This window comes from Triticum aestivum, chromosome 7B (assembly GCF_018294505.1).
Source record: "Triticum aestivum cultivar Chinese Spring chromosome 7B, IWGSC CS RefSeq v2.1, whole genome shotgun sequence".
NCBI classification, from domain to species: Eukaryota; Viridiplantae; Streptophyta; class Magnoliopsida; order Poales; family Poaceae; genus Triticum; species Triticum aestivum.
Genome location: NC_057813.1, coordinates 620377738 through 620449826, shown reverse-complemented (window position 1 = coordinate 620449826; position 72089 = coordinate 620377738).

Below are 72089 nucleotides of genomic sequence, written 5' to 3'. Positions count from 1 at the left end.
GAGTCCTGGATTAGGAGGTGTACGGATGGCCGGACTATGACCTTTGGCCGGACTCCCGGACTATGAAGATACAAGATTGAAGACTTCGTCCTGTGTCCGTATGGGACTTTCCTTGGCGTGGAAGGCAAGCTTGGCGATATGATATGTAGATCTCCTCCCATTGTAACCGACTCTGTGTAACCCTAGCCCTCTCCGGTGTCTATATAAACCGGAGAGGTTTAGTCTGTAGGACGAACAACAATCATACCATAGGCTAGCTTCTAGGGTTTAGCCTCTCTGATCTCATAGTTGATCAACTCTTGTACTACCCATATTATCAATATTAATCAAGAAGGAGTAGGGTTTTACCTCCATCGAGAGGGCCTGAACCTGGGTAAAAACATCGTGTCCCTTGTCTCCTGTTACCATCCGCCTAGACGCACAGTTCGGGACCCCCTACCCAAGATCCGCTGGTTTTGACACCGACAGGCACCAAAGGACAGCAACATAACCACAAGCAAATTTAAACCAATCATAGCAATTCCACCAATCACTAATTAGGATACGAAAAATCTACTCAAGCAACATAGGATGGAAACACATCATTGGATAATAATATGAAGCATAAAGCACCATGTTCAAGTAGAGGGTACAACCGGTTGTGGGAGTGTGGACTGTTGTATATAGAGGAGGGGAGGTGATGAAGATGTTGGTGAAGATGACGGAGGTGTTGATGTAGATCGTTGTCACAGGATGATTGCCCCGGCGGCGTTCTGGCACCACCGGGAGAGAGCGGGAGAGAGCCCCCCCTCCTTCTTCTTCCTTGACCTCCCCCTAGATGGGAGGATGGTTTCCCCTCTGGTTCTTGGCCTCCATGGCATCGGAGGGGCGAGAGCCCCTCCGACATTAGATCTCTCTCGGTTATCCTCTGTTCCTTAACACAAGTATTTCTACCAATCCACAATTACGCACTAGCATGACTCTATTATCACCATCTTTATATCGCAAAACTATTGCAAGGAATCAAACATATCATATTCAGTTGTCTACAAGTTTTATGTAGGATTTTATGACTAACCATGTGAATGACCAATTCCTGTCAACTCTCTAAATAGATATAAGCGAAGCATCATAGTTTAATTCTTTCTACAAAGGATATGCCCACACTGTAACAAATGTAAGTGAAGCAAAAGAGCATTCTACAAAATGGCGGTTTTTATGTGTAGAGAAACAGGCAGTCCTAACTTGAAAAGATATAAGTGAAGCACATGAAGCATTCCACAAAGCCATACTCAAAAGATATAAGTGAAGTGCAAAGAGCATTCTATAAATCAACCAAGGGCTATCTCATACCAGCATGGTGCATAAAATAAAAAGGGAAAGTAAACACAAATTACGCTCCAATATTTACGCATATCATGTGATGAGTAAAAGTAAAATTACCGATGATCGTTCGAGGGGATGCCTTCCAGGGCATCCCCAAGCTTTTTTTTTGAACATTGGCATCCCCAAGCTTAGTTGCTTGGGAGTCCTTAAATAATACCTTGGGGTGCCTCGGGCATCCCCAACATTAGGCTCTTGCAACTTCTTATTCCTTCATCCATTGTGATCTCACCCAACACTTGAAAACTTCAATCACACAAAACATAACAAAACCCTAGTGAGATCCGTTAGTATATTAAAACAACTCACCACCTTAAGTACTGTTGCAAACCCATTCATATTTTCTTTTTACATTGTAGCTACTGTATTATAACTTCTCCATGGCTTATAGCACTGATAAAATCGATAGTTTCATCAAAACTAGCAAAACAATGCATCAAAAACAGAATTTGTCTTAAACAGGACAGTATCTAGCAATCTGAACATCTACAATACTTCTGTAACTCCAAAAATTCTGAAAAACTAAGAAAAAATAAAAATTTTGCATGGCAGCACTGTATAAAAGTTTCTAAAATATTCGACGTTCTATTAAAAATGAAAAATCACACACTACAACCAAAGTTTCTGTTTGCACTGCACAAACCAAACAAGCAATCTAATCATCCTAAAGGTAAATCTTGGCACATTATTTTTATAATACAATGGATTTGTACAAGGGGGTAATTATTTTTCTTAAAAAGTTTCTGTAATTGAGGATTTGCAAAATTTCCATGGGCATGAACAAAGTTCAAGGAGCTCCCCCACTTTAATGGTGCTCATCTTTCTTACTTTCACTTTCCTTTTTGAAAAGTTTTAGGTTCCCCTCTATATTTTTTTGTTTAAATTTTTAAAAGCACACAACAGAATAAAATGACTCTCTAAAACTTCCGGGTTGTCTCCCTGACAGCGCTTTCTTTAAACCCATTAAGCTAGGTATATAGTGCTCAAGTAATGGATCCACCTAGATCACAAGGTATATCAAAGCAAATTTTAATTAACAATGATTTGTAATTTAGTAGTGAGCACAAAGTAGCATATATCATGCAACTATGGAGTCTAACTCTCTTCCTATGCATCGGCATGCCATAAGAGAACAATTCATGCACATATAGTAAAGGCCGATAGATAGCATAAACAACTTCTTGCAATTTTATCCCATTTGAAACATAGAGAGGGGGAGATGTAGTTCCTCTCTCATAATAATTGAAAGTAGGAGCAGCAAGCACATTCATATTATATTCATCAAAATAATCATGTGTGGTAGTAAAACACAACCCATCAATATAATCCTTAATAAACGCAAGCTTCTCCGATATAGTGTAGCTGGGAGAATTCAAAAAGATAATAGGACTATCATGCATGGGTGGAATAGCAACAATTTCATCTTAACATAAGGAACTATAGCAAGTTCATCTCCATAAGCATAATTCATATTGGCATCATGGCCACAAGCATAGCAAGCATCAATTTCATCAAAAAGGGATATTTCAAACAAATCCAAGGGATCATAGCAATTATCAGAGCATTCATCCTTCGGTAAGCATGAAGGGAAATTAAACAATGTATGAGTTGAATAGTTACTCTCATTAGAAGTTAGGCACGGGTAGCTAATCCTATTTTCCTCCTTTTGTTCTTCTCTCTCCTTGTCATCTTTTTTATCTACTGAGCTCACAGTGTCATCAATTTTTCTCCCATAGATTCCTGCAAAATATTAGTCTCTTCTTGGATAGCAGAGACTTTCTCAATAAAATCATTAATATCGGCATTATATTCATAATTCTCATAGCAATATTTAAGTATAGCATAATTTTCAGGTCTGTAAACAACATCATCATAATTTTCACACTTTTCAAACAAAGATTCAATTTCATAAGAACCCTTCAAAGCAACGAATTCTTCTATTTGTTCCACATCATAGTAATCATATATACCATTAGCATAAGAAGCCAAGGTTTCATTATCATTAAATTTACATGAAAAGGGAAGGTGTGGAGCCTTCATCCTGGAGCAACAACTATAATCACATCTCAAGCATAAATTCTGAGCATACCAATGCAACATATGAATTTGATCCCATAAGAGTTTGCCTTTTTGAGTCAAGCAATAATCCCTAAAGTATTCACGTTGATCCACTGTGTCTTCCATTATCAAGTTGAACGGGGTTTTCTCAGGATTATCAAAGAAGTGTTTAATATTTTTCACATCACCACGAGTAGCAAGTACACCTATTTTTTTTGGTATTTTGTGTTCCATATCCATACCTAAAGATAGAGAACAACTTAGAAGACGATTTTTTTTACTTAGTCATAAAGCAAACAAGCGCACAAGAGCATATTCACCCCACGCTATTGCTCCCCGGCAACGCTGCCAGAAAAAGTTCTTGATAACCCACAAGTATAGGGGATCAGTTGTAGCCTATTTTGATAAGTAAGTGTGTCGAACCCATCGAGGAGCTAAAGGTAGAACAAATATTCCCTCAAGTTCTACCGACCATCGATACAACTCTACGCATGCTTAACGTTCGCTTTACCTAGAACAAGTATGAAACTAGAAGTACTTTGTAGGTGTTGTAGGCTAGGTTTGCAAGATAATAAAGAGCACATAAACAAAAACTAGGGGCTTTTTAGATAAAAGCACAATTAAATTAGTATAGCGAGTGTGGAAAAGTGGTGGTAGGAGTTGCGGAATTTTCCCTAAGCAATTGACTATGTTAGTAGACCGATAACAAGTTTTTATGTGGGAGAGACCACTGCTAGCATGTCATCCCTTACTTGGAATTCTATGCACTTATGATTGGAACTATTAACAAGCATCCGCAACGACTAATGTTCATTAAGGTAAAACCCAACCATAGCCTTAAGACATATTGGCCCTCTTCAATCCCGTATGCATCAATTTCTATGCTAGGTTGAAGCTGCTGTCACCCTTGCCCTCCAATACATAGTCCTATGAACATACAACTAACCCTATGGTGTGATCCACACGCGCTCTCATATGGTGGGCACCAAATGATAGCAACATAACCAAAAGCAAATTTAAAACAATAGAAATTCCACCAATCACCGGAAGGAGAAAAAAAATCTACTCAAGCATCATAGGATGGCAACACATCATTGGATAATAATATGAAGCATAAAGCACCATGTTCAAGTAGAGGGTACAGCGGGTTGCGGGAGAGTGGACCACTGTATATAGATGAGGGGAGGTGATGAAGATGTTGGTGAGGATGACAGAGGTGTTGATGTAGATCGTCGTCACGCGATGATTGTCCCGGCAGCGTTCCGGCGCCACCGGGAGAGAGGGGAAGAGAGCCCCCTCCTTCTTATTCTTGCTTGACCTCCCCCTAAACAGGAGGAGGGTTTCCCCTCTGGTTCTTAGCCTGCATGGCGGCGAGGGGCGAGAGCCCCTCCGAGATTGGATCTCTCTATCTATTTTCGTATGTTTCTGCCTTCCCATATTCTTGTGTTTCACGGATTCTTAAATTCCCACAGAATCGTAATTCTGATTGGGCTGAAATTTTAATATGATTTTTGTCCAGATATTAGCTTTCTTGCGGTCGAAGAAGGGCACCAACCGCCTTATGGGGTCGCCACAAGCCTGTCAGGCATGCCCTGGGTAGGGGAGCGTGTCTCCAGGGCTTGTGGGCCCCTCGGGTATTGTCTCGCGCTGAATCCAATTCCCGAAAATCACATATATTCTAGAAAAAATCTCGTAAGTTTTTATCGCGTTTGCACTTTGTTTGGTATGCATATTCTGCGAAAAAATAGACATGAAACAAATGGGAACTAGCACTGGGCACTGGATCAGTATGTTAGTCCCAGAAATAATATAAAAAGTTGCCAAAGTATATGAAACTTGGAGAATATTGGCAAGAAACAATCAAAAATTATAGATACGACGGAGACGTATTAGGCATCCCCAAGCTTAGTTGCTTGGTTCTCCTTGAATATTAATTTGGAGTGCCATGGGCATCCCCAAGCTTAGACTATTTCACTCATTATTCCTTCATCCATCGTTATCTCACCCAAAGCTTAAAAACTTCAATCACACAAAACTTACCAAAACCTTTGTGAGATCTGTTAGTATAATGACGCAAATCACTACTCTAAGTACTGTTGCAAACCCATTCATATTTTATTATGGCATTATATCTACTATATTCCAACTCTTTCATGACTTATACCCTTCAATACAATCCATAAATTCATCAAAACAAGCACACAATGCAACGAAAACTGAATCTGTCGAAAACAAAATCCGGACTCTAACCATACTTCTGTAACTACAAAAATTCTAAACAATTAGGAGGATGTGGGAAATTTGTACATAAATCTTGTGTATAAAATTCAGAATCTTTCGTCCCATCTGTGATTTTTGAAAATTGTTTTACTGGATGCAAAAGTTTCTGTTTTCCAAAAAGATCAAGTCAACTATCACCAAACATAATCCCAAAGGCTTTACTTGGCACTTTATTGAAACAAAAACTATAAAAATGATTACTACAGTAGCTTAATCATGTGGACACACAAAAATAGTAAGTAAAAGTGTAGGGTTGTCTCCCAACAAGCGCTTTTCTTTAATGCCTTTTTAGCTAGGCATGATGATTTTAATGATGCTCCCATAAAGATAAAGAAATGAAACATAACGGGTGCATCATGAAGCATATGACCATAACATTTAAGTCTAACCCAATCCATATGCATAGGGATTTTATGAGAAAACAACTTATGGAAACAAGAATCAACTAGCATAGGAAGGCAAAACAAGCAAAACTTCAAGATTTTCAACACATAGAGAGGAAACTTGATATTATTGCAATACCTAGAAGCATATGTTCCTCTCTCATAATAATTTTCAGTAGCATCATGAATGAATTCAACAATATTGCTATCATAAAGCATTATTTTCATGATCCACAAGCATAGAAATTTTATTACTGTCCACATAAGCAAATTTCATTGGTGTTCATTTCTGGGCAGCCCCTTCTCTCGACCCCCTCGTGTCGCCCTCGTGACGCCGGGCAAAGCCTGGCAGGCAGGGCGGTGGCGGGGCTTTCTCCCACTTCGAGCAGTTCGGGCGGCGTGGGACGGCCCGATCATGAAGAGGCGTCGGGCTAGCGTGGGGTTCGGCGGCACGGCGGGCGAACATCTTGGCGGTGGCAGAGACGCGGTGTGGTAGTTGCAGGTTGGATGCGAGTTCATGGCGCGGTGGTGGCTGCGTTGTTTCCAGATCGGGTGGTCGGGGGTGCTGCCATGGTCTAGCTGGATCCATTTGGATCTGGCGCCTGGACGCTGTCGGCCGGCACAATGTGGTGGTTTTCGCAGCTGGCCTCTTCGGATCAGTGGATCCGGCGCTTGGAGATCTACAATGCCTGTTCTTCTTGATCCTCCTTCCTGGTGTGTTGAGCCCCATGGCACTTGCATCTCTGCTGGTCTCGGTTCGTGACTCACTGCCGGATCGGAACAAACGGACATTTGGTGGTATAGGTAGGAGACCAGAGGAAACTTTGGTCGTCTAGTCCGGCCCGGCATCAGCGGCGTCCCTCAACGTCGTTACCCTTCCTAGAGGCGAAGCCGAGGTCCCTCTTATCCACATCCGAACCCCTCCCGGACGAAAGTCCAAAATTCAATCTGGATTGGGCGGCAGCGGCGTCCTACGCGTTATAACCTCCATGTAGGTGCCATCTTGGGAGGCTTAGATGTTTGAGCGAGTGATGCTATGGGTGGTGGACTCCGCATAGCTCCAGAAGTGGTGACGGTGTGAAAGTTGGCAAGAGGAGCGGCTGATACGTCTCCAATGTATCTATAATTTCTGATTGCTCCATGCTACTTTATCTATTGTTTTGGACTATAATGGGCTTTATTTTCAGCTTTTATATTATTTTTGGGACTAACCTATTAACCGGAGGCCCAGCCCAGAATTGCTGTTTTTTTGCCTATTTCGGTGTTTCGAAGAAACGGAATATCAAACGGAGTCCAAACGGAATGAAACCTTCGGAAACGTGATCTTCTCACCGAACGTGATCCAGGAGACTTGGACCCTACTCCAAGGAGTACCATAGGCGGTCACGACGGTGGGGGGCGCGCCCTCCCCCCTAGGCGCGCCCCCTACCTCGTGGGCCCCCTGACGCTCCACCGACGTACTCCTTCCTCCTATATATACCTACGTACCCCCAACAGATCAGGGACAGAGCCAAAAACCTAATTCCACCACCGTAACTTCCTGTATCCATGAGACCCATCTTGGGGCCTGTTCCGGAGCTCTGCCGGAGGGGGCATCCACCATGGAGGGCTTCTACATCATCACCATAGCCCCTCCGATGAAGTGTGAGTAGTTTACTTCTGACCTTAGGGTCCATAGTTAGTAGCTAGATGGCTTCTTCTCTCTTTTTCGATCTCAATACAATGTTCTCCCCCTCTCTCGTGGAGATCTATTCGATGTAATCTTCTTTTTGCGGTGTGTTTGTTGAGACCGATGAACTGTGGGTTTATGATCAACCTTATCTATGGAAAATACTTGATTCTTCTCTAAATTCTTTTATGTATGATTGAGTTATCTTTGCAAGTCTCTTCGAATTATCCGTTTGGTTTGGCCAACTAGATTGGTAGTTCTTGCAATGGGAGAAGTGCTTAGCTTTGGGTTCAATCTTGCGGTGACCTTACCCAGTGACAGAAACGGTTGGAAGGCACGTATTGTATTGTTGCCATCGAGGATAACAAGATGGGGTATTTATCATATTGCATGAATTTATTCCTCTACATCATGTCATCTTGCTTAAGGCGTTACTTTGTTTTTAGCTTAATACTCTAGATGCATGCTGGATAGCGGTCGATGAGTGGAGTAATAGTAGTAGATGCAGAATCGTTTCGGTCTACTTGTCACGGACGTGATGCCTATATACATGATCATTGCCTGGATAACCTCATAACTATGCTCAATTCTGTCAATTGCTCAACAGTAATTTGTTCACCCATCGTAGAATACTTATGCTCTTGAGAGAAGCCATTAGTGAAACCTATGGCCCACGGGTCTATTCTCATCATATCAATCTCCATCACTTTATTTACTTGGTTTGCTTTTACTTTTTTACTTTGCATCTTTATACCAAAAATACCAAAAATATTATCTCTATCAGATCTCACCCTCGTAAGTGACCATGAAGGGATTGACAACCCCTAAGCGTTGGTTGCAAGTAGCTATCGTTTTGTGCAGGTACGAGGGACTTGCGCGTTGTCTCCTACTGGATTGATACCTTGGTTCTCAAAAACTGAGGGAAATACTTACGCTACTGTGCTGCATCATCCTCTCCTCTTCGGGGAAATCCAACGGAAGCTCGAGACATAGCAAGAAGAATTTCTGGCGCCGTTGCCGGGGATGCTTACGCAAAAGTCAACATACCAAGTACCCATCGCAATCCCTATCTCTCCCATTACATTATTTGCCATTTGCCTCTCGTTTTCCTCTCCCCCACTTCACCTTTGCCGTTTTATTCGCCCTCTCTTTCCCAATCTCCTACTCTTTTTCCCTTCGCCTTTTGTTTGCTCGTGTGTTAGTTTGCTTTCTTGTCGCTATGTCGAATTCCTTATCCGCTCCTATGTCTCCCGAGTTTGAAGTTCTTCACTTCAAGCAACGGCAAGGAGAAAATTTAAAAGATGCTTGGTATAGGATGATGGAATCTTATCGTAAGTGCACCCTAGAGGTGAACTTTAGAATTCTTCTTCGCAATTTTTATGTTGCGTTAAATATGACGCATAGACAACTCTTGGATTGCATTGCCAAGGGAAATTTTATTGAAATTGATCCCAGTACTGCGCATGAAATTATAGAGGGAATAGTGGGAACACTACCCCAAAAGGGAGGATCTCATCCTACCCAGGAAGAAACCCAAGTGTTTGAGAAGATTTGCGAAGTAACAAAAAATTTACAAAGGTCTCTTGAGCCTCTTAAAAGTGTTAGCAGAAATCTTCACCGCATGAATATGTTGATTACTCTTTGTAATAAGCGGTTGGATTCTTTATATCTAAAAATTTCCGAGTATAGAGGGAAGCGGCAAGAACCACCCGGATTCGAGCATGACTCTGCTGAAAAATTGAAAATTAAAGATAGTAATACCTAGATCTATCCTTGCTTTTATGCCTAGCTAGGGGCGTTAAACGATAGCGCTTGTTGGGAGGCAACCCAATTTTATTTTGTGTTTTTTGTTTCTGGTTCTGGTTAGGAATAAATAATCCATCTAGCCTATGTTTAGATGTGGTTTTATGTTTTAATTAGTGTTTGCGCCAAGTAGAACCTATAGGATAAGCTATGATGATAGTTGATTTGATTCTGCTGAAAAACAGAAACTGTGCACTCACGAGAAAAAATTCAATAAATCACAGGAACGTGATTTTGCATTGATTCTTTTTGCTGCGGATCAATAAAAAAATTGTCCAGTACGTCCTATTTTGGTTGGAATTTTGAGAGTTCCATAAGTTTGCGTTAGTTACAGATTGCTACAGACTGTTCTGTTTTTGACAGATTCTGTTTTGCATGTGTTGTTTGCTTATTTTGATGAATCTATGGTTAGTAAAATAGTTTACAATCCATAGAAAAGTTGGAATACAGTAGGTTTAACACCAATATAAATAAAGAATGAGTTCATTACAGTACCTTAAAGTAGTATTTTGTTTTCTTTCTCTAACGGAGCTCACGAGATTTCTATTGAGTTTTGTGTTGTGAAGTTTTCAAGTTTTGGGTGAATTCTTTTGATGGATTATGGAACAACGAGTGGCAAGCGCCTAAGCTTGGGGATGCCCATGGCACCCCCAAGATAATACAAGGAAACCAATAAGTCAAAGCTTGGGGATGCCCCGGAATGCATCCCCTCTTTCGTCCACTTCCATCGGTAATTTACTTGGAGCTATATTTTTATTCACCAACATGGTATGTGTTTTGCTTGGAGCGTCTTGTATTATTTGAGTATTTGCTTGTTAGTTTACCACAATCATCCTTGCTGCACACACCTTTTGAGAGATCCATACATGATTTGGAATTTGATAGAATACTCTATGTGCTTCACTTATATCTTTTGAGCTTGATAATTTGCTCATAGTGCTTCACTTATATCTTTTTGAGCATGATAATTTTTTGCTCTAGTACTTCAATTAGATATTTTAGAGCACGGTGGTGGATTTGTTTTAAAGAAACTTGATCTCTCATGCTTCACTTAGATTATTTTGAGAGTCGTTAATAGCATGGTAATTTGCTTAACGTTAATATACTTGGTGTTCAAGATATGTGAAACTTTCTTTGAGTGCGTTGAATACTAAGATAAGTTTGATGCTTGATAATTGTTTTGAGATATGGAGGTAATAATATGAAAGTCATGCTAGTTGAGTAGTTGTGAATTCGAGAAATACTTGTGTTGAAGTTGGTAAATCCCGTAGCATGCACGTATGGTTAAAGTTGTGTAACAAATTTGAAGCATGAAGTGTACCTGGCTTGTGCATCCTTATGAGTGGCGGTCGGGGATGAGCGATGGTATTTTCCTAACAATCTATCCCCCTAGGAGCATGCACGTAGTACTTGATTTTTGATGACTTCTAAATTTTTGCAATAAGTATATGAGTTCTTTTGACTAATGTTGAGTCCATGGATTATACGCACTTTTACCTTTCCGCCATTACTAGCCTCTTCGGTACCGTGCATTGCCCTTTCTCACATTGAGAGTTGGCGCAAACTTCGCCGGTGCATCCAAACTCCGTGATACGATATGCTCTATCACACATAAACCTCCCTATATCTTCCTCAAAACATCCACCATACCTACCTATTATGGCATTTCCATAGCCATTCCGAGATATATTGCCATGCAACTTTCCACCGTTCCGTTCATCATTATTATGACATACATTACTTTTGTCATATTGCCATTGCATGATCATGTAGTTGACATCGTATTTGTGGCAAAGCCACCATGCATTATTTTTCATACATGTCACTCTTCCTGGTACACCGCCGGAAGCATTCATATAGAGTCATACCTTGTTCTAGTTTCGAGTTGTAATCCTCATGTTGTAATCAATAGAAGTGTGATGATCATCATTATTAGAGCATTGCCCAAATAAAAAAAAGAGAAAGGCCAAAAAAGGCCCAAAAAAGAAAGAAAAGGGCAATGCTACTATCTCTTTTTCCACACTTGTGCTTCAAAGTAGCACCATGTTCTTCATGTAGTGAGTCCCATATTTTGTGCTTCAAAGTGGCACCTCGTTCTTCATGTAGTGAGTCTCATATATTGTGCTTCAAAGTAGCACCATGTGTTTCATATAGTGAGTCTCATAAGTTGTCTTTTTCATACTAGTGGGAATTTTTCATTATAGAACTTGGCTTGTATATTCCTACGATGGACTTCCTCAAATGCCCTAGGTCTTCATGAGCAAGCAAGTTGGATGCACACCCACTAGTTTTCTTTTGTTGAGCATTCATAGCTCTAGTGCTTCCGTTGCATGGCAATCCCTACTCCTCATGTTGACATCAATTGATGGGCATCTCCATATCCCGTTGATTATCTTCGTCAATGTGAGACTTTCTCCATCATCATATTCTATTCCACCCATAGTGCTATATCCATGGCTCATGCTCATGTATTGCGTGAAGGTTGAAAAAGTTTGAGATTATTTAAGTATGAAACAATTGCTTGGCTTGTCATCGGGGGTATAGAAGTTGGGAACATCTTTGTGTGACAAAAATGAAGCATAGCCTAACTATATGATTTTGTAGGGATGAACTTTCTTTGGCCATGTTATTTTGAGATGACATAATTATTTTGATTAGTGTGCTTGAAGTATTATTATTTTTAAGTCAATATGAACTTTTGTCTTGAATCTTTCGGATCTGAATATTCATATCACAATTAAGAAGATTTACATTGAAATTATGCCAAAGTATCAATCCGCATCAAAAATTGTCTTTTTATCATTTACCTACTCGAGGACGAGCAGGAATTAAGCTTGGGGATGCGTGATACGTCTCCAACGTATCTATAATTTTTGATTGCTCCATGCTACTTTATCTATTGTTTTGGACTATAATGGGCTTTATTTTCCACTTTTATATTATTTTTGGGACTAACCTATTAACCGGAAGCCCAGCCCAGAATTGATGTTTTTTTGCCTATTTCAGTGTTTCGAAGAAACGGAATATCAAACGGAGTCCAAACGGAATGAAACCTTTGGAAACGTGATCTTCTCACCGAACGTGATCCAGGAGACTTGGACCCTACTCCAAGGAGTACCAGAGGCGGTCACGAGGGTGGGGGGTGTGCCCACCCCCCTGGGCGCGCCCCCCTACCTCGTGGGCCCCCTGACGCTCCACCGACGTACTCCTTCCTCCTATATATACCTACGTACCCCCAACAGATCGGGGACGGAGCCAAAAACCTAATTCCACCGCCGTAACTTCCTGTATCCACAAGATCCCATCTTGGGGCCTATTCCGGAGCTCCGCCGGAGGGGGCATCCACCATGGAGGGCTTCTACATCATCACCATAGCCCCTCCGATGAAGTGTGAGTAGTTTACTTCAGACCTTCAGGTCCATAGCTAGTAGCTAGATGGCTTCTTCTTTCTTTTTGGATCTCAATACAATGTTCTCCCCCTCTCTCGTGGATATCTATTCGATGTAATCTTCTTTTTGCGGTGTGTTTGTTGAGACCGATGAATTGTGGGTTTATGATCCAGCTTATCTATGGAAAATATTTGATTCTTCTCTGAATTCTTTTATGTATGATTGAGTTATCTTTGCAAATCTCTTCGAATTATCCGTTTGGTTTGGCCAACTAGATTGGTAGTTCTTGCAATGGGATAAGTGCTTAGCTTTGGGTTCAATCTTGCGGTGACCTTACCCAGTGACAGAAAGGGTTGCAAGGCACGTATTGTATTGTTGCCATCGAGGATAACAAGATGGGGTATTTATCATATTGCATGAATTTATTCCTATACATCATGTCATCTTGCTTAAGGTCTTACTCTGTTTTTAACTTAATACTCTAGATGCATGCTGCATAGCGGTCGATGAGTGGAGCAATAGTAGTAGATGCAGAATCGTTTCGGTCTACTTGTCACGGACGTGATGCCTATATACATGATCATTGCCTGGATAACCTCATAACTATGCTCAATTCTGTTAATTGCTCAACAGTAATTTGTTCACCCACCGTAGAATAGTTATGCTCTTGAGAGAAGCCACTAGTGAAACCTATGGTCCCCGGGTCTATTCTCATCATATCAATCTCCATCACTTTATTTACTTGCTTTGCTTTTACTTTTTACTTTGCATCTTTATACCAAAAATACCAAAAATATTACCTCTATCAGATCTCACCCTCGTAAGTGATCGTGAATGGATTGACAACCCCTAAGCATTGGTTGCGAGTAGCTATTGTTTTGTGCAGGTACGAGGGACTTGCGCGTGGTATCCTACTGGATTGATACCTTGGTTCTCAAAAACTGAGGGAAGTACTTACGCTACTGTGTTGCATCATCCTCTCCTCTTCGGGAAAATCCAACGCAAGCTCGAGACGTAGCAGCGGCGTCGTATCAACCGCGTCTATGACGACGAGTATTGGTGGCATGATGCAACGGGATCTCGACGACGGATGCGGCTGGATGAATGAGCGCTGGGCGGTGGGCCTATTTGGCGTTGTGGTGACGTTTACAGCTGGCCTAGCAAGGTCGATGCATCTGTACTTGCTCTGAAGATGGATCGGTGGAAGACGGCGGTGACGACCCTTGCAGTATGCGCCCACTGAAAGTGCGGCGGGCCGGTGTGTTACCCGACCAGGTATTGTGGCTTGGATGGGGCATCCGGCATTACACTTTAGGTGTTGGTGTGATGTCTGTTGGGTATTTGGCTCGGACATTCGGCACCCCTTCATCATGGGGATAGGAATTGCAACATGTGTTGCCAAGATGGTGGTTTCAGGCTTACTGATGTAACACCTTGTAATGGCTTGGTGAATAATTAATAAGATGGCTGCATGCATCACCCAGATGCAGAGGCTGAGGGTACATCCTCCTTTTCCAAAAAAATAAGAAAATGTATTCTCAGTCATAGTGGTGGGAGCAAACTCAACAAAATAACTATCATCTGATTGAAAATTAAAATAATGATTACAAGTTTCATGGTTATCATTATTCTTTATAACATACATGTCATCACCATAATCATCATATATAGAAACTTTGTTGTCATAATCAATTGAAACCTCTTCCAAAATAGTGGATTCATCATTAAATAAACTCATGACCTTTCCAAATCCACTTTGACCAATATAATCATCATAAATAGGAGGCATGCTATCATCATAATAAATTTTCTCATCAAAACTTGGGGGCCTAAAAATATCATCTTCATCAAATATAACATCCCCAAGCTTATGGCCTTGTATATCGTTAGCATCATGGATATTCAAAGAGTTCATACCAACAGCATTGCAATCATGCACATCATTCAAAGATTTTTTTGTCAAACATTTTTCTAGAATTCTTCCTCTATGAATTGAGCACAATTTTCCTTTCCATGATTCCACGAAAGACATTATAGATATGAACAATATGAGGCCACCTCAAATCATTTCTTTTTGAATTTTTTTATAATCCAATCTAGTGATAAAAGAAGAAACTAAAAGATTCAATTGCAAGATCTAAAGATATACCTTCAAGAACTCACCTCCCCGGCAACAGTGCTAGAAAAGAGCGTGATGTATAGTACAGAACTTGTTCTTGTAGACTCGTGTTGGGCCTCCAAGCATAGAGTTTTATAGGACAGTAGCAAATTTCCCTCATGTGGATGACCTAAGGTTTATCAATCCATATAGGAGGCGTAGGATGAAGATGGTCTCTCTCAAAAAACCCTGCAACCAAATAACAAAGAGTCTCTTGTGTCCCCAACACACCCAATACAATGGAAAATTGTATAGATGCACTAGTTCGGTGAAGAGATGGTGATAAGAGTGTAATATGGATGGTAGAAATATATTTTTATAATCTGAATAAATAAAAATCGACAAGGTAGCAATCGATAAAAGTGAGCATAAACGGTATTGCAATGCTTGAAAATGGTAGTGCAATCTCTGAACAATCTCTGAAAACCATCCCTCAACGGTGATAAACAATCACTCAAAGTTCATATCTAGCAGAGAACATAAGAAGAAATTGTTTGTAGGGTATGAAACCACCTTGGAGTTATTCTTTCCGTTCGATCTATTCAAGAGTTCGTACTAAAATAACACAAGGTTATTCTTTTCGTTCGATCTATCCAAGAGTTCGTACTAAAATAACACCATGTGATATGCATCAACCAACTCTAGTGTCACCTAGATACTTCAATGTCAACACAAGTATCTATGAGTTAATATATGATACGCACCAAACAATTTCAGATTCATAATACTCGATCCAACACAAAGAACCTCAGAGAGTGCCCCAAGATTTCTACTAGAGAAACAAGGACGAAAACATGCATCAACCCCTATGCATAGATTACCCCAATGTCACCTCGGGAATCTGCAAGTTGAGTGCCAAAATGTTGGGGAATGTAGTAATTTCAAAAAAATTCCTACGCACACACAGGATCAGGGTGATGCATAGCAACGAGCGGGGATAGTGTGTCCACGTACCCTCGTAGACCGAAAGAGGAAGCGTTATGACAACGCGGTTGATGTAGTCGTACGTCTTCACGGCCTGACCGATTAAGCACCGAAACTACGACACCTCCGAGTTCTAGCACACGTTCAGCTCGATGACGTCCCTCGAACTCCGATCCAGCCGAGTGTCGAGGGAGAGTTCCGTCAGCACGATGGCGTGGTGACGATCTTGATGTTCTACCGTTGCAGGGCTCCGCCTAAGCACCGCTACGATATTATCGAGGTGGACTATGGTGGAGGGGGCACCGCACACGGCTAAGAGATCCAAGGGATCAATTGTTGTTCTTGTGCCTAGAGGTGCCCCCCTGCCCCTGTATATAAAGGAGCAAGGGGGGAGGGGGCGGCCGGCCTAGGAGGGGGCACGCCAAGGGGAGTCCCACTCCCACCGGGAGTAGGACTCCCTCCTTCCTTGTTGGAGTAGGAGAAGGGGAAAGAGGGGGAGAGGAAGAAGGAAAAGGGGGCTGCGCCCCTTGTCCAATTCGGACCAGAGGGGGGGCGCAGGCCTCCTTCCTTTTGGTATCTCTCCTCTATTCCCGTATGGCCCAATATGGCCCATATACTCCCCGGCGAATTCCCGTAACTCTCCGGTACTCCGAAAAATAACTGAATCACTCGGAACCTTTCTGACGTCCGAATATAGTCGTCCAATATATCGATATTTACGTCTCGACCATTTTGAGACTCCTCGTCATGTCCCTGATCTCATCCGGGACTCAGATCTCCTTCGGTACATCAAAACACATAAACTCATAATATAACTGTCATCAAAACCTTAAGCGTGCGGACCCTACGGGTTCGAGAACAATGTAGACATGACCGAAACACATTTCTGGTCAATAACCAATAGCGGAACCTGGATGCTCATATTGGCTCCCACATATTCTACGAAGATCTTTATCGGTCAGACCGCATAACAACATACGTTGTTCCCTTTGTCATCGGTATGTTACTTGCCCGAGATTTGATCGTCGGTATCTCAATACCTAGTTCACTCTCGTTACCGGCAAGTCTCTTTACTCGTTCCGTAATACATCATCCCGCAACTATCTCGTTAGTTGCAATGCTTGCAAGGCTTAAGTGATGTGTATTACCGAGAGGGCCCAGAGATACCTCTCCGACAATCGGAGTGACAAATCCTAATCTCGAAATACGTCAACCCAACATGTACCTTTGGAGAGACCTATAGAGCTCCTTTATAATCACCCAGTTACGTTGTGACGTTTGGTAGCACACAAAGTGTTCCTCCGGTAAACGGGAGTTGCATAATCTCATAGTCATAGGAACATGTATAAGTCATGAAGAAAGCAATAGCAACATACTAAACGATCAAGTGCTAAGCTAACGGAATTGGTCAAGTCAATCACATCATTCTCCTAATGATGTTATCCTGTTAATCAAATGACAACTCTTTTGTCCATGGCTAGGAAACATAACCATCTTTGATAAACGAGCTAGTCAAGTAGAGGCATACTAGTGACACTATGTTTGTCTATGTATTCACACATGTATTATGTTTCCGGTTAATACAATTCTAGCATGAATAATAAACATTTATCATGAAATAAGGAAATAAATAATAACTTTATTATTGCCTCTAGGGCATATTTCCTTCAGTCTCCCACTTGCACTAGAGTCAATAATCTAGTTCACATCAGCATGTGATTTAACACCAATATTCACATATGTATGTGATTAACACCCATAGTTCACATCGTCATGCGATCAACACCCAAAGTGTTTACTAGAGTCAATAATCTAGTTCACATCGCTATGTGATTAACACCCAAAGAGTACTAAGGTATGATCATGTTTTGCTCGTGAGAGAAGTTTAGTCAACGGGTCTGTCACATTCAGAGCCGTATGTATTTTGCAAATATTTTATGTCTACAATGCTCTGCACGGAAATACTCTAGCTAATTGCTCCCACTTTCAATATGTATCCAGATAGAGACTTAGAGTCATCTGGATCGGTGTAAAATCTTGCACCGATGTAACTCTTTACGATGGGCTCTTTTATCATCTCCATAATCGAGAAATATTTCCTTAGTCCTCACTAAGGATATTCTTGAGTGTTGTCCAGTGATCTACTCTTAGATCACTATTGTACTCCCTTGCCAAACCAGGACAAAGTATACAATAGGTCTGGTCCATAGCATGGCATACTTTTATAGAACCTATGACTGATGCATAGGGAATGACTTCCATTCTCTTTCCATTTTCTGCCGTGGTCGGGATTTGAGTCTTACTCAATTTCATACCTTTGTAACACAGGCAAGAACTCTTTCTTTGACTGTTCCATTTTGAACTACTTCAAAATCTTGTCAAGGTATGTACTCATTGAAAATCTTATCAAGCGTCTTGATCTATCTCAATAGATCTTGATGTTTAACATGTAAGTAGCTTTACTGAGGTCTTTCTTTTTAAAGAACTCCTTTCAAACACTTCTTTATGCTTTCCGGAAAAATTCTACATCATTTCTGATCAACAATATGTCACTCACATATACTTATCAGAAAGGCTGTAGTGCTCCCACTCACTTTATTGTAAATACAGGCTTCACTGCAAGTCCGTATAAAACTATATGCTTTGATCAACTTATCAAAGTGTATATTCCAACTCCGAGATGCTTGCACCAGTCCATAGATGGATCGCTGGAGCTTGCACAATTTGTTAGCACCTTTGGGATTGACAAAACCTTCTGGTTGCATCATATACAACACTTCTTTAAAAAATCCATTAAGGAATGCAGTTTTGACATCCATTTGCCAGATTTCATAAAATGTGGCAATTGCTAATATGATTCGGACAGACTTTAAGCATCGATACGAGTGAGAAAATCTCATCATATTCAACACTTTGAACTTGTCGAAAACCTTTTGCAACAAGTCGAGCTTTGTAGATAGTAACACTACTATAAGTGTTCATCTTCCTCTTGAAGATCCATTTATTTTCTATGGCTTGCCGATCATTGGGCAAGTCAACCAAAGTCCACACTTTGTTCTCATACATGGATCCCATCTCAGATTTCATGGCCTCAAGCCATTTCGCAGAATCTGGGCTCATCATCGCTTCCTCATAGTTCGTAGGTTCATCATGGTCTAGTAACATGACTTCCAAAACATGATTACCGTACCACTCTGGTGCAGATCTTACTCTCGAAGACCTATGAGGTTTGGTAGCAACTTGATCTGAAGTTTCATGATCATCATCATTAACTTCCTAACTAATTGGTGTAGGAATCACTGGAACTGATTTCTGTGATGAACTACTTTCCAATAAGGGAGAAGGTACAATTACCTCATCAAGTTCTACTTTCCTCCCACTCACTTCTTTCGAGAGAAACTCCTTCTCTAGAAAGGATCCATCTTAGCAACGAATAACTTGCCTTCGGATCTGTGATAGATGGTGTACCCAATAGTTACCTTTGGGTATTCTATGAAGACGCACTTCTCCGATTTGGGTTCGAGCTTATCATGTGAAAACTTTTTCACATAAGCATCGCAGCCCCAAACTTTAAGAAACGACAACTTTGGTTTCTCGCCAAACCACAATTCATAAGGTGTCGTCTCAACAGATTTTGATGGTGCCCTGTTTAAAGTGAATGCAGCTGTCTCTAATGCATAACCCCAAAACGATAGTGGTAAATCGCTAAGAGACATCATAGACTGCACTATATCCAATAAAGTACGTTTATGACATTCGGACACACCATAACGCTGTGGTGTTCCATGTGGCACGAGCTGTGAAACTATTCCACATTGTTTTATATGAAGGCCAAACTCATAACTCAAATATTCTTCTCCACGATCAGATTGTAGAAACTTTATTTTCTTGTTACGATGATTCTCCACTTCACTCTGAAATTCTTTGAATTTTTCAAATGTTTCAGACTTGTGTTTCATTAAGTAGATATACTCATATCTGCTCAAATCATCTTGTGAAGGTCAGAAAAATAACGATACCTGCCACCAGCATCAACACTCATTGGACCGCTTACATCGGTATGTATTATTTCCAATAAGTCACTAGATCGTTCCATTGTTCCGGAGAACGGAGTTTTAGTCATCTTGCCCAAAAGGCAGGGTTCGCAAGCATCAAATGATTCATAATCAAGTGATTCCAAAAGTCCATTTTTATGGAGTTTCTTCATGCGTTTTACACCGATATGACCTAAACGACAGTGCCACAAATAGGTTGCACTATCATTATGAACTTTGCATCTTTTGGCATCAATATTATGAATATGTTTATCACTACGATCGAGATCCAACAAACTATGTTTATTGGGTGTATGACCATTGAAGGTTTTATTCATGTAAACAGAACAACAATTATTCTCTGACTTTAAATGAATAACGTATTGCAATAAACATGATCAAATCATATTCATGCTCAACGCAAATGCCAAATAATATTTATTTAGGTTTAACACTAATCCGAAAGTATAGGGAGTGTGCGATGATGATCATATCAATCTTGGAACCACTTCCAACACACATCGTCACTTCACCCTCAACTAGTCTCTGTTTATTCTGTAACTCCTGTTTCGAGTTACTAATTTTTAGCAACCGAACAAGTATCAAATATTAAGGGGCTACTATAAACACTAGTAAGGTACACATCAATAACTTGTATATCAAATATACCCTTGTTCACTTTACCATCCTTCTTATCCACCAAATATTCAGGGCATTTCTGCTTCTAGTGATCATTTCCTTTGCAGTATAATCACTCAGTTTCAGGCTTTGTTCCAGCTTTGGGCTTCTTCGCGAGAGTGAAAACTTGCTTGTCATTCTACTTGAAGTTCCCTTTCTTTCCCTTTGCCCTTTACTTGAAACTAGTGGTCTTGTCAATCATCAACACTTGATGCTCTTTCTTGATTTCTACCTTCGTCGATTTCAGCATCACGAAGAGCTCGGGAATTGTTTTCGTCATCCCTTGCATTATAGTTCATCATGAAGTTCCAGTAACTTGGTAATGGTGACTAGAGAACTTTGCCAATCACTATATTATCTGGAAGATTAACTCCCACTTGATTCAAGCGATTGTAGTACTCAGACAATCTAAGTACTTGCTCACTAGTTAAGCAATTCTCCTCCATCTTTTAGCTATAGAACTTGTTGGAGACTTCATATCTCTCAACTCAGGTATTTTCTTGAAATATTAACTTCACCTCTTGGAACATCTCATATGGTCCATGACGTTCAAAACGTCTTTGAAGTCCCTATTCTAAGTCGTTAAGCATGGTGCACTAAACTATCAAGTAGTCATCATATTGAGCTAGCCAAACGTTCATAACGTCTGCATCTGCTCCTGCAATAGGTCTTTCACCTAGCGGTGCATTAAGGACATAATTCTTCTGTGCGGCAATGAGGATAAACCTCAGGAGCCAATCCGCATCATTGCTACTAACACCTTTCAACACAATTTTCTCTAGGAACATATCAAAATAAACATATGAAAGCAACAACACAAGATATTGATTTACAACATAATTTGCAAAATATTACCAGGACTAAGTTGATGATAAATTTAAGTTCAATTAATCATATTACTAAAGAACTCCGACTTAGATAGACATCCCTCTAATCCTCTAAGTGATTACGTGATCCATATCAAGTACACCATGTCTGATCATCACGTGAGATGGAGTAGTTTCAACAGTGAACATCAATATGTTGATCATATCTACTATATGATTCACGCTCGACCTTTCGGTCTCCGTGTTTCGAAACCATATCTGTTATATGCTAGGCTCGTCAAGTTTAACCTGAGTATTCCGCGTGTGCAACTGTGTTGCACCCGTTGTATTTGAACATAGAGCCTATCACACCCGATCATCACGTGGTGTCTCAGCACGAATAACTTTCAAAACGGTGCATACTCAGGGAGAACACTTTTACTATGATAATTTAGTGAGGGATCATCTTATAATGCTACCGTCAATCAAAGCAAGATAAGATGCATAAAAGATAAACATCACATGCAATCAATATAAGTGATATGATATGGCCATCATCATCTTGTGCTTGTGATCTCTATCTTCGAAGCACCGTCATGATCACCATTGTCACCGGCGCAACACCTTGATCTCCATCATAGCATCATTGTCATCTCGCCAATCTTATGCTTCTACGACTATCTCTACCGCTTAGTGATAAAGTAAAGCATTATAGGGCGATTGCATTGCATACAATAAAGCGACAATCATATGGCTCCTGCCAGTTGCCGATAACTCTGTTACAAAACATGATCATCTCATACAATTAAAATTAGCATCATGTCTTGACCATATGTGACGCCCGGATAATTAGACTACAGTAATCCCAAGCAAATGATGCCACGTCACCTCCATTACTGTGATTAAACTCACGTTGATTCGAACCCGATTCAAATTCAAATTTAAAACATAGGCAAACAACAAAAGTTTTCAAACTTTAAAACTAAAATGTTCAGAGTGAACTAAATAATGCAGCGGTAATTATGGTGGAGAAACCTAACTTTAATAAAATGTTTAAGTGTTGAAAATAATTAAAATTGTAGGTTAAATAATAAAATAAATGCCTTTTGAATTTTATAAAATATTAAACTATTTTAGTTGGGATAAGAATTAATGTGGCAGTAGTTTATTTAAAAGTACCAATTTAGGTGTTAGTGATAATTTTTACTAAAACTAAAATAAAACAGAAAAGAAATAAGATAAAAAAAGGAAAAAGGCAGAAGATAAAAACAGAAGACTAAAGAAAAGAAAAGGCCCCCCCGGCCCCTCGGCCCACTAGGCCACCAGGCTGCCAGGCAGCCCATGACCCACCACAATACCCCTGGCCTATTTCCCCCGTACCCGACCGAAACCCTAACCCACCGGTCGCCCCACTTCCCCCTCCCCCCCCCACTCCCTCGATCCACCTCTCCCCTCTGCCCCCGATTGGATCTGGGGGGATCGACCAGCCGCCGCCGCCAGACCCACGTCGCCACGCCCCACCGTCGTCGCCGATGCCTCCTCATCCCCGCAGTCTAGCTCCATGGCCGGATCGACCAAGGCCGCCCCGATGCCGCGCGTCGACCCCGTCATCGCTCGACATCGACCATCGCCCGACGCGAACACGCCGGCGCCCTTCCCCACCGGCCTGCACCCGCTCCGCCGATGTCGTCCCCGTCACCCCCCTCGACCACCGCTGCCCAGACCCTACGCCTCCGGTGAGGCCACGGCCTCCGCGCCCCCTCCTCTCCTTCCCTTGTCCCCACGTCGCGCCCGACCTCCTCGCCCCGCGCATGGCCTCGTGCGCGCCCGTCCGTCGCCTCTCCGGCGCTACTGCGCCCGCACATGGCCGCGCCCAGGCGCCCGTCTCCCGCGCGCCACGCTCGCCCACGACCTGCTGCTGCTACTGCACAGCACCGCCGCGCGCGCGGCCTCGCCGACCCACGCGCCTCACGCTCGCCCGCCTCTTGCTCCGGCCAACTGCCGCCGCGGCGCCGTCTCCGGCTTCCCCGTGTGCTTGCAGCCCCCCCCCCCCTGTGCACCGGCGCCTCTCGCTCGACGTTGTCGCCCTCGACCGGCCGCACCTCTGCGGCGACCCTCCACGCGCCCTGCACCGGCCTCCGCCGCGGCCCCTCGCTGGCCGCCGCCCGTGCTCGGCCTCCGCGCGGGCGCCATCACGCCCCGGCGCCCGTAAACGTAGCACCCAGCGCCCGCTCCCCCTGTGCCGGATAAGGCCTTAGGCCACTGACCGAACGGCCCCACGGCCCCAAAACGTTAAAAAAAGGAATATCAAAATAAATAAATAAATAAATAAATAAATAATAAAAAAATTAATTAATTAAGGAATTAATTAAGTTAATTAATTATAATTAGGTTAACCTAATCACTAATTAACCTAATTAACTGTTAGTTAATTAAAACAGTGTATGACATGCGGGACCCACACGTCAGATTGACCCAGTCAACTCCCTGTTGACTGATGACGTCATGCTGACGTCACGCTGACGTCGGCATGCACTATTCTGGATAATGTTAGATTTAAATAGTTAAATAAATTCTAAAAATGATTAAAACTTTAGAAAATCATATCTTTTAATCCGTAACTCGGATTAAAATATTTTCAACATGAAAGTTGCTCAGAAGGACGAGACGAATCCGGATACGCGGTCTGTTCGTCCGCCACACACCCCTAACCTATCGAACCCGCAACTTTCCCCCTTCGGCTCCTCTGCCCGAAAACACGAAACACTGGGAATACTTTCCCGGGGGTTTTCCCCCCTTCACCGGTATCACCTACTACCGCGTAAGGGCACACCGAACACCGCGTATTGCCTTGTTATATTTTGTGATGCTTTGTTTGCTCTATATTCATTATTTCTTCCCCCCTCTTCTCTCCGGTAGACTACGAGACCGACGCTGCTGCTGACCAGTTCGACTACGGAGTTGACGACCCCTCTCTCTTGCCAGAGCAACCAGGCAAGCCCCCCCTTTGATCACCAGATATCGCCTATTCTCCTCTATACTGCTTGCATTAGAGTAGTGTAGCATGTTACTGCTTTCCGTTAATCCTATTCTGATGCATAGCCTGTCATTGTTGCTACAGTCATTGATACCTTACCCGCAATCCTAAATGCTTAGTATAAGATGCTAGTGTTCCATCAGTGGCCCTACACTCTTGTCCGTCTGCCATGCTATACTACTGGGCTGTGATCACTTCGGGAGGTGATCACAGGCATATACTATATACTATACACTGTTACATTACCTGTGATACTGTTCGGAGTAGGGGGCTGAAAGGACAGGTGGCTCCATCCCGGTAGAGGTGGGCCTGGGTTCCCGACGGCCCTCGACTGTTACTTTGTGGCGGAGCGATAGGGCAGGTTGAGACCACCTAGGAGACAGGTGGGCCTGGCCCTGTTCGGCGTTCGCGGATACTTAACACGCTTAACGAGATCTTGGTATTTGATCTGAGTCGGCTACGAGCCTATACGCACTAACCATCTACGTGGGAGTAGTTATGGGTATCCCGACGTCGTGGTATCAACCGAAGCACTTCAGACGTCAGCGACGGCGCGGCGCGCGCCGGATTGGAACGTAAGCCTGCTCTTGTATTAAGGGGGCTAGTTCTGCTTTCGGCCGCGTACGCAACGTGCAGGTGTGCTATGGGCGATGGGCCCAGACCCCTGTGCGCTTAGGTTTAGACCGGCGTGCTGGCCTCTCTGTTGAGCCTAGGTGGGGCTGCGACGTGTTGATCTTCCGAGGCCGGGCATGACCCAGGAAAGTGTGTCCGGCCAAATGGGATCGAGCGTGTTGGGCTATGTGGTGCACCCCTGCAGGGAAGTTAATCTATTCGAATAGCCGTGATCTTCGGTAACAGGACGACTTGGAGTTGTACCTTGACCTTATGACAACTAGAACCGGATACTTAATAAAACACACCCTTCCAAGTTCCACAGACAACCCGGTGATCGCTTTTCCACAGGGTTACGAGGAGAGGATCGCCGGGTAGGATTATGCTATGCGATACTACTGGAGATGCTACTTGGAGTTGCTACTTGGAGATGCTACTTGGAGGACTTCGATCTGCTCTCTTCTACTTGATGCAAGACGGAGGCTGCCAGAAGCGTGGTCTTCGATAGGACTAGCTATCCCCCTCTTATTTTGGCATTCTGCAGTTCAGTCCACTGATATGGCCTCCTTAAACATATACCCATGCATATGTAGTGTAGTTCCTTGCTTGCGAGTACTTTGGATGAGTACTCACGGTTGCTTTCTCCCCCTTTTTCCCCCTTTCCTTTCTTTCTGGTTGTCGCAACCAGATGCTGGAGTCCAGGAGCCAGACGCCACCATCGACGACGACTCCCTACTACATTGGAGGTGCCTACTACTACGTGCAGGCTGACGACGACGACCAGGAGTAGTTAGGAGGATCCCAGGCAGGAGGCATGCGCCTCTTTCGATCTGTATCCCAGTTTGTGCTAGCCATCTTATGGCAACTTGTTTAACTTATGTCTGTACTCAGATATTGTTGCTTCCGCTGACTCGTCTATGATCGAGCACTTGTATTCGAGCCCTCGAGGCCCCTGGCTTGTATTATGATGCTTGTATGACTTATTTATGTTTTAGAGTTGTGTTGTGATATCTTCCCGTGAGTCCCTGATCTTGATCATACACATTTGCGTGCATGATTAGTGTACGATTAAATCGGGGGCGTCACAAGTTGGTATCAGAGCCGACTGCCTGTAGGAATCCGCCTTCCAACTACTTGGCCGAAGTCGAGTCTAGACTTTACAAAACTTTTACTGACATGGCTGTGCAGCCCATGGGCCCGCGTCGCCATTGGGTGGTATTAGGATCTTTTACTCCTTGTCTATACTCTGGGACTCTGATCTCTCTTCTATTCGAGTTAAATGGATTTTGCTAATTCTAACATTAGGATCTCGTTATCACTTTCACCCGGAGAGCCCCTTATTACTGACGATCGTCTGCTGCACGTGAAGACCTTGAAGATACTCTCCGCTGTAACCCAAGAATTTGTGTCCGTTGCTTTTGCAATTCCTTACCACCAAAATATCCCTATGGATAAATACATACAGCTGTCGTTCTTACTTTTGTTCCCAGTTGATCTTGTCATTGGAAGATACCCTAAAATTCTCTCTATTGATCCGAGAATACTTTGTGCCTACTGCCTTGCAGTTCCTTTCCACCTGAAAACCTCTACGGATAATTTCTCGCCCTTATCGAGTATCCACTCATCCCCAGTTGTTCATGTGTTTCACAATGGTCTTTGAAATACTATTCGATCCTCCAAAATTCCTCAGTAGCTTATTGCTCTGCAATACTTGTCTGCTTGCATTATGGATGCTTTCCATATGTCTGGCAATATTCATTAGTATCCTTAGACACCGTCATTTTGATCCTATTGATTCAACATGTGTGCGAATGCACACAATCATCAATCGACCCTTCTAAATTATCTTTCCGGCTCAGACGTCATTCTGAACATGAGATGGTTCTGGACCAAACTATTTGTCATCAATTGTGCCTCTGGTCTATCCAACTTATCCATCCTTGATTAGAGTGTCTGCTTCTGATCCCTTGTTTTGGAAATCATAATTCCTTTGTTATCGAAGCATAGAATTATTCAGATGTTCTATAATCTGATGCCCGTGCAATCTTTCTTCCTCTGATTGAGTACAGATACTCACATCAGCTCCGTTGTGGATCGCCTGATCCATTGTTGGATTTCATCCGACATCGTCCTTCATATTCAATAACCTTGTGAGCCTTTCCACGGGTGTATATTGCCTTTGGTGAATTGTATCCTCTGCTTAGCCAACCATGCTCTGCTTTCGAGCTTGTGTATTTACTTTTGAAACTTGTGGTATATGTTCTAAGATGCCCCGATGGGTTGAACCTATGCCTTCCTTAATATGTGTGAACTCGAAAGTTTTCACGAGACATACTCTTCTGGTATTTTGCCAGATAAAATTTCAACACTACAGCTTCATCGAACGTGAGAAGTGAATGAAAGATTATACATTGAAGAAGTGGGAGTCGACCTTGAACCTTGTGTTCATGCCCATGGACACGATGTAGATCTTATCATTAAAAGCTTCTCTTAAATTAATTATTCCCTTGGTATAAGTTCAACTTATATCTGGGATCTGGCCTTTTGCAATCGTGGTTCTGACCATATGTTCTTCCTTGATCCCATTTCTTGGGCAAGTTTAAGCACTTGTCCTCTGCAAAGCAGTACCCCAGTCCAACCTCTACGTTGGTCTGTCATCGAGTATTACCCCTGGTATCTCGAGGATATCATGCCATTGCACTACATTACCCTGTCCTTTGATGGAGTACTACCTTTACCCTGTCTTTGTCACTTCATGCTTCTGGGTTGTTTGTTAACCGAGAAAACCGATAAGTGAATCGATTCAGCACTCCGATTCAATAACTCTAAGTAATTTTCATTGCTTACGAGTTTAATAATCCTTTAAGTCATTCCTAGCCTGATTAGCTATATCATCATCATACTAAAAAAATTTAACTGTGCTACCTGGTCTTTATTCCCGGAGCACAACTTTCAATGATGAACTAAGCTTGCGTCGATTTTCGTCGTCATATCATTTCTCCTTGAACAACAAACTTGATTTCGAGTTTGTGTCCTAACCGGGGTTCTAATAACCTTTCGCTTCATCATTCGTTTGACTTGATGTCATCGTCGATCGATTACATCTTCGTGTAACCTCTCGACAAATGTGTCGTGATCATCATCAACCTTATGAGCTCTTCCAGGATATCAATCGGATTCATGATGAGAAATACCATCCTTGCCTCGATGATTGGTGTTATCATCAACCACTTTATTACCTTCCCTCCAACACAAACTTGTTCGTGTTTTGTGTTATACCTTGAGTTCCTTGCCACCCAGCATTGTTCTTCTTTACCTTGGAATATTACCACCTTTTATGTCAAGAATGTCGTGGGAATTTCACCACCTCTTAAGAGTTCTTGGTATGGTGATACTCCTCACCATCACCATACTTTCTTGGGTCCTCGTGTTGATTTCAACCAGGGTACCAACAAGTGAACGGTGTTGTTTGGATTCTTTCCTTCTAGCAACCCTATCTCTTTGAAGTTAATGGTCGAAAGTTCATTCTTAGGCTATTGATTATTGCATCACCATTCTGACATTGGTCATGCAACCCAACCCATATTTTGGGCGCACCTTTCAACCAATGTTTAATTGTGTATGTTTTCCTCGAGCATACTTCCTTATATCATTTGATCTGACAAATGTTATCTCCTTGTTCACTAATTGTGGACACCCATCTTTTAGGAATCTCGGTGAATTGCCGTTGAGTTCACCAGACACCTCCTTGTCCTCTCCTTGGGTTAATGATGGACTCTTGATAACGGAAATCACTTCATAGTTCATTTCCCCGAGAATCTTACAATGTCATCTCGTCAATTTGCGTTGCACCTTTTCTTCTCAGGTATCCTAAGTCTGAGGTATCCAGACACCAACCGGATCTGAATCTCGGTCAGATATGATGGTTGGGACATATCTCCATGAGTTGTAACATTGATCTCTACGTGACCCGGTAACATGATGTCATGCCTAGCACCCCCCCCCTGGGTGGAGGACCTATCGTTATAATTTCTTTTGCAAGGACAACCTTTCTTCCTGAGGAAATTGTAAGACTTATTCTACAAGTTATTCCTGATGGATCCTTTGTGTTTCCAAATTCTGAACTTCACCTGATGACCATGTCAATACTATCTCGAAGCATGTCTATGGTACTCCGAATTTCAACAAGACCATTTGAAGCCCAATGCTAAATGTTTCTTGCTCAATTACCCAAACACCGTTGTATGGGCAATGTCATGAAAATTCTCTCCCCTACCTAAAGAGTTTTCTACATTATATCCTGACATGGATATCATGCTCTGCTTGTCCTTGGGAAGGATATACCCTTGAAATATGTGTTTAAACATAATTTCCTTTCCATTGTTCTGTTTAATCTGATGATCATATTTCCTCCCATTGTTGGTTTAACCTTTCTTGTGAACTATATGATCTGAGCAGTAATATTCTCCTGCTTATGTAAACACCTCGTTGTACAATTCTGTCAGTAAGAACCTGTTACTTTTGTTGATGACATTCCGGTAACCACCGATGGACGAGAACTTCGCATACTGGTCCGCCTCGTTCAACGAGCAGGAAAATGGTTCTCTTCGTCCCTCGCCCTTGGTACCGACATTGTTGCCGACATAACTGACATGCTACTCTCTGACATGCCTTGCTATCGTGATCGTACAAGATGTCAGCCCCCCCCCCCCCTTCTCTACTTTTAACCCACATGGTGGGCCCATAACCCACAGGTCCCAGGAACGAAACCTGACTCTCCCTGTACAACCTGTTGTCAAAGTTATTCCTCGTGCTTGACTTTGTATGTAATTCACGGGCCACTTGCCTGTTGATCTATTCTGGTATGGGACACAATACTTATTTCCGTTGCTCAGAACCCCTTTCGCACTCTGCTTCAAGCAATGAACGATTGCCTATCCGCTTGAAACTTCTTATTGCACCGTCTTACTTTGCTCTCGATAGGTGTAATTTGTTCAACTTGAGAGATACTCATATGTTCATTCTTGGGATACCCCCAGATAAATTTCCCTTATAACCTCCTATCATTGTAGAGCTGCCCCTTACCTATTCGTAAGTACGATGGAGTTCCCCGAAGAAAGGACGACAACTTCATCATGATGCTTTGGAATAAAGAATTGAAGACATCAACGAAAGGGATTAACTTCTTCAAGAAGATCCATAGAATAACCAGACCCCCCCCCCTTACTCCCCTCTTAAATCTCGGGACGAGATTTCTTGTAGTGGAGGAGAATTGTGACGCCCGGATAATTAGACTACAGTAATCCCAAGCAAATGATGCCACGTCACCTCCATTACTGTGATTAAACTCACGTTGATTCGAACCCGATTCAAATTCAAATTTAAAACATAGGCAAACAACAAAAGTTTTCAAACTTTAAAACTAAAATGTTCGGAGTGAACTAAATAATGCAGCGGTAATTATGGTGGAGAAACCTAACTTTAATAAAATGTTTAAGTGTTCAAAATAATTAAAATTGTAGGTTAAATAATAAAATAAATGCCTTTTGAATTTTATAAAATATTAAACTATTTTAGTTGGGATAAGAATTAATGTGGCAGTAGTTTATTTAAAAGTACCAATTTAGGTGTTAGTGATAATTTTTACTAAAACTAAAATAAAATAGAAAAGAAATAAGATAAAAAAAGGAAAAAGGCAGAAGATAAAAACAGAAGACTAGAGAAAAGAAAAGGCCCCCCCGGCCCCTCGGCCCACTAGGCCACCAGGCTGCCAGGCAGCCCATGACCCACCCCAATACCCCTGGCCTATTTCCCCCGTACCCGACCGAAACCCTAACCCACCGGTCGCCCCACTTCCCCCCCCCCCCACTCCCTCGATCCACCTCTCCCCTCTGCCCCCGATTGGATCTGGGGGGATCGACCAGCCGCCGCCGCCAGACCCACGTCGCCACGCCCCACCGTCGTCGCCGATGCCTCCTCATCCCCGCAGTCTAGCTCCATGGCCGGATCGACCAAGGCCGCCCCGATGCCGCGCGTCGACCCCGTCATCGCTCGACATCGACCATCGCCCGACGCGAACACGCCGGCGCCCTTCCCCACCGGCCTGCACCCGCTCCGCCGATGTCGTCCCCGTCACCCCCCTCGACCACCGCTGCCCAGACCCTACGCCTCCGGTGAGGCCACGGCCTCCGCGCCCCCTCCTCTCCTTCCCTTGTCCCCACGTCGCGCCCGACCTCCTCGCCCCGCGCATGGCCTCGTGCGCGCCCGTCCGTCGCCTCTCCGGCGCTACTGCGCCCGCACATGGCCGCGCCCAGGCGCCCGTCTCCCGCGCGCCACGCTCGCCCACGACCTGCTGCTGCTACTGCACAGCACCGCCGCGCGCGCGGCCTCGCCGACCCACGCGCCTCACGCTCGCCCGCCTCTTGCTCCGGCCAACTGCCGCCGCGGCGCCGTCTCCGGCTTCCCCGTGTGCTTGCAGCCCCCCCCCCCTGTGCACCGGCGCCTCTCGCTCGACGTTGTCGCCCTCGACCGGCCGCACCTCTGCGGCGACCCTCCACGCGCCCTGCGCCGGCCTCCGCCGCGGCCCCTCGCTGGCCGCCGCCCGTGCTCGGCCTCCGCGCGGGCGCCATCACGCCCCGGCGCCCGTAAACGTAGCACCCAGCGCCCGCTCCCCCTGTGCCGGATAAGGCCTTAGGCCACTGACCGAACGGCCCCACGGCCCCAAAACGTTAAAAAAAGGAATATCAAAATAAATAAATAAATAAATAAATAATAATAAAAAAATTAATTAATTAATTAATTAATTAAGGAATTAATTAAGTTAATTAATTATAATTAGGTTAACCTAATCACTAATTAACCTAATTAACTGTTAGTTAATTAAAACAGTGTATGACATGCGGGACCCACACGTCAGATTGACCCAGTCAACTCCCTGTTGACTGCTGACGTCATGCAGACGTCAGCATGCACTATTCTGGATAATGTTAGATTTAAATAGTTAAATAAATTCTAAAAATGATTAAAACTTTAGAAAATCATATCTTTTAATCCGTAACTCGGATTAAAATATTTTCAACATGAAAGTTGCTCAGAACGACGAGACGAATCCGGATACGCGGTCTGTTCGTCCGCCACACACCCCTAACCTATCGAACCCGCAACTTTCCCCCTCCGGCTCCTCTGCCCGAAAACACGAAACACCGGGAATACTTTCCCGGGGGTTTTCCCCATTCACCGGTATCACCTACTACCGCGTAAGGGCACACCGAACACCGCGTATTGCCTTGTTATATTTTGTGATGCTTTGTTTGCTCTGTATTCATTATTTCTTCCCCCCTCTTCTCTCCGGTAGACTACGAGACCGACGCTGCTGCTGACCAGTTCGACTACGGAGTTGACGACCCCTCTCTCTTGCCAGAGCAACCAGGCAAGCCCCCCCTTTGATCATCAGATATTGCCTATTCTCCTCTATACTGCTTGCATTAGAGTAGTGTAGCATGTTACTGCTTTCCGTTAATCCTATTCTGATGCATAGCCTGTCATTGTTGCTACAGTCATTGATACCTTACCCGCAATCCTAAATGCTTAGTATAAGATGCTAGTGTTCCATCAGTGGCCCTACACTCTTGTCCGTCTGCCATGCTATACTACTGGGCTGTGATCACTTCGGGAGGTGATCATGGGCATATACTATATACTATACATTGTTACATTACCTGTGATACTGTTCGGAGTAGGGGGCTGAAAGGACAGGTGGCTCCATCCCGGTAGAGGTGGGCCTGGGTTCCCGACGGCCCTCGACTGTTACTTTGTGGCGGAGCGACAGGGCAGGTTGAGACCACCTAGGAGATAGGTGGGCCTGGCCCTGTTCGGCGTTCGCGGATACTTAACACGCTTAACGAGATCTTGGTATTTGATCTGAGTCGGCTACGAGCCTATACGCACTAACCATCTACGTGGGAGTAGTTATGGGTATCCCGACGTCGTGGTATCAGCCGAAGCACTTCAGACGTCAGCGACGGAGCGGCGCGCGCCGGATTGGAATGTAAGCCTGCTCTTGTATTAAGGGGGCTAGTTCTGCTTTCGGCCGCGTACGCAACGTGCAGGTGTGCTATGGGCGATGGGCCCAGACCCCTGTGCGCTTAGGTTTAGACCGGCGTGCTGGCCTCTCTGTTGAGCCTAGGTGGGGTTGCGACGTGTTGATCTTCCGAGGCCGGGCATGACCCAGGAAAGTGTGTCCGGCCAAATGGGATCGAGCGTGTTGGGCTATGTGGTGCACCCCTGCAGGGAAGTTAATCTATTCGAATAGCTGTGATCTTCGGTAACAGGACGACTTGGAGTTGTACCTTGACCTTATGACAACTAGAACCGGATACTTAATAAAACACACCCTTCCAACTTCCACAGACAACCCGGTGATCGCTTTTCCACAGGGTTACGAGGAGAGGATCGCCGGGTAGGATTATGCTATGCGATACTACTGGAGATGCTACTTGGAGTTGCTACTTGGAGATGCTACTTGGAGGACTTCGATCTGCTCTCTTCTACTTGATGCAAGACGGAGGCTGCCAGAAGCGTAGTCTTCGATAGGACTAGCTATCCCCCTCTTATTCTGGCATTCTGCAGTTCAGTCCACTGATATGGCCTCCTTAAACATATACCCATGCATTTGTAGTGTAGTTCCTTGCTTGCGAGTACTTTGGATGAGTACTCACGGTTGCTTTCTCCCCCTTTTTCCCCCTTTCCTTTCTTTCTGGTTGTCGCAACCAGATGCTGGAGTCCAGGAGCCAGACGCCACCATCGACGACGACTCCCTACTACATTGGAGGTGCCTACTACTACGTGCAGGCTGACGACGACGACCAGGAGTAGTTAGGAGGATCCCAGGCAGGAGGCCTGCGCCTCTTTCGATCTGTATCCCAGTTTGTGCTAGCCATCTTATGGCAACTTGTTTAACTTATGTCTGTACTCAGATATTGTTGCTTCCGCTGACTCGTCTATGATCGAGCACTTGTATTCGAGCCCTCGAGGCCCCTGGCTTGTATTATGATGCTTGTATGACTTATTTATGTTTTAGAGTTGTGTTGTGATATCTTCCCGTGAGTCCCTGATCTTGATCGTACACATTTGCGTGCATGATTAGTGTACGATTAAATCGGGGGAATCACACCATATCACATCACAACATGCCCTGCAAAAACAAGTTCGACGTCCTCTACTTTGTTGTTGCAAGTTTTACGTGGCTGCTATGGGCTTAGCAAGAATCGTTCTTACCTACGCATCAAAACCACAACGATAGTTTATCAAGTTGGTGCTATTTTAACCTTCGCAAGGACCGGGCGTAGCCACATTCGGTTCAACTAAAGTTGGAGAAACTGACACCCGCCAGCCACCTGTGTGTAAAGCACGTCGGTAGAACCAGTCTCGCGTAAGCGTACGCGTAATGCCGATCCGGGCCGCTTCATCCAACAATACCGCCGAACCAAAGTATGACATGCTTGTAAGCAGTATGACTTATATCGCCCACAACTCACTTGTGTTCTACTCGTGCATATGGCATCTACTCATAAAACCTGGCTCGGATGCCACTGTTGTGGAACGTAGTAATTTTAAAAAAATTCCTACACACACAGGATCATGGTGATGCATAGCAACGAGAGGGGAGAGTGTGTCCACGTACCCTCGTAGACCAAAAGCGGAAGCGTTATGACAACGCGGTTGATGCAGTCGTACGTCTTCACGGCCCAACCGATCAAGCACCAAAACTACGGCACCTCCGAGTTCTAGCACACGTTCAGCTCGATGATGTCCCTCGAACTACGATCCAGCCGAGTGTCGAGGGACAGTTTCGTCAGCACGACGGCGTGGTGACGATCTTGATGTTCTACCGTTGCAGGGCTTCGCTTAAGCACCGCTACGATATTATCGAGGTGTACTATGGTGGAGGGGGCACCGCACACGGCTAAGAGATCCAAGGGATCAATTGTTGTTCTTGTGCCTAGAGGTGCCCCCCTGCCCCCGTATATAAAGGAGCAAGGGGGAAGGGGGCGGCCAGCCTAGGAGGGGGCGCGCCAAGGGGAATCCTACTCCCACCGGGAGTAGGACTCCCTCCTTCCTTGTTGGAGTAGGAGAAGGGGAAAGAGGGGGAGAGGAAGAAGGAAAAGGGGGCTGCGCCCCTTGTCCAATTCGGACAGGAGGGGGGGTGCAAGCCTCCTTCCTTTTGGTCTCTCTCCTCTGTTCCCGTATGGCCCAATAAGGCCCATATACTCCCCGGCGAATTCCCTCTCCGGTACTCCGAAAAATATCCGAATCACTCGGAACCTTTCCGAAGTCCGAATATAGTCGTCCAATATATCGATCTTTACGTCTCGACCATTTCGAGACTCGTCGTCATGTCCCCAATCTCATCTGGGACTCCGATCTCCTTCTGTACATCAAAACACATAAACTCATAATATAACTGTCATCGAAACCTTAAGCGTGCGGACCCTACGGGTTAAAGAACAATGTAGACATGACCGAAACACGTTTCCGGTCAATAACCAATAGCGGAACCTCGATGCTCATATTGGCTCCCACATATTCTACGAAGATCTTTATCGGTCAGACCGCATAACAACATACGTTGTTCCCTTTGTCATCGGTATGTTACTTGCCCGAGATTTGATCGTCGGTATCTCAATACCTAGTTCAATCTCGTTACCGGCAAGTCTCTTTACTCGTTCCGTAATACATCATCCCGCAACTAACTCATTAGTTGCAATGTTTGCAAGGCTTAAGTGATGTGTATTACCGAGAGGGCCCAGAGATACCTCTCCGACAATTGGAGTGACAAATCCTAATCTCGAAATACGCCAACCCAACATGTACCTTTGGAGACACCTGTAGAGCTCCTTTATAATCACCCAGTTACGTTGTGACGTTTGGTAGCACACAAAGTGTTCCTCCGGTAAAGGAGAGTTGCATAATCTCATAGTCATAGGAACATGTATAAGTCATGAAGAAAGCAATAGCAACATACTAAACGATCAAGTGCTAAGCTAACGGAATGGGTCAAGTCAATCACATCATTTCCTAATGATGTGATCCTGTTAATCAAATGACAATTCTTTTGTCCATGGCTAGGAAACATAACCATCTTTGATAAACGAGCTAGTCAAGTAGAGGCATACTAGTGACACTATGTTTGTCTATGTATTCACACATGTATTATGTTTCCGGTTAATACAATTCTAGCATGAATAATAAACATTTATCATGAAATAAGGAAATAAATAATAACTTTATTATTGCCTCTAGGGCATATTTCCTTCACAAAATATATATCAAGTGATTCAATATAATACCCCATTGTCACCATGGGTATTCATATGCAAGACATATATCAAGTGTTCTCAGTTCTATAAAAGTATTCAATCCGATAAAAGTAAATCTCAAAAGGAAAAATCAATTCATCACAACAAGATAGAGAGGGGAGAACACCATATGATCCAACTATATTAACAAAGCCCGTGATACATCAAGATCGTGTCAACTCAAGAACATGAGAGAGAGAGAGAGAGAGAGATTAAACACATAGCTACTGATACAAAACCCTCAGTCCCGAGGGTGGACTACACCCTCCTCACCATGGAGACCATAGGGATGATGAAGATGGCCTCTGGTGATGATCTCTCCCTCCAGCAGGGTGCCGGAACAGGGTCCAGATTGGTTTTTGTGGATACAGAGACTTGCGGTGCCGAAACTTCTGATCTAGCGACTCCTTTATGGTTTTTGGAATATTTGAGAATTTATAGGGTAAAGAAGTGGTGCGGGAGGGCACCGAGGTGGGCACAACCCACCTGCGTGTCCTGGTGGGTTGTGCTCCCCTTGGATCCCCCTCCGGTATTTCTTTTGCCCACCAGGTGTCTTCTGGTCCAGAAAAAAATTACAAAAAGTTTCGCTGCGTTTGAACTCCATTTGATATTAATTTTCTACGATGTAAAAAACAAGCAAAAAACAGCAACTGACATAGGGCACAATGTAAATAGGTTAGTCTCAAAAATGATATAAAATTGCTATTAAATGATTGCAAAACATCCAAGAATAATAATATAACAGCATGAAACAATAAAAAATTATAGATATGTTGTAGACATATCAATAGCTTAACTTGAGGACTACATGCCAGCAGTCGTCCATCGCCAAGAGATGCGATCGGCCGCCGAGGATAGAGTGATGTAGCGCAGCAGGCGCCAGATGAAGATCTACTCAACTAAGATGGCAGGGCCTAGCGCGCCCTGCAGGTGTCGTATAGACGTGCGGTCAGCTAGGCCTTCGCGTACAATGCGTATATAGCGACGCCGATGGAGAACCATAGCGTGGATTAGGGGGGGGGGGGCTAACTCAGCAATGGTGGAGCCATTGAATCGGCACTCTGGAGCAACATTCTTTTTTGTGAATACACAAAACCCTTGCGTATGATTGCAGTGGACGAAGACGAAAGATTGTACCAGTAACAGGCGGATTCTCACAAGAACGAATGCGAAAGCTGATTAGGGTTCCTAGCCCCTCAGCTCCGGTGCGAGACCAAGCTCGAGCGTCTTCTTCGATGCTCTCAGTGAGAAGCGAGAACAATGGCATGTAACCGATGAACACACAGCCATTGCTATACTTCCAAATTCACTAGGCAGTCAAGATGATGATGTTGGACATGCCTCGTCGAAGAGCTGTCGACGCGTCATGGATGGATGATAAGAACCAGTCTTGGAACTCGCATCCCTGGTTTGGTAGGCTAGTTGTGGCACAACATCAAGCAAGGGCTTTGTGCCAGACCTGACGAGAGAAGCAGCAGCCGGCAAGAAGGTGTTGCATAGTTTCAGGCTCTTGGTCGCAAAGGAAGAAAAGAGGTGTGTGAGCTAGGCCGTGCCGAGCCAGCCGATCAACACAGCCCTTTTATGCAAGCCAAAGGAAAATCTTGATTCGAAGTGGCACCCAAAACTGCCAAGTCGGCCTCTAGGATGGCTCGATGGTAGAACTGGAGAATAGCGCCAAGTAGCATGAATTAGCGGCGGAGTACACGCCCGAAGTCGTCCATCACCAGGAGATGCTATCAGGCGCCGGGGATAGAGTCATTTCACGTAGCACGTGCCTTTGCGAACCATGCGTATCTAGCGACAATGACAGGGAACCATGTCAAGGATGAGGGGAGCTAGCTCAGTAATGGTGGATCCAGTGATCTTCCCAGAATCTACAGGAATTGCAGTCACCAAGTGTCGAACTGGTATATGCTCGGAAGATGGATGTACATCAGCACTGCAGGGGATGTGCAGGTGTTTCCAAGGTCGCTAGGGATCAGTCTTGTGCTGCCAGAGCCATCTGGCTTGGAGAGCGTGACCAAAACGCTGGAGGTCGGGGACACCTAGGCCGCCGAAGTCCATCGGCCTGCAGACCGGGCAACCGACCAAGTAATGGCGTCTGCCTGCGTCCTTCACGCTGTTAGCGTGCTTTGTTCCAGAGCTATTTCATTTTGCGCCTGGGTCCTATGTGGTCGGCTCCATGGTCTCTTGGTTAGGTATTCACTACAAAGCTCATCCAGCTTCATCGTACAAAACACCCTCCACAACTATGTCCGGAATATCAGCAATTCAGCAGAGCACTGCCTCGGTTCCTTCCGCAAGGCCTTGGAAATCTCACCCCACTTGGAACTGCATGAACGTAACATATAAATCAGGAGAACAATGAATAGATGCTATAAGGAGTGCATATGCAGAAGAGCCACTAATGGCTTGCGTTCATGTATCATTTGAACTAAACTACCCACTCACTTCTTCTCTAATGGAATGGAATGTTTCTCATTCGTGATCTACTGAAAATCCATATAAGTATTTATCACATAATCTGATGAATTCGTTACCATTTGTTTTCTTTCTCCAGTCTGTTCTCATAAATTGGTCTGGAAGTCTTATTTACACAGAGCTATGACCCACAGTAGCCACATGCTCAAACTAAGAATATGTGCAAACTACAGATATTTCTCTGATAGCTTTTGGATGGGTTACACTGAATTGGCTTGATCCTTGTGGTGATACGTGCTGCCAAGTACTCCCTCCGTTCCAAATTACTCGTCGCTGAAATGGATGTATCTAGACTTAAAATACATCTAAATACATCCATACATGCGACAAGTAATTCAGAACGGAGGGAGTACATCATAAAATGGCACTAGGTGCCCCATATGCGCGAGCACATATAAATATATGAAGTATGTGGCATATGCTCCCTGACTAATTAAACTATAGGGCACACACCATATGCCATTGATTTTTGTTGGTTCGACATATTCTTCTGATAAGAAACCAATCTTCTTCATGGAAAACAAAACAAAAATTGTTGTACTATGTGTTGCAAGTCACCTGGTATATGTAGGTACATTCTTTCTATACGACATTTCACATTGGCTTCCTCTTCATATCACAAAAAAAAAGTTCTTACATGTATAGTGCACATTGTTGCTTTCCTTATTGTTCAAATGTCTGCAAACAGAAGTAATATCTTGAACAAAGTCGTAGGTCATGTTATGGTGATTGATCATGGATTGGTTATAACCATCAATTAAGCAAGCACTTTTTTGCCAAAAAAGCAGTGTTTCGCATTGTTCTAAATATCAGCCAGTTAATCGGCATCTTGGTTAGTTAATCGCTGTTAGGTGGGTCACCGAATAGCTGATTAACTGATTTATTGGCCGAGTACCTGATTTATGGGCCGATTAACTGGAAAATTCACCTATTTATCCCTATTGTAATGCAAGAAATTTTCTACAATAATATTTTTTCGACAAAATTAATGTCAAGTTCTGCATTCCTTATGATCTCTTTTGGGATAGCTTGTGCTTTATGCCCACACCCTGTTTTCTTCTGTTCAACTATGTTATATGTTGCATTTTGCACAATGTATGGTTCAACAAATGAGAAGTTTTAGTGAAGTATGCCCAATAGGATCACCCTAGCTACAACTGATGCAGCGAAGCGCCCGAAATGCTTCTAGTAACGGACTAATCTCAAAGGGAGTCAACCACCATCACCTTGAAAGGAAGTCGGAAATGAACTGAACAAAGGTCACTAAGCATGCAATTTCTATCACTATGACCTCTGTCGACAAGAGCCCATTTACCCTTCTATTCTCCAACCTATTAAACTAAGTTGGAGTCCATTTCTACACATTTGCTTTTCCCTATGTCTGCCAAGCCGAACTAATGGATATGGCAACACGCTAGCAAATGGTAGCACCACTCTCATCATTTTGGTTTTCAGTCAAACTAGGCTATATAGACTGAGCGAGCAACTGAAGTATCCGTGTTAGTTCTACCATGTGGCTGAAGACTAAAGGAGAGGAGAAGAAGACTTGTATAGATAAGAAAGGCAAGTACAGGGTAGGCTAATAAATATAAGTGGTTAATTTACACTTAAAGCATATGGGACCCTAAAGCGAGTAAAAATCCATGTGGCCATTGGAATTTGTAATGGCTCCTTTGCAACACTAACAGATATCACATGAGTACATGACACATATCCATTGAATCATTACCTAGAGGCCAAGTCCTATATCAGGATCAAGGTATTTTTTCTCTATTCCAATTTTTTTTGGCAGGGACCGAAAAATCTTACAATTGTCAGAATTTTTTCGCCCAAAATTTTCAAATGAAATTTAAATTCGACTTTTTCTTGCTACAGAATATAAAATGTCCCAGTTTAACACAACCTTGCACCTCGCTCAGGGCTGTTTATTTTTTGTTATAAACATGAAAACACTTACAAAAATTCAGTTGGCAAAATGGCGATTCGATGCTGCGACCCGGTGAAGTTACAGCAAGAGACTTACCACCAGGCCAACCGTTATCCTCTGCGAAGTCAGCCAAATGCGCTTCTAAACGATGCGTTCACTAGTAGAAAAACACCTAATAGTCCCGGTTCATAAGGGCCTTTAGTCCCGGTTCATGAACCGGGACTAATGGGTCGTTACTAATACCTTCACCCATTAGTCCCGGTTCAAACACGAACCGGGACCAATGTGCCTCCACGTGGCCCTGTGCGCCGAGCCCAGTGAGGGGGCCTTTGGTCCCGGTTGGTGGCTCCAACCGGGACCAAAAGGCATCCACGCGTCAGCATTCCAGTGGCTGGGGTTTTTGTTTTTTTTAAAGGAGGGGAGGTTGGGGGTTTTGGGGGGTTAATTGAGGTTTTTATATATTGTGTTAGCTAGCTAATTAATAGAGAGAAGTGTCCTCTCTTATGTCCGTGCTTGGTCGACGCTACGTACTATATATACATAAGTGATCGAGAGAACCATTCAGTACAGAAGTTCGTCATGCATACCGAGAGAAGTGATCGATCGACCTCTCCTTCTCCAAGAGATTGGTCGAACAACAAGTTTTCGTATCATGTATCCGACGCTACTGGCTACATACATGTACAATATGTATAAGATCTCTTAATTACAAACCCCTAGCATTTGAAATCAATTTCCACATGGTATTCTCCGGCTTTACTGATGACGTGGTCAAGAAAGAATCCCGCCAATTCCTCTTGAATTGCTTTCATGCGATCTGGTTCTAGGAGTTCATCCCGCATCTGCCACGTCTAATTTGAAGAAGGGGGTTAATTAATACATATATATGAATGAAACTCAACAGAAATGATGGTGTAATAAAATGAAATTGTGAATATTATTGCTTACGCACTTCATATTGTCTTCTAGAGTAGCCCCGCTTGTTTTTCAAAGTCGCGGTGTGGATGAACTCGCACACGTAGTATCCACAGAAATCATTCCCTTCCTCCTACCACAAGCACTTTACGAGAAATAGAGGTCAATCAAACTGATAATGAAGCATTATAAATGGCATTGATGAAAGTATAGCTATAGAATCAACGGGAGATGCGCGCAACTAGCTAGCCAGTAGTACTTACTTTCGGGTATTTATATCGCAGCTCCTTCGGCAGTCCCGGAGCTTCTGCGGTGAACTGTTTCCAAACCCTGTAAGACAAAGAAAATAATTATTATTACTTGAGATATCAGGAAATGAACAAAATTTGCCGATATGGTGCGATAATGATCGATTCAACTTACTTGCTAAGCATTTCAGTGATGTCCGCATAGGTTTTGGGATCTTTCCGTCTCGAGTCTAAGACGGTTACTAGTCCACGCTCAAGCTTAATCTCCAGAAGAATATAGTGGTACATGCGCACGCATGCATAACTCATCAATTACATTACTATAAGCTCGCTTGAGTAATAAGGAAAACCGAATATGCACACGACAGTAACACTCACGGGCCGTTGTAAGGAAAGAGTATGGTATCTTTGTTTTGATTTTTGATCAACGATTGTAGCAAGTTGTCCTCGGCCTCTTTGATGTTCTTTTCAACCAGAAATACATCTATGATATTTGTGTTAATGAACCCAATATCATAAATTTCTTGTTTTTTGCACTCGACGATCTTCAATCTGCATAATATATTGAGGATAATTAATTATAAATACATGCAATGAAAGAGCCGAGCTATATATAGAGACTTAATGACAGAAATAGTACTTACAGGCAGTAGCAAAAGACCATTAATTTATCGAGGGCCTTTTGATTGAAGAACTCGAAGAACTCCTCAAATGGAACAGTCAACAGATCATTTGCAACGAGATCGTGCTCCTCTTTAATATGCAGATACAAAGCATTCTTACCCTCAGACTCTCTGCAGGTTTCCATGTACCAATTATGGAATCTTCGCATCATTGTTGTCAGAGATTTTTCATCTTTGACGAGAGGCTTCCCGTACTCGTATCTGTGTTCATCCACCTCCAAGAAATCAGGAAGTGCATCGTCAGGCAGGTAATCGTCAAGATTGCCATAACCGGCCACCGTCCCCGGAGCATTAGACACATTGAGCGGGGGGCACGATTGCTATGCTTGTTCGCCGAGCTAGGCAATTTTTTTCCCCTTTGCTCATTCTTCTGACCTTTTAGCACTGACAGTAGTTCCCGACTGCTGGGCTTGGAGATATGTATGTTCAGTAATGCGCTCATAGTTGGTTCTCGGCGGAGACTTTGGTGATTTCCTCAGGGCATCGATAGTGCGCTTTGCTTTCACCGGATCTACCTTCTCCTCCGGAGGTGGATGTCTCTTTGCTTTCACCCCTTCAAAGAACTCCTTCACGTGGGTCCGCACAACCGTATCATTTTCCTCCTCGGACCTCTCGTACGGTAACTTCTCTAGAGGCTTGAGAGATGATGGACCGTATTTGTATTGCCTCCCGCCTCTGGTTGTGCTACTAGACGCCGGAGCGGACGGAGCGGCTGCGGTGTCTGTCTTCTTTCGTGCTTGCTTACGAGGTAGGGGAGAAGGAGTACGACACAATGGAGCAGCCGGGGTGGCGGCGGGTCTCTTCCACCCTTGCTGGCGAGGCGGAGAAGGAGGATGCTGTTGGCCGCTCGGGAGCGCCGGCGCGGGCGGAGAAGGAGGCGGAGTGCCGCCATGTGCCAGAGAAGGAGGCGGAGTGCCACCACGCGTGCCCTGATCGTCACTCGCCGGAGGAGGAGGCGGTGGAGGAGGCGGAGTGCCCTGACTCGCCGGAGCAGGAGGAGGAGGCGGAGGCGTCCAGTTCAGAAGGTTGATGAGCTCCTTCTTCCATAGGCATGGAGCTCCTTCACTGGTAGGGTGGTCAAGCACGAGGTCCTCAAATCCCTCCGTTATTTCATCCACCATCACCTTAGCATATCATTTTGGAATCGGCTGGCAGTGATAAGTTGTGCCGGGTCCACTAGGATAAACTTGGCCAACAGCCGCCTTGTCCTTCAAAGTCATCCATCGCGCCATCATGTGGCAATTTTGAGACTCCGTGATACCATCCATGGGATAGGTGGCAGGAGCCGTCAAGACATGCTCCGGCTGAAGCAGCTCGGTGGAAGCCACGCTGCTTCTCCGCTGAGATGGCGGGGTAGCTCAGGGGGAAGCTTCGGCAGGTCGTTTGCTGCGATCTGTTGCTTCTCGTTCCTCTTCTCGATCCTCTAGCCCCATTACCCTTTCGTGCAGCGCCTGCAGTTGGTCCTGCTCCAGTTTCTTCCTCCTGTCATGGGTTTTATAACCCCCTGCGTCCGGAAAACCAACCTTCCACGGAATGGAGCCTCGCGTGCCTCGTGTCCGTCCAGGGTGCTCAGGATTCCCAAGGGCCATTGTGAGCTCGTCCGTCTCCCTGTTTGGAAGGAGCGTCCCTCGCTGCACTGCATCGATATAGTGTCGAAGGTTCTTGACTGGTATTTCCAGTTGCTCATCCGCCCACTGGCAAAACCCTGTTACAGGGTCCAAGGTTCCGCCAGACCCGAAGAACCAAGTCTGGCAACGGTCTGGCCATCTCATTGTCTCTGGTTCGATCCCTTTTTTAAGCAGATCATTCTCAGCCTTGGACCACTTAGGCCAGGCTTGCAGGTAGCCACCTGACCCCGTGCGATGGTGAAGCGTCTTCTTCGCAGCATTTTTCTTGTTTGTCTCCGACATCTTCTTACTCTTTTCCGATGTCTTGTGGGCCACAAATGCGGGCCAGTGATCTTTGATCTTCTCATATATGCCGATGAATTCTGGTGTCTTTTTATTTTTGACAAACTGGTTCAGCTCTTTCCTCCACCTCCTCATTAGGGTTGCCATCTTCTTAAGAGCACAAGACTTGATTAATTCCTCTTTAACTGGCTTCTCCGGATCCCCCTCTGGCGGTAGGGTGAAATTTGCCTTCAGCTGAGTCCAAAGATCTTCTTTCTGCATATCATTGACATAAGACACCTCAGGGTCTTCCTCCTTAGGCTTATACCATTGCTGGATGCTGATCGGGATCTTGTCCCTAACAAGAACCCCGCACTGAGAAGAAAATGCCTTCCTTGTCCGGATGGGTTCAATCGGTTCGCCGTCGGGCGCGATTTCTATGATCTCAAACTTTTCATCCGAGCTCAACTTTTTCTTCGGGCCTCGTCTCCTTACCGAAGTTGTGCTCGATCCGGAGGGCTAGAAATTATAAGGAAGAAAGACGAGAGTAATTAATATGTGTACATATACCAAAACAATGGAAGCATCAATTAACTAGTCAGCACGGGCTTAACTAATATATATATACCTGGCCGGGCTCGGTTCGGTCACCGGAGCAGTCAGCACGGTCTCCTTCTTGTTCCTCCATTGTGTCATCGGAGCCATCATGAACATAGTCATGTTCTTGTACCGGCATTAATGGGCCGAAGCCATCATGAACATAGCCCTCTTCTTCACCCCGTTCTTCCAGCTGACCAACGGAGTCGAGGAGAAATGACGCAACTTCATCCCTTCCATTTGCGATTATGTCCCTCAATATCGCTTCTGTTTCTTCGTCTCGGCAGTGCTCCATAGTTTCTGCAAATATTTACAACATGTTTATATATGGTACAGATGGCAAACGTAGAACTAGCCAGCTAATCACAATAAGGAATCATGTTAGTGGCCTCGACGCTGCTTCTCTAGGGTTTGGGGTCGCCTCGACACAACAATGCTTCGAGAGAGTTAATTTGTCGGGTAGGGGCGCGGCGGGAGGGGGTAGGAGACCAACATCGTTTTCTCTCTAGGGTTTGGGTGTCCTCGAGAGTTTTGCTCGAGCGAGAGGGCCGAGGGGGGGGTATTTATATCGACCGCCCCTCATGTCGAAGTTATCTCGAGGGGGTTATATCGACAACGACGCGACAACGACGAGAAAGGAAAATAATAAAGGAAAAGGAAGAAAAGAGGAAGAAAGAAGAAAAAAAAAAAAAAAAAAAAGAGGAGAAGAAGAAAGGAATAGAGGAGAAGAAGAAAAATAGAAAAAAATTTCTATTTTTCTTCTTCTCCTCTATTCCTTTCTTCTTCTCCTCTTCTTTTTCTTCTTTTTCCTCTTCTTATTTATTTCTCCTCTTCTTCCGCTCCTCTTCTTCATCTTCTTATTTTCCTTTTTCCTCTCATTCTTTTTCTTCTTCTTTCTTCCTTCTTCCTCTTTTCTTCCTTCGACCCTCTCGATCCCTCGACCCTAGAAACCTCGAACCCTCGACCCTGAAACCCTCGACCCTTGACCCCTTAACGACCCTCGACCCTCTACCCTAGTTCCCGACCCTCGACCCCTCGGCGATCCTCGACACCCTCGTTCCCGATAAAAATTAAGAAGAAGAAGAAAAAAAAGAGGAGAAAAAAAAGGAGAGGAAGCTCCTCTATTCCTTCTTCTTCTCCTCTTTTTTTCTTCTTCTTTCTCTTCTTCCTCTCCTCGTCTTCTCCTTCTTCTTCTCCTTCTTTCTCTACTTATTTTCCTTTTCCTTATTTTACTTTTTCCTCTCCACTAACATAAAATGCACTATCCTAAAATGCAACAAACATAAAATGCACTAAATTGATCAACTAACCTAAAATCAGTGATAAAATGCACTAACCTAAAATCGATATCTACTAACAACTTAAAAAATAATACATATATGAAAAAATGCATATATGAAAAAAAACATCATCATATCATCAACAGAAAAAATAGTATTTTTTCTAAAAATCTATCTTTTGCATATATACATCAACATATATATACAATAACCTAAAATGCACAAAAATGCTATCGGAGAGGGGGTATATCGACCCCCCTCATGTATCCACATACATACATCTATACATACATATATACTAATTACATATATGTATAAATTTTTGCAGATATAAACTTTTGCATACATAAAGTTTTTCTAAAATCTAACTTTTGCATATATGAACATATATACACAGAGAACATATACATATATACACAGAGAACATATACATAAAATGCACAAAAAAAGAAAAGGAAAGGGCGCCGGCGGCCGGACGAAGGCGGCGGTGTGTGGTCGGGGCGACGGCAACGGGGTTGGGGAAGGGGCGGCGCGCGCGGCGACGGCGACGGGGTCGGGGAACGGGTGGCGCGCGCGGCGACGGCGATGGGGTCGGGGCAGGGGCGGCGTCGGCGACGGCGACGGGGTCGGGGCATGGGCGGCGCGCGCGGCGACGGCGACGGCGACGGGGTCGGGGCAGGGGCGGCGCGCGTGGCGACGGTGACGGGGTCGGGGCCGGCAGGGGCGGCGGGCGCGGCGACGGTGTCGGGGCAGTGGCTCGGCGGCGGCGACGGGTAGGTGGACCAGCCTGATGGCGTCGGGGCAGGGCTCGGCGGCGACGGCGACGAGGAGCAGAAGGCGTCGGAGCAAGAAGAAACAGATGGATTTTGGTGAAAACTGCTAAGTGTTGTATATATACGAAGGGCATTGGTCCCGGTTCGTGACTCCAACCGGGACTAATGCCCCACTTTAGTCCCGGTTGGTGCCACCAACCGGGACCAAAGGCCTCTTTTTCGGCAGCCCAAAGGGCGGGAACCGGCGGCCTTTGGTCCCGGTTGGTGGCACCAACCGGGACTAATGCCCACCCTTTAGTCCCGGTTGGTGCCACCAACCGGGACCAAAAGCCTCTGTGCTGCCCGCCTCGGGGCCAAAGTTTAGTCCCTCCTCACTAGTCGAGAGGGGCGCGCAGTGGTTTATAAGCCCCACTGCCGCACCCCTCTCGAGCTCCTCTCCACCGCAGGCTTTCGGGCCTACTTGCTATTGCTTTGCCTGATCGGCCTTCTGGGCCTACTGCGGGCCTAAATCCTGGCCCATAGTAGGGTTTCTAGTCGTATTCAGGTCGTGGGGGCCCAATAGGAGGCATTTTTTTTGTTTTTTTGTTTTCTTTACTTATTGTTGCTATATTTATTTTTTTCAGTTTTTTTCTTTTGTTTTCTGCATTATTTATTTTCTTTTGTTTTTTGCTTTATTTTTTAATTGTTTTTGCTTTTAGTTTTAGGAAAATTATAAACTTTCTGTTAGTGCCATTAGTTTTCAAATTTGAAAACACTTTTTTTTGGTTTTTTGTTTTCTTTCTTGCTTTATTTATTTTATTTTGTTTCTACTTACAACAAAATACTGATTGTTGTTTTTTTCTTTTGTTTTCTGCATTATTTATTTTCTTTTGTTTTTTGCTTTATTTTTTAATTGTTTTTGCTTTTAGTTTTAGGAAAATTATAAACTTTCTGTTAGTGCCATTAGTTTTCAAATTTGAAAACACTTTTTTTGTTTTTTTGTTTTCTTTCTTGCTTTATTTATTTTATTTTGTTTCTACTTACAACAAAATACTTATTGTTGTTTTTTTCTTTTGTTTTCTGCATTATTTATTTTCTTTTGTTTTTTGCTTTATTTTTTAAATTTTTTTGCTTTTAGTTTTAGGAAAATTATAAACTTTCTGTTAGTGCCATTAGTTTTCAAATTTGAAAACACTTTTTTGTTTTTTTTATTTTCTTTCTTGCTTTATTTATTTTATTTTGTTTCTACTTACAACAAAATACTTATTGTTGCTATTTTTAATTATTACGAGGGCCGAACCATAAGACATTAAAGCATTTCAAATGAACTCTGAAAAAGTTGAAAGTTGGCATGGTATCATAAATTGACCCACATAGCATGTGCATGTACAAAACGGACAATGGTATCATACTCGTCAGTTACAAAGTTGGCATGGTATCATCATAATAGTTGCGGGAGAAAGTCTTCACTTTTTCTTCGCTTGTGTCATTTGCTTATTGCGCCGTAACCATGGATAATCTTCATCGTTTATCAGGATGCTGGGGTCATCCTTGACTTTGAAGGGAGGAATTTCATGAAACTTTTCATAATCTTCAGACATGTCTGTCTTGTCCTCCACTCCCACGATGTCCCTTTTTCCTGAAAGAACTATGTGGCGCTTTGGCTCATCGTATGATGTATTCGCTTCCTTATCTTTTCTCTTTCTCGGTCTGGTAGACATGTCCTTCACATAGATAACCTGTGCCACATCATTGGCTAGGATGAACGGTTCGTCAGTGTACCCAAGATTTTTCAGATCCACTGTTGTCATTCCGTACCGTGGGTCTACCTGTACCCCGCCTCCTGACAGATTGACCCATTTGCGCTTAAACAAAGGGACCTTAAAATCTACTCCGTAGTCAAGTTCCCATATGTCCACTATGTAACCATAATATGTGTCATTTCCCCTCTCGGTTGTTGCATCAAAGAGGACACCGCTGTTTTGGTCGGTGCTCTTTTGATCTTGGTCAATCGTGTAAAATGTATTCCCATTTATCTCGTATCCTTTCCAAATCAATACAGTCAAAGATGGTCCCCTGGACAACAAGTACAGCTCATCACAAACAGTGTTGTCACCTCTGATACGTGCTTCCAACCAACTGCTGAAAGTCCTGATGTGTTCACATGTAATCCAGTCGTCGCACTGCTCCGGGTGTTTGGAGCGCAGACTGTTCTTGTGTTCATCGACATACGGGGTCACCAAGGTAGAGTTCTGTAGAACTGTGTAGTGTGCTTGAGACCAAGAATATCCGTCCCTGCATATTATTGAGTCCCTTCCAAGCGTGCCTTTTCCAGTCAGTCTCTCCTCATACCGCGATTTAGGGAGACCTATCTTCTTAAGGCCAGGAATGAAGTCAACACAAAACCCAATGACATCCTCTGTTTGATGGCCCATGGAGATGCTTCCTTCTGGCCTAGCGCGGTTACGGACATATTTCTTTAGGACTCCCATGAACCTCTCAAAGGGGTACATATTGTGTAGAAATACGGGGCCCAGAATGATAATCTCGTCAACTAGATGAACTAGGACGTGCGTCATGATATTGAAGAAGGATGGTGGGAAGACCAGCTCGAAACTGACAAGACATTGCACCACATCACTCCTTAGCCTTGGTATGATTTCTGGATCGATCACCTTCTGAGAGATTGCATTGAGGAATGCACATAGCTTCACAATGGCTAATCGGACGTTTTTCAGTAGAAGCCCCCTCAATGCAACCGGAAGCAGTTGCGTCATAATCACGTGGCAGTCATGAGACTTTAGGTTCTGAAACTTTTTCTCTGCCATATTTATTATTCCTTTTATATTAGACGAGAAGCCAGTCGGGACCTTCATACTAAGCAGGCATTCAAAGAAGATTTCCTTCTCTTCTTTGGTAAGAGCATAGCTGGCAGGACCTTCATACTGCTTTCGAGGCATGTCATCTTTTTCGTGCAAACGTTGTAGGTCCTCTCGTGCCTCAGCTGTATCTTTTGTCTTCCCATACATGCCCAAGAAGCCTAGCAGATTCACGCAAAGGTTCTTCGTCATGTGCATCACGTCGATCAAAGAGCGGACCTCTAGGTCTTTCCTGTAGGGTAGGTCCCAAAATATAGATTTCTTCTTCCACATGGGTGCGTGTCCCCCAGCGTCGCTCAGAACAGCTAGTGCGCCGGGACCCTTTCCAAAGATTACGTGTAAATCATTGACCATAGCAAGTATGTGACCACCGGTACGCATGGCGGGCTTCTTCTAGTGATCTGCCTCGCCTTTGAAATGCTTGCCTTTCTTTCGACATTGATGGTTGGTCAGAAGAAATCGACGATGGCCCAGGTACATATTCTTCCTGCAGCTTGCCAGGTATATACTATCGGTGTCAAGTAAACAGTGCATGCATGCATGGTATCCCTTGTTTGTCTGTCCTGAAAGGTTACTGAGAGCGGGCCAATCGTTGATGGTCACGAACAACAACGCCTTTAGGTTAAATTCCTCCTGTTTGTGCTCATCCCACGTACGTACACCGTTTCCATTCCACAGCTGTAAAAGTTCTTCAACTAATGGCCTTAGGTACACATCAATGTCGTTGCCGGGTTGCTTAGGGCCTTGGATGAGAACTAGCATCATAATGAACTTCCGCTTCATGCACATCCAAGGAGGAAGGTTATACATACATAGAGTCACGGGCCAGGTGCTTTGATTGCTGCTCTGCTCCCCGAAAGGATTAATGCCATCTGCGCTTAAAGCAAACCATACGTTCCTTGGCTCACTTGCAAACTCATCCTAGTACTTTCTCTTGATTTTTCTCCACTGTGACCCGTTAGCGGGTGCTCTCAACTTCCCGTCTTTCTTACGGTCCTCACTGTGCGATCGCATCAACTTGGCATGCTCTCTGTTTCTGAACAGATGTTTTAACCATGGTATTATAGGAGCATACCACATCACCTTCGCAGGAACCCTCTTCCTGGGGGGCTCGCCGTCAACATCACCAGGGTCATCTCGTCTGATCTTATACCGTAATGCACCGCATACCGGGCATGCGTTCAGATCCTTGTACGCACTGCGGAAGAGGATGCAGTCATTAGGGCATGCATGTATCTTCTGCACCTCCAATCCTAGAGGGCATACGACCTTCTTTGCTGCGTATGTACTGTCGGGCAATTCGTTATCCTTTGGAAGCTTCTTCTTCAATATTTTCAATAGCTTTTCAAATCCTTTGTTAGGCACAGTATTCTCTGCCTTCCACTGCAGCAATTCCAGTACGGTACCGAGCTTTGTGTTGCCATCTTCGCAATTGGGGTACAACCCTTTTTTGTGGTCCTCTAACATGCGATCGAACTTCAGCTTCTCCTTTTGACTTTCGCATTGCGTCCTTGCATCGACAATGACCCGGCGGAGATCATCATCATCGGGCACATCGTCTGGTTCCTCTTGATCTTCAGCAGCTTCGCTCGTTGCAGCATCATCGTGCACATCGTCTGGTTCCTCTTGATCTTCAATAGCATCACCGTATTCAGGGGGCACATAGTTGTCATCGTACTCTTCTTCTTCGTCGTCTTCCATCATAACCCCTATTTCTCCGTGCCTCGTCCAAACATTATAGTGTGGCATGAAACCCTTGTAAAGCAGGTGGGTGTGGAGGATATTCCGGTCAGAGTAAGACTTCGTATTCCCACATATAGGGCATGGACAACACATAAAACCATTCTACTTGTTTGCCTCAGCCACTTCGAGAAAATCATGCACGCTCTTAATGTACTCGGAGGTGTGTCTTGAACCGTACATCCATTGCCAATTCATCTGCGTGCATTATATATAATTAAGTGTGTCAAAAATCATTACAGAACATTATGAATAGATAATTAAGTGACCAAATTAATAGAAGTTCATCATCACATTAAAACCAAAGTACATACATAGTTCTCATCTAACAACATAAAGCTCTGCAGAGCATCTAAATTAATTAAACCATACACTGCAACTATGTAAAACATTTCAATGCGAAAACAAATGCGATCGCAACCAATGTAACAACTGATCCAACGGCATAATGATACCAAGCCTCGGTATGAATGGCATATTTTCTAATCTTTCTAATCTTCAAGCGCATTGCATCCATCTTGATCTTGTGATCATCGACGACATCCGCAACATGCAACTCCAATATCATCTTCTCCTCCTCAATTTTTCTAATTTTTTCCTTCAACAAATTGTTTTCTTCTTCAACTAAATTTAACCTCTCGACAATAGGGTCGGTTGGAATTTCCGGTTCAACAACCTCCTAGATAAATAAATTCTATGTCACGTTGGTCGGCATAATTGTCATAAACAATAAATGAACCAATAGTTACGAAAAGATAATATATACCACATCTGAATCATAGACAGGACGAGGGCCGACGGGGGCAGATACCAAAACCATCGCACTATATAAGATGCAATAATAAAAGTAAGAAAATTATACAAGTATCTATATAAACATACAAGTAAGAGTTTTTTTCCTTTCAGAAAGAAGATAAGAACAAGAGGCTCACCACGGTGGTGCCGGCGACGAGATCGGCGCGGGCGATCGACGGCGGTGAAGACAGGGACAGGACGTGACGGACCGCTAAACCTAGACAAATATTGAGAAAAATAGAGCTTGGAGGTGGAGCTTGATGAGGAGAAAGCTTAAGTAGTGTGGCTCGGGCATTCCATCGAACACCTCGTGTGCATAGGAGGTGAGCTAGAGCATCACAAAGCTCTCTCCTCGCCGGCCACGAAAAACAGAGCAGTGACAGTGCTCTGCTCGTGGGGTATATATAGGCAATTAATTGGTCCCGGTTCGTGGCTTGAACCGGGACTAAAGGGAAGCCTTTTGTCCCGGTTCATTCCCCCAACCGGGACCAATGGTAGTGGGCCAGGAGCAAGGCACATTGGTCCCGGTTCGTCCCACCAACCGGGACCAAAAGGTCCAGACGAACCGGGACCAATGGCCCACGTGGCCCGGCCGGCCCCCGGGGCTCACGAACCGGGTCCAATGCCCCCATTGGTCCCAGTTCTGGATTGAACCGGGACTAATGGGCTGCCCCAGCCTGGACCATTGCCCCCTTTTCTACTAGTGGTTTGATTCAGGACAGGTCAAGGTTTCAGATTTATAATCAGAATGCGCTGTTTTAGGCTGGTGATTAGGTGAGTACGTAATGTGTTTGGTTCAACCATGGGTTGGTTTACCAATCCAGAGCACCCGAAAAAGATAGGAGAAGGGATATGACTGGCCGCTGTGTCTGCTCGCGACGGGGATCGTGGCAGGTATGGCCGGCGTGGCTCTTCACACGGAGAAGGGGAGGTCCATCCGACGTTGCTGTTCGCAATGGCAAGGGAGGATGTCTGGCTCACATTGCTGCTCATGGCGGGGAAGGCGACGGTCTTCCTGTAATTGCTGATTGCGGTGGAGAAGAAGAAGTTCCATCCGGCCTTGTTGCTCGTGGCTGCAAAGGCGACAGTATAGCCAGTGTTGCTGATCGCAGTAGAGAAGGGGGAGATCCGTCTAGTTGCTGCTCACAATGGAGATGGGGGAGGTCTGAATGGCGATGGGAGAGATTCCAGTGAAGGCTGTTGGAAACGATTGTTTTGGCAATGCTTCACGATGAATTGATCGGTGCAAAGCGCATGTATATATGGAGTACAAAGTGGGCCACAACCTCAACTATACAATGACTAGGAGGTGGGCCAGGCTATACAATATACATGCACAAACCATATATTCAACACCCCCACCCCCCGAAGTCGAAGCGTCGCCAGAGACGCAAAGACTGGACCTGAACTCCTCGAAGACAGAAGTAGGCAGTCCTTTCGTCATGACGTCGGCGAACTGCTGCGTCGTCAGGACGTGGAGGACCCGGATGCGCCCAAGAGCCACCTGCTCACGAACAAAGTGTATATCAAGCTCAATATGCTTTGTTCGACGATGGAGGACCGGGTTGGAGGAGCGGTAAACGGCGGAGATGTTATCGCAGTAGACGAGCGTGGCCTTGTGAACATCACAAAGCAACTCCTGGAGCAGCTGACGGAGCCATGAGCATTCAGCAACGGCGTTAGCCACTGCTCGATACTCAGCCTCGGCACTCGAGCGGGAGACGGTGGGTTGTCGCTTGGAGGACCAAGAGATCAGGGACAGCCCAAGGTAGACACAGTACCCTGAAGTGGAGCGCCGTGTGTCCAGGCAGCCAGCCCAGTCCGCATTAGAGTAGGCGACGAGGTCGGTGGAGGCGGAGTCCGTCAGCGTAAGTCCCAAAGACTGGGTGCCTCATATGTATCAGAGGATACGCTTCACCAGAGTCCACAGAGAGTCGCGCGGAGCATGCATGTGAAGACAGACCTGCTGAACGGCAATACTGCAAGTCGGGGCACGTCAGGGTCAGGTACTGCAAGGCGCCCACAATGGAGCGGTAGAAGGCTGCATTAGATGTAGGCGAACCCTCCAAAGCAGAAACCTTCGCCTTGGTGTCGACGGGCGTGGGAGCGGGCTTGCAGTTAAGCATGCCAGCTCGGTTGAGAAGCTCATGGGCATAGCGCTGCTGATACAGGAAAAACCCATCTGGCTGTCGAACCACCTCAATGCCAAGGAAATAATGCAAAGGGCCCAAGTCCTTCAGGGCAAACTCATCACGAAGACGAGCAGTGAGCCGCTGGAGGAGCACGACAGTGGATGCCGTCAGAATAATGTCGTTGATGTACAGCAGCAAGTAGGCCATGTCAACTCTGTGATGATACACGAAGAGGGACGCATCAGAGCGAGTCGATGTAAATCCGAGCGTCTGCAGGAAGGCGGCGATGCGCTGGTACCAGGCTCGAGGTGCCTGCTTCAACCCGTAAAGAAAACAGGAGAGCAAGCACACATGATCTGGATGCGTGGCATCGACGAAGCCGGTGGGCTGCTCACAGAACACCTGCTCAGCCAGGTGGCCGTGCAAGAAGGCATTAGACACGTCCAACTGTTGCACAGGCCATGCTCGGGACACGGCTACCTGGAGCACGGCGCGGATCGTGCTCGGATTAACAACCGGGGCAAATGTGTCGGTGAAGCCCACGCCCGCGCGTTGCCGAAAACCCCGAACCACCCAACGAGCTTTATAGCGCTCGAGAGTGCCATCCGGACGAGTCTTGAGCCGAAAGACCCACTTGCCCGTGATGATGTTGGCACGGGGCGGCCGAGGGACGAGCTGCAAGGTATGGTTCTGCTGGAGCGCGTCGAACTCTTCCTGCATTGCAGCGAGCCAATGAGGATCCCGAAGGGCGGCTCGAGCTGAAGATGGGAGAGGGGACGGCACAGAGGAGGAAGCAGCGAGAAGGTACTCATCGATGGGGTACCGCGTGCCCGGGCGAAGGGTGCCAGCCCGAGAGCGAGTCATCGGGCGGGGCAGCGGGTCCGGAGGGGAGACGGGCGAGGACGAAGAAGAACCCGCCTCCTCTATGACCGCCGCAGGCGAGGCCGCCGGCGTGGCGGCGGGCGAGGCCGTTGGCGTGGCGGTGGGCGAGGCCGTCGGTGAGGCCACCGGCGAGGCGGCGGACGAGGCCACCGCGGGCGAGGCGGCGGGCGAGGACGCCGGCGGGGTCGAGGCCGGGGACGCCTGAGGTGTCGCAGGGCCGAGGGAGGTGCGGCCCCTGGGACAGCCAACCGGGGAGAGACTCGACCCGTGGTGCGGGGGGCACCCTCAAAGCCGGGAGGCAGCCCAAGAGAGGCACGTGGGCGGCCGTCAACGGGAGCGGGCAAGGCCGCAACATACGAAGGTACCTGCTGGGACGGAAAAACCATCTCATCAAAGTAAACGTGTCGTGAAGTGATCACCCAATGTGAGATAGGATCATAGCAGCGGTAGCCTTTGGTGTTGGGAGGATAGCTGAGAAAGATGCAGGACACTGACCGAGATGCGAGCTTATGAGGAGCAGTGGAAGCGATGCTGGGGTAGCACAGGCAACCGAAGATGCCGAGCTCAGCATAGGAGGGTGGCGTGCCAAACAAGAGGTGATGAGGTGCAAAATTCCCGCGAGTGCGACAAGGAGAAATGTTAATGAGTAGTGATGCGGTGGCAAGCGCGTCGGACCAAAAACGTGGTGGCACGTTGGCGTGAAAGAGGAGGGTGCGAACGCAGTCATTGAGAGTGCGAAGCACACGCTCAGCGTGGCCGTTTTGTTGCAAAGTGTAAGGGCAAGTGAGACGAAAGATCGTGCCGTGTGTGGCGAGAAGGTTGCGGATCGCAAGGTTAACGAACTCCTTCCCATTGTCTATTTGCAACGCATGAATGGGACGTCTAAACTGCGTGGAGACATAGGAGTCGAAAGCGGTGAGAGTGGCAAGAGTCCGACTTTCGCCGCAACGAGAAGGTCCACACGTAGTGCGAAAAATCATCAAGTATGACAAGGTAATAAAGATAGCCCGTGTTACTTGCAACAGGAGAGGTCCAAACATCACTATAAATTAACTCAAATGGGTATGATGCGACATGCGAGGAAGTGCTAAAAGGAAGACGAACATGTTTGTCGAGACGACAAGCATGACAAGTGTGATCGTCGATCTTATTACACGCGAATGAAAAACTCCGAAGAATATGACGAAGGGTGGCGTTGTTGGGATGACCGAGACGAGCGTGCCAAAGGTCCACTCCGGCGGAAAGCGCCATGGGTGCAGCAACGGAGGAGGTAGATGAGTGGACCGGGTAAAGCTCGTCGGGGCTGTCACATCGGTGGAGCACTATCCGGGTACATGCATCCTTGACAGAAAAGCCAAACATGTCAAATTCAACGGTAACAGGATTTTTACGTGTAAGAGAACGAACGGAAACAAGATTTTTAATGATGTCAGGAGAAACAAGCACATTAGAAAGATATAATGGCATGGAGTTAGAAGGAAAAGCAGCATGGCCGACATGAGTAATGGGCATGGAAGAGCCGTCACCCACTGTAATGCGAGCAGCGATGTGAACGGGATGAGCGGCAAGAAGGTTACCGGGGTTGGCGGCAATGTGAGCCGTGGCTCCGGTGTCCATATACCAGTCGCCACCAGTGTACTGCTGCGGCGTGGGGGCAGTGTGGAGAGCCGCTATGAGCGCGGGGTCCCAAGGCGCCGGCGGGAGGGCCGGGGCGGACGGCGCGGGCTGAGGCGGTGGCGCCACAAACCCACCGGCCGGAGGCAACCCATAGGCGGAGGGGCCGTAGAGCGGCGTGGGCTGGTACGCCTGAGGGGCCGCGTACAGAGCCTGATGAGGGGTCGGGCGGGCGCCAAAGGAGCCGGGGACGGGGGCACGCGGTATAGGCATGGAATATGCGTGCACAACCCCCGTCCAAGGGTTCTGGCGGGCCTGCCAGGGCGCCGGCGGTAGCTGGTGCTGCGGCTGGCGTGGCGCCCCGCCGTGGGCAGCCGGCTACTACGGCTGCTGCTGCTTGCGGCCATCTCGGCCGCGACGCCCGCCCCGGCGCTACTGCTGCTCGGCGGGGGGCGGAGGGGCCTGCGGCGGCGCCGGGTAGGGGAAACCGGGCGGCGGCGGCACCTGGAAGGGGCCCAGGGCGGGCCGCGGCAGTGGGGCCGGGGCAGTGGGGGGCGCACCGCCGCGGGTATCGGCGGTGAGGGCCGTGTGGGTGGCCCGGGTGCGCGACATCTGCATCATCCGCTCCTCCAGCTTCAGGTACGCGATGATCTTGGGGAAGGTCGGGTTGATGATAAGGGGGATGTTGGAGGCGGCGTTCCCGAAGTCTTCGTTCAGGCCGGCGATGAGGGTGCTGAGGAGAAGCTCATCGGAGACCTTCTCGCCGAGGTCACGGAGCTCGTCAACAAGCTTCTTCAGGCACATGCAATAATCGTCAACAGACGAGTCAAGCTGCTGGCACCCAAAAAATTTGCCGTGCAAGAAAACCTTGCGTTGGAGCGCGTTGTCGGTGAAGAGGCCGTTGAGCTTGGTCCAAACGGCGTGAGCGTCATCGTCGGCGGAGACCACCGTGTGGAAGAGGTCCTTCAAGATGGTGGTGTAGAACTAACGGATGAGAGTGGCGTCGATGGACGTCCACTCCTCATCGTCCTCCATGAAGCGGGAGTCCACGGAGCCATCGATGTGATCCCGGAGATTGTACTCACGGAATACGAGGGAGGAGTACGTCTTCCAGGCATAGTACGTGGAGGTGAGGTGGTCGAGGACGACGGGAACCCGGGCAAGGATGTTGAGGTCACGGATGACGACGGGATCGGGGCCTTCGAACGGGTTGGTGCGGCGGCTGCGGGTGGTACCGGTGGAACCGGGGGAGGCCATGGCCGAGAGGGGTGGTGCGGCGGCGCGTGTGCGGCGGGGCGGCAGGGAAGAAGGCGGCGCGGCTAGTGGCGGCGCGGCGGGTGCGGGCGGAAGCGCGGGCGGCGGCAGCACACCGGGGCGGCGGCGCGGCGGTGAAGGGTCGCGGCGGCGGCGGTGGCACGAGGTGGCGGCGGCGGCGGGTGGCGGCAGTGGCGATGGGATCGCGGCGGCGGCGGCGGCGGCACGGGTTAGAGGATCGTAGGTATGATACCATGTTGGAAGGGGATCGAGCATTTTCGGTTTCCACTTGGCATATACCGTTTTCTGTTTTCTGAAGCATTGTATCGGAGTATAGGGTGATCGAAACCGGCCCAACCGATCCAAACGCCAGTAACATCTTCCCTAAGCGGGGTAATTGGAAGGCGGTGAAATATTGCCGAACCAAACACGGCATTATTTGATATCAGTAAAACATTTAAATTCAAATAAATACATTTTTTTCAGACGATATTTAGATTAACTGGCGGGTCACGGGAAGGCTGGTATTCGACCAGTTTCCGAAAATCTCGGCCGAGATTAAAAACCCTGATTCAGGATAGAACACACATGACACAAATTAAAAAAAATCTCACTGCCGTAATAGAGCACAACTCACTGCATTGTAAACGATGGCCATGCCACCAGGTTATGAATATAAGCCTTTTAGAGATTTCAATATGAATTACATACGAATGTATATACACATATTTTATAGTGTAGATTCACTCGTTTTGCTCTGTATGCATATCCGTATTGAAATATTAAAAAAACTTCTATAAGAACGGAGGGAGTTGTTCTCAAGTTCTGAAGGAGACGCAGACACCATATATTTAACTACAGCATGACCGTTTGAATTCACAATTTTAAAAATTCTTAATTTTTTTTGTGTGACTCACCATTACTTGACGCCCACAGCCGTCGTCCCATCATCCGCCTACACGCCTGGTCATGGCGCCCGCTGCCGTGGGCCACGGCGCTAGCCTAGGGTTCTTGCTGCGTCTGCGGTATTGCGGAAAGGATAGGCTGGCTGCTTCTCTTCGTTTTTTCTTCTTGAGACAAAAATGATGGGCTTCCTTTTTGTTTTTTGGAGGAGGAAAAGGACAGACTTGCTGCTCCTCTTCGTGCGTGTACTAGCTCCTGCCTCTAGTGGGTTTATTGAGCCGGCGTGCTTTCGCGAGTGGCTGCCCAACTAGGCTGGCTTCATGGCCCATATAAGTGATATAACTAGCGAACGACCTCTCTGTATTAGTGATTTCCAAGAGAACAGACAGCGCGACAAACAAGGTAGGGCTGGCCGGAAGGAGTCCTCCGTCAATGTTTGTCCCAATGTCTCCCAAGCCGAAGCAATGGACAGTGCAACGAGCTAGTAGCAACTAGAGACACCACTCTCATAATTTTGTTTGTCACGTAAACTAGGCTAGGTTGAGCAACTGAAGTATCTGTGTTAGAACTACCATGTGGTTAAAGATTAGAGGAAGGAGAAGGAGACTTGCATAAATAACAAGGGAAAAGTAGAGAGTAGGCAAACAAAGATGGTAGTTAATTCAAAGTACCTCAAGCACAAGACCATAAAAGCGAGTAAAAGTTGATGTAGGTGCTAGGATTTGTAATGGGCTAATGGCTACATGGCAACAAGACAACACTAATTGTCTCCACAATTGTTGCTGTCTCTACTCCCTCATGTTCTCAACTTTTACTCGTAGCACCTACATCCAAAATTAGGGTTTTTCCCTTTTATCTACTCTACTATGATCTGCGTAGGTGCTTTCTGTCATACTAGCATTACTCCACCCTTCAAGCTAAACAACACAACACTCAGAATTCGAAAGCTTAGTTGTTCAAATATGATTGTGATATGATACTGATATTAGTTAACCGACAAATTTAATTGGTTAGCTAAAGGTCCCACTTGAGTTTCCAAATGCATGTCGCAACATATAGAGAGACAGCATAATTGCATTTCCTTGTCACTTGTTGACCGTACTTTCTTATCCGTACCAAATTTTAGTTGTTATTTCAAAGCAAACATCGGTTGCTAACTACCCTTTGCACGGTTTGCAGCTTCGGATCTACCATCCCACTGCCAGGTCAACACTGTACTCATCATGCTTATGTTTTCCCCATTTTATGATGACCACAATCAGCCTACGTGGTTCGTGTCGTAATAGCACTACTCATTCCATCGAGCTAAACAAGCTTAGTTGTACAAATTCATATCTGATATTATTGCTGATATTAGTAAAACTGAGAGATGTTTAATTGGTTATCTAAATGTTTCTACTTTAGTTTCGAAATGCATGTGAGCCACATATGGAGAGACCGGAAAGAATAGTATTTCTATGTGCGCTCTGGTTCATCATGGGTGGCCAACCGACATTGTATTGAAAGACTTGTAATATCTTCAATCTTCTTTAAGATGATACTCTTCTCTTGCGGTTGACTGGTCAGGTCGAGTTGTTTTCCCTTAGTATATTTTGAATCTGTCAGGTCAGGTCGACTTCTTCTTCTTTACTATATGTTGAAGCTATCATCTGCGAAGTGTCATCACTTCTGGAGCTCTCATATTTTGAGTAGTAGGCCACATTATATTAATGCACACAACAAATTACAGCATGCATGGCATCTTTTAAAAGAATTGCAGAGATAGCACAAAGGGGTTTACAGGGAGGCAGTATTGGATTAGAATCACTTCTGCATTACAAAGAAAATCTCACTTGTTTTTATGTTTTCATGCATGCCAGATATTGAACATTATCAAAATGAATATGAGAATGGGCGCACGAGAGGAATATTGCGGAACGATCCATTGGCTAACAAACTTGGCATGGTGGAGGATGGCCTATCTTATTCACCCATCAAGGTGCTTGCTCTAACTTTGCAAAGTTTTATTGGCCGCACATATTTTGCATCTGACCTCTTGCATTACTTCTACTTCGTTACACCATCTGCTTAGTTTAAGCATCATATATGAGTATATGCCATACCTATCAATTTTCTGTACTCATTCCATGTGTCGTCACACTATGTTTTTCCAGTCAAATGTTGTTCTTTCGTAATAGATGTCCAAAAGGAAGAGGGTGAGCGCAGATCCTCAAGGAGTACAAACTAGGTATTTGGAAAAGGTAGTGATACCTGTTAAATCAGATAGATCAGCAGCCACAGAAAACACAGGCCCAACTGTACCACACTTTACCCCTACTCCAGTGGCCAAACCTGTATTAGAACTGCTGGGAGCCCAGCGTCGAGTACTGTCTATGATATCAATTCAAAATTTGAACTCCTAAATTTCTTCTTGTGCCTTACCTTCTCTCTTGTATGAAAACTAATTTCAGATGAATCTCCTTGCTCAAAGGTTCATACGATCTCAAAACAATAATGGGTTCTTCATTGCTCTTGTCAGTATCTCTCTCCCTTTTGCCTTGTAACGTTGTACTTAATTAATTGCTATTTGATTATGTATCATCAGTCTGCACCTGAGCTTCATTATCCTCTGTTTCTTAAAATATTATTTGATCTAAATTTATGATAGAATAATGGCAATGCTTATAAAGAATTTTCTTTGGGAAATTTATTGAATTATCCTTCCATCAACATGGAGAAGCGCTTTGTCCAGCCCGTGTTAACATGTAATGTAAGTTCATCCTTCTCAAGCCTTCAAACTTTGTTCTAGTATAGATTTGGATAGGCATCGTTTCCTCCACTACTGTTTGCTTTGCTGTTTACATCTGATTGGATGTTTGTAACAACTAGCAGTTTCAAATTGTAGTTGTAAAAACATGTTCCTTATGCAGAACATATCCATTTATTTGCTTATATAATTGTGAAACCTGTTACGTGTTTCCTTGTTTATCTTTCAGATTCGTATCTCTTATGCCGGGCAGACCTTTAGGGAAGATAGTGAGCCAAACCATGACAGTGAGATGACTCCAAGGTCCTGTCTTGATGAAGACAGTGAGTTGAAGCTACTCACCAGCAGGTGTGAGACAACCTCTATGCAGTCGCTGCCTCAATCAGTTCGACTTCTTCAGTCTCTACTTAAAGTGGAAAAGCTTGCTTCAGCTCAGCTCCGACTTGAAGTTAAAGATGCAATGAAGATGTCACAGGACTGCCGTACGCACCATCATGCCTTAAATCTAGTGTTGATGCATCTATCGTTGACACAACTGAGGTCTACTCAGCTTCTTCAGCTGTTTGGGGGGCCTGACCTGGCCAGACCTAGTGCCTTCTGAAGTGCTCTCAGTTTTATATATTGTTTTGTCGGCGCGTTTATTTGCACTCGTGGCGAACTTTGATGCCCAGTGGATGTAATATATGTGATAGCCTTGGTAGCCTAGTGTAAGTTGCTTGCTTATTTATTTCCTTGTTGTCTTGCTTATTTGTTTGCTTGTAGTCATTGCAATTCTTTTTCCGCGAGTTGCTAGTGGCTGCAATAACCTATTTTTTAAAACTAGGCCACAATAACCATGGGCTAATATTTACTGTAGTGACACTGGGCCTCCTACGGGCCGTAGAAACAGTGGGCCTTCTACGGGCCATAGAAACAGTAGGACTTCTACGGGCCGTAGAAACAATGGGCCTTCTACGGGCCATAGAAACAATGGGCCTTCTACGAGTCATATCATCAATGGGCCTTATACGGGCCGTGTGATAAATTGGCCAAACATGGGCCAATAACAGGCTGCATTATGGCCGTAAATGGGCTAGAGTTGGAATCATCCGATCATGGGCCGACCATAACGGACCATCGTTAATAGGCCGTATTTGATGATGCTATGAAAACGGCCCAACGTATTAACGAATCGCAAATGGGCCGACTGTAACCACGGGCTGAATTTGGCCCAAAAGCAGAAAATGACAGTAACGGGCCGTAAGTAAACGAATGCTGGAAATGAGCCCAAGAATAAATGGGCTCTGAGAAGGCCGAAAGATAACATGGGCTGGAAATGGCCCAATGGAATAACGGGCCGTTAATGGGTATAAAGTGATACACTGTTCATTACAGGCTAGTTTCACCATGAGGCCGTTAATGGGTGTAAAGTGATACACTGTTCATTACGGGCCAGTTTCACCACGGGCCGTTAATAGGCCAAGAGTTACATAGGGCCTCAAATGGGCCGAAAGACGTCATGGGCCATACATGGGCCAGAAGTGAAAACGGGCTGGAATCATATTGGGTGGCAGAGATGATGCTACTGGGCCTAATTCGGATAGGGCGTAACTGGCCTTGTGTTAGCGGGCTGTAAATGGGCTATATGCGAACACACCGTTAACAGGCTTTCCGTGGGCCGGCCCGCCACCTTTTGACCAAGTCAAACGGGCCGGCCATTTCACAGCAATGGGCCTCTATCGGGCCGTGCCACATGTCGCCGTATCATAGGCGCCTTCGATCCAATGAGGGATCACATCTATCCCAACGGTGAGCCGACACATGTTTCCTCCAGCCAATGATGATTTTACACGTGGAAAATCCCCATTGGTCGGGGCTGTTAACGGGTTATCGGATCCAAAACCCGACCCGATAGCTTAACAGCGTTCCGTTACGGTGGATGCCACGTGTCGGTCACCCTTGAAGAAAGTACTTCTGTGATGCATGATTTATCTTCATGGAAGTGGACACTTCCGTGATGATAATTTTGGTAATGTCATGGAACACTTCTACGACAGCACAAGTATGACTGTCTTGATTCTATCATAAAATCATCATGGATGTACATGCATGACAAAAAATGCGACCTACTGTGACAAACACGTATCATCACGGAAGTATATTTTTTTTGTAGTGTGTTGTGGCATCTCGGTCCTCCTTTTAGGCATATTTCAAGGTAAGGGTGGGGTTGTGGTCTCGTGTCGTGGTGTTTGGTGGCGTTGGCATTGCACTACTTTCCGGAATGACGGCTATGTTGGTGGCGAGGTGGTTCCCGTGCAATCCTTCGGTGGCTAGCTCTCTGTCTTGTTTGGCTTTCAGCCACGGTTCGGACATAGGTGAGGTTGGATCTCCCCTCAGGCATTGGCTCGGGCCAGCCGGCATCTGAGTCGACATTTTTCTCCATGCAGCTCGGTTCTTCTCGGCCATCCCATTTGTTGTCTATTGGTTGTGCTTGCATCGCTCTTCTAGTTTGTGGGGAGCTCTCTAGGGGCTTGATCCTGATTTCACTATGGTGGTGCTCTTCCCGCTATTGCTCTGCTACGTAGTTCTTGATCATGAGCAAGCTCAGCTTATTATCTTTAAGTTTTTTCTTAAAGCTTTTGCCTTTGTAGTCAGCACCGTTGTATCCTACCCGGTTGATTGATTCATTAATTTGAAGTTGGGCTTTATTCCTTTTCTCTAAAAACAGAGTTTATAGAAAAGAGAATACTATTTAAACATATGCATAATACTAATTTTAATACAAAGAGATGCAATTGGTGTTAGAGATCGAACCCATCAACTAGAACCCATATCCTTGAATCGGTACATCGGGGTCAAGTGCCATATATGAGACATCATTTGTCTCAATTATCAGTAAAGCAATACAAAGAATGGCTTATCAAACAAGCAACAAAAAATCAAACTGCGCTTGATATTGCCCTTAGTTGTGTCCCACTCGGCAGGTTTACCCCTAGTTTCCGAAAACACTTGTTCCTGCCCAAACCACTTTGCTCCTCTTATGCTTTTGCCCATTGACCGTTTGACCGTCAGTTTGAAAACTTCATAAAAAATTCATACTAACTCAGAAAAATTCAAATAAGATATCAAAATGTTCAGAAAAGCATCACCTATATGTGCATGTCATTTTCATTCATGAAAAAAGTGTTGGCCAGTCCCCATTTTAGTTTTAGCTCAAATGATCTTAGCATGAATAGTAAAATCTAAAAAAATTCTAAAAATTCTAAAAAAATTGGTGTGAAACTTTGACCAATGTTTTGAGTGCTTGCCAAGTTTCATGTGGGAATGGCATTCGTGGAAGTCGTGGCAAAAAAACAAAAATTAATGCTCCAAAATTTTATTTTTTTGCCACGACTTTCACAAATGTCATTTCCTTATGAAACTTGGCAATCACTCAAAACATTGGTCAAAGTTTGCCACCAAATGTTTTTAGAATTTTTAGAATTTTTTTTAGATTTTAAAGTTCATGCTAAGATCATATGAGCTAAAACTGAGATGGGGACTGGCCAACACTTTTTTCATGAATGCAAATGACATGCACATATAGGTGGTGCTTTTCTAAACATTTTGATATCTTATTTGAATTTTTCTGAGTTAGTATGAATTTTTTATGAAGTTTTCACAGTGATGGTCAAATGGTCAAAGGGCAAAAGCATAAGAGGAGCAAAGTGATTTGGGCAGGAACAAGTGTTTCCGGAAACTAGGGGTAAACCTGCCGAGTGTGACCCAACTAGGGGCATAAAATCAATTATCCCTTTCTTTTATGGTGTCTCTCTTCTCCGAAATCTCCTAAGACATGGCATTTGGCCACCTTCATAGCGGTAGTTACCATGTTTATTCTCGGCTATGACATGACATTCGGCCACCTTCATAGAAGTTGCAATCTCCCAAAGAAGTAGAGCATTTTCCTCTTCGGCACTGACCCCATGAATCAGCTTAGTAGCACTAGCCAATAGCAATATGTTAATATGGGGAGTAGGGGTCATTGATGATCTTAATCAGTAACCTATTTTGTACAAGACAGGAGAGTGTTCTGAGCTAAGGATCATTATGGCCCTTGCGCCTAGGCAAGACAATCCAGATCTAGTAAATAGCACAGCGCTAACCAGCTTGTGGTTCAGGATGATAGTGCCCACACCGCATTTACGTCTGTTTCGTAGGAATCAGAAACTGGAAAAACAAACTGTAGGAACCAGAAACTTCCATGGTGAATGCTGCATAGAGGTCATGTGCAGATGTGCTGCCACTGGGTACTGGGCAACACTAGCCCATCTGCCGTCGAGGGCGAGTGTCCTTTGCATTGTGATTTTGAGTGCACGAGGGAGTGACGATGACAAGTGTTGAGAGAAATACGGTTTGAACTAGCAGTCCATGAAGCAATGATAATAAGCTAACTAAAGTAAAGCCTGGGGACTAACTAGACGTGATACTGTCTGGATCATGGAAAATTTTCTGATTAGGTGCAGCAAAATCAAATAAAACAGTGATGATGGAGCACCTTCTATGAAATCAGTTTATAACAAAACATGCTTGTTCGACAAGAGCATTGCCGAGGACATAAGACCCATGAGGCATTGTCACAACTAGAAACGTATACTAGCAAAATCACCACATATCAAATACAAGTGACCAATATCTGTAGCATTGTAATGCAGTCACTGTCTATCATATAGGCAGCCAGAAATTAAATGAAGAAAGGTCATTAAGCATGCATGAGGACATAAGACCCATGAGCATGCGACAGTTCTGCATAGGATTGTAAGAGGTAGTATAGGAGCTCTCGATCTGACACTAGATTACACGAATTCGTTAGCAATCTTTGATTACAGATGAACTAGAATGGGAAATTGGGGAGGTAGTAGCTGCCAATGTTGTATTTGCCTGATCCTCTAGATGCCTTCCACGGTTCCACCCCGTCGGTAGTGCCTCAAAAGTGGAGGAAGGGCCGGTTGGGCTTCACTGCGCCCACTCCGGCCTAGCTACATGCAAGTTGGGCTTCCGGTTCCTGGTGGGCCGCCCTGGTGCAGGCCAGCTGCTGCAGTTGGCTCCGTCCAAGAGAATCGATGAGTGATAATGTTTGGGATGCCAACAGATGTGGGTCATTCAAAAAATGGCACATTCAAGTATCTCCGTGACCGTGTGTGGGAGAAGATTATGGGTTGGATGGAGAAGCTCCTTTGTTCGGCAGGAAAGGAATTTCTAATCAAATCTGTTGCGCAGGCAATCCCGGTTTATTCTATGGCGTGTTTCAGGTTACCTAGAGGTCTTTGTGAGAATATAACATCCACCATGAGGCAGTTCTGGTGGGGAAGTAAGCAAGGTAGAAGGAAACCAGCGTGGGTATCATGGGAGATCATGACTAGAACTAAGTATATGGGAGGCATGGGCTTCCACGATCTTGAGATCTTTAATCTCGCTTTATTGGCTAGGCAGGCATGGAGAGTGCTAAACAACCCCAATATCCTCAGCTCTTCAATTCTGAAAGCCACATAATTTCCTGAAACGGGTCTGCTGGATGCCAAGATTGGGTCGCAAACTTCACAGATTTGGCGTGCTATCATCGACGGAAGAGATATAATGAAGAAAGGAGTCATAAGGCCGATCGGGACAGGAGTGAACACGATGATCTGGGAGGACAATTGGATCCCGAGGCATGAAATACCGAGGCCGATATCCTCGTTGGTTGCCAACCCCCCCCCCCCCCCACCCGAGTGCATGAGTTGATCGACCAAACAACATCCACTTGGAGAGTGGATCTGGTGCGTACGGTTCTATTCCTATTGATGCTGAAGCTATAGTCAAGATCCCATTGTGTACAAGGAGAGTTGAGGATTTCTGGGCATGGAGTAGAGAAAAGAGAGGGAATTTCATTGTCCGTTCAGCATACCGCATGATCCAAAATATGAAGCTCAGTCACGAGAGCTGGCTATATGGCACCGAGGGCCCGTCCAGCACGGAGCAAAGTAACATCTCTCTGGCAGACTCAGGTCCCGATCAAGATTAAGGTGTTCTTGTGGCGTTTGGCAAGGGAGTCTATACCCGCGTACGATATCCTCCACCACCGCAACATAGCGAACTCACCGGCGTGCCAGATGTGCCGGGCGGTGGACTCCTAGAGGCATGCCTTGATTGATTGCACAATGGCGAGAACCGTATGGGCTTGGCGCCTGACTCTCTGGTCGACCAGATGAGCACGTGACTACCCAAGTGCAAAAACATGGTTGTTCACTATGAAAAACTCTTTATCACATGCGGACTTTACAAGGCTCGGGATTACTTTGTGGGCGATTTTGAGTTCCAGGAGAAAGTTGATTCATGAAGGGGTGCACCAAACACCATAGCAGCTAATGCATTCGTGACCTCTTTTATCAGTGGTCTCCAGGTGCTAGCTAAAACACATGGGAGGACTACAGTTGCTCAGCCTCGCCCGAAACAATGGGTGCCACCCCAGGAAGGAACATGCACTAGTAGAAAACAGGGCTAACGTTCGGGCCTGGCCAGCCCATTAGTCCCGGTTCTTCAAGAACCGGGACCCATGGGGGGTATTAGACCCAGTTCGTGAGCCCAGGGGGCCGTCCGGGGCCTCGTGGGCATTGGTCCTGGTTCGTGTGGAACAGTTTGTCCCGGTTCAAGCCACGAACCGGGACCAATGGTCCTCGCTCCTGGCCCACAACCATTGGTAACGATTCGTGGCTTGAACCGGGACAGAAGGGGGGGCTTTAGTCCCAGTTCATGCCATGAACCGGGACAAATAACTTGCCTATATATACCCACCGCCGTGCCAGAGCACTCCAGAGTGCTCTATTTTGTCAAGGCGGCGAGGGGACGGCATTTGGGTGCTCTAGTTCACCTCCTATGCACATGAGGTGTTCAATGAAATGCCCGAGCCACACTAGTTAAGCTTTCTCCTCTCGAAACTCGACCTCCGAGCTCCATTTTCAACGAGATTTGTCTAGATTTAGCGGTCCGTCACGCCCCATCCCCGCCCCGTATTCACCACCGTCGATCGCCCGCGCCGATCTCGTCGCCGGCACCATCGTGGTGAGCCTCTTGTTTTTATCTTCTTTCTGAAAGAGAAAAATTCTGACTTCAGATAGATACTTGTCTAATTTTCTTACTTTTATTATTCCTTGTTATTATATAGTGCGATGGTTTTGGTATCTGCCCCCGTCGGCCCTCGTCCTGTCTATGATTCAGATGTGGTATATATTATCTTTTCATAACTATTTGGTTATTTTATTGTTTATGACAATTATGCCGGCCAATGTGACATAGATTTTATTTATCTAGAAGGTTGTTGAACCGGAAATTCCAACCGACCCTATTGTCGAGAGGTTAAATTTAGTTGAAGAAGAAAACAATTACTTGAAGGAAAAAATAAGAAAAATTGAGGAGGAGAAGATGATATTGGAGTTGCATGTTGCGGATGTCGTCGATGATCACAAGATCAAGATGGATGCAATGCGGTTGAAGATTAAAAAGATTAGAAAATATGCCATTCATACCGAGGCTTGGTATCATTATGCAGTTGGATCAGTTGTTACCTTGGTTGCGGTTATGATCGCATTTGGTTTTGCATTGAAATGTTTTACATAATTTCAATGTATGGTTTAATTAGATGCTCTGGAGAGCTATATGTTTTTCAATGAGAACTATGTATGTACTTTGGTTTTAATTCTCTGGAGAACTATGTATGTACTTTGATTTCAGAGTTCATTTCAAATGCTTTTCAACTTCATGGTCTTATAGCTCAAAATAATCAGTAAATGCATGAAAAATAACAAATGTAGTCAGAAAGGGTTGTAAATCGATGATGTGGATTTGAATGGTGCATTTTGAACACAGAAAAACAATGGAGTTCAAATAAGTTCAAAAAAATGAGATCCCTTTGTAACAGACGAGTTTCCGTATGAAACTCTGATACTTCGAAAGAGATTGTCCGTTTTGTACACGAAGTGCATCCAGTTTTTGCCGTAACCCTCTCTACTTTCTCGCACATGCTATGTGGGTGAAATGATGATACCATGCCAACTTGGAACCTTTTCAGAGTTCATTTCAAATGCTTTTCAACTTCATGGTCTTATAGCTCAAAATAATCAGTAAATGCATGAAAAATAACAAATGAAGTCAGAAAGGGTTGTAAATTGATGATGTGGCTTTGAATGGTGCATTTTGAACACAGAAAAACAATGGAGTTCAAATAAGTTCAAAAAAAATGAAATCCCTTTGTAACAGACGAGTTTCCGTATGAAACCCTGATACTTCGAAAGAGATTGTCCGTTTTGTACACGAAGTGCATCCAGTTTTTGCCGTAACCCTCTGTACTTTCTTGCACATGCTATGTGGGTGAAATGATGATATCATGCAAACTTGGAACCTTTTCACAGTTCATTTCAAATGCTTTTCAACTCCATGGTCTTATAGCTCAAAATAATCAGTAAATGCATGGAAAATAACAAATGAAGTCAGAAAGGGTTGTAAATTGATGATGTGGCTTTGAATGGTGCATTTTGAACACAGAAAAACAAGGGAGTTCAAATAAGTACAAAAAAAAGAAATTCCTTTGTAACAGACGAGTTTCCGTATGAAACCGTGATACTTCGAAAGAGATTGTCCGTTTTGTACACGAAGTGCATCAAGTTTTTGCAGTAACCCTCTCTACTTTCTTGCACATGCTATGTGGGTGAAATGATGATACCATGCCAACTTGGAACCTTTTCAGAGTTCATTTCAAATGCTTTTCAATTTCATGGTCTTATAGCTCAAAATAATCAGTAAATGCATGAAAAATAACAAATGAAGTCAGAAAGGGTTGTAAATTGATGATGTGGCTTTTAATGGTGCATTTTGAACACATAAAAACAAGGGATTTCAAATAAGTTCAAAAAAATGAAATCCCTTTGTAATAGACGAGTTTCCGTATGAAACCCTGATACTTCGAAAGAGATTGTTCATTTCGTACACGAAGTGCATCCAGTTTTTGCCGTAACCCTCTCTACTTTCTTGCACATGCTATGTGGGTGAAATGGTGATACCATGCCAACTTGGAACCTTTTCAGAGTTCATTTCTAATGCTTTTTCAATTTCATGGTCTTATAGCTCAAAATAATCAGTAAATGCATGAAAAATAACAAATGAAGTCAGAAAGGGTTGTAAATTGATGATGTGGCTTTGAATGGTGCATTTTGAACATAGAAAAACAAGAGAGTTCAAATAAGTTCAAAAAAATGAAATCCCTTTGTAACAGACGAGTTTCTGTATGAAACCTTGATACTTCGAAATAGATTGTCTGTTTTGTACACGAAGTGTATCCAGTTTTTGCCGTAAGCCTCTGTACTTTAATAAAATAGATAAGTACAAACAAAAAAAAATTAATAACGTAAATAAAATTTATGAAACTAAAATTATCAAAGTATTTTCTGTTCAAAACATTATAAGCAACCTTTAGTATTATTGAAACTAAAATTATATAAAATTGATGCAACTAAAATTATCAAAATATTTTCTGTTCAAAATCATTAAAAGCAAAAAGAATTTTCATAAAGAACTTTTTTTGTTAGAAACTTTAATAGCAAAAAGAATTATCATAAAATAAAATTAATACGTAATTATAAACAAAACAAAATAAAATAAATAAATATTTTGTTGTAAGTAGAAACAAAACAAAATAAATAAAGGAAAAAAGAAAAAAACTAGGAAAAAATAAAAAAAATTGCCACCAACTGGGCCACTATGGCCTGAATACGACTTGAAACCCATCCATGGGCCAGGATTCAGGCCCGTAGAAGGTCCAGAAGGCCCATC